General features: G+C 39.2%; 1 protein-coding gene across 1 annotated transcript; it reads left to right on the top strand.

Annotated features, from left to right (window-relative positions):
* The first annotated feature begins 11,108 nt into the window (after positions 1–11,108).
* ANKEF1 (ankyrin repeat and EF-hand domain containing 1) lies at positions 11,109–33,004 on the top strand. The gene is made up of 10 exons (XM_036418346.2): positions 11,109–11,355; positions 14,993–15,383; positions 17,503–17,702; positions 18,409–18,558; positions 19,761–19,884; positions 24,098–24,920; positions 26,445–26,671; positions 29,331–29,497; positions 31,005–31,142; positions 32,191–33,004. Exons 2-10 carry the CDS (start codon positions 15,038–15,040, stop codon positions 32,347–32,349), a joined length of 2,334 nt encoding a protein of 777 aa, XP_036274239.1. The 5' UTR covers positions 11,109–11,355; positions 14,993–15,037; the 3' UTR covers positions 32,350–33,004.
* Positions 33,005–72,089: the final 39,085 nt, after the last annotated feature.

Genomic DNA, 72,089 nt, shown 5'->3' on the forward strand with positions numbered 1-72,089 from the left:
GAGCTTTCACTATATACAGTCACCAGAATGTTCAAGAATTAAGTTCCTTCAAAAATGAAGAAAAATGTTCCTTCAAAAATGCCTTAGCCAATCAAACACGAACATCTTTTATATTGTGGCAAAGCTGACCATTGCCTCTGCTGGTATCATTGTGGTCCATGGGGAAGTATAATCCTTCACTACCTGACTGAGGAACATCTTGTGTGCTATCTTACAGTTTTGACTGGATATAATTTCTCTCTCTACAATAACACCTTTTCAACACTTGTCACACTTACTGCATTCTATATTTTACTTGACTTGGTTATTTGTAAAGCTTCCCCTATTTCATCTTCAAATTATCCCTAAATTTTAGCAACTGCACCTCAGCTGCTCTGTATTCTCAATAGTGACTTTCCAAATGTCATGAATAGTAATAAATATTTTATGAATTAATGAAACCCCACAGAATCTGAATCCATATGTATAAATACTGTACATTTTCAGGAAAAATGAAAATTAATGAAGAAGGACCATCAGCTGAGAAATGAGCTTATCAGAGTTCTCAAAATTCAACAAGAAAGTCCAGAAGTTAGGTTTCTAAATGTTTGTTCATATCTTTACAAATGGTAAATTCCTTAAGAGTAATTAATAAGCGGCAAAACTCTAGTTTTTAGGCATTCACACTTTGTTCAAGGAAGTCAAGGTGAGGCGATGACAGTGTCAGAAGAGTAATCAGGCTGGGAAGGTATGTGAAGAGCCATTGGAAAAGGAGAAGCAGGGAGCTTGCCATTCTGGAATGTGAGCCTAAGCAGTACTTGGTTCCCTGGGAAGCAGAGCTGGACACAGTACGTGTATTCAGGAAGTCTACTTTAGGCAGTTCCACCCCAAACAACTGGAATGAGAGACTGGAAGGAGCTGTTAAGCTAAACAGTGGACAGTGGAGACTCAATCCTCCAGAGAGGTGCTCTCAAAGGCTGCAAAGAATATACCTCAAAATTGTCCACCCAAAGGACAAACAAGAGAATTACCATCCACTTTCTTCTCCCCAGGGATTCTTCATAACCTTGCACTTCCCAAGGTAGAAGACTGAACAGAGCACAGGAGAGAGGCTTCATAGATTAAAAGGTCACCACAATTCTTCATTTTCTTCTATTGGCATTATAAACACACCCTTCTCCCATGGCCTGAGGGTGGGCTCAGTGAACAGCTTTGATTCTGGACGTGGCCATGTCAACTTGTTTTGAACAAGGTATGCAGACATCACAGAAACCTGAATGCTGGGCTGGTCTTCTTGGCAATTGTGATCCTCTTTGAAAAGGACACAGCGCAAGTCACTGCTCTTCCTTCTCCTTCACCTTAGGTTCAGAATGAACTCTGGAGCCAGCCTGAACCCAGCCTCCGCTGGCTGAGGAGAGCCTGACCCAGAGCTGCCAGTTAATTTCTCATTACCAGGCATTCAACAGAGGCTTCAACTGCTGGCTTACACATGTAAAAAAATTCATTTTCTTGCAACCTCTTAAATAAATCTCACCCCAATTCCTACCTAGTCTTTCCCTAAGGAAGCTCCCCAGACCAGGTATGACTTTATCTCTAATGATTCGTGACTATATTTGTTTGTTATTTGCATGTGGTTGTTCTCATTATACTGTCAGAATGAGGGAGAGGCTCCTGTTTCCTGGGCAACCAGAAGCAGCAAAAAGAGTGTGTCTATTGATGGGACCCCACTTCTAAGTTTTCTATCATACTCTGGAATCCTCTCATTTTTATGGTCAAAAGAGTGCAACTCTCTCTCCAGTTCTGCCTCTTTTCTTGTTTTGTGGATTTCTCTGCAATATCTAGCTGATCTAATTTCTTTTGGTTTTATTACCTTAATTTCTCTTGTTTCCACTTCCTAACACTGATATTTTCTTTCCCTTAGTCAGATACTTCTTTTGAATTGCCTCTCTGATTATGACAGCCAACTCAACACTTGGCTTTTCTTTTATACATCTTTCTAAATGTTACATTCACGCCCAACCTGTGTGGTTGAGTGGTTGAGCGTCAACCTATGAATCAGGTTTGATCTCCAGTGAGAGGTATTCGTTCAGGTCAGCAATCAGTGAGTCTCTCTCATCATTGATGTTTCTATTTCTCCCTTACTATGAAATCAACAAAAAAATATTTTAAACATAAAAAAATGAAATGTTACATTCACCATAAAAACAAACCCATTTGTGAAGTTTCCTTGTTTGTCCTGTTTATTTCTTTTCTTTCCTCTCTTGCTCCAGTTATTTTTCTACTGTCATCCAGGCTCATAGAGAAAGGAAGCCCTCTATTATCATAATTCCTAATAGTAAGACACATAAACTATCATCTGCTCCATCTCTTTTTCTAAAATAGTTTTTTCTAGACATTGGCTGCATGTTGGTATCTCCTGGGAAGTTGTTAAAAAATATATTCATGCTTGGGTCCCAGCCCCAGTGATTCTGATGTAATTGGTCTGGAGTGCAACCTGGCAGGGGATTTTAAAAACCTTCTCGAGTGATTCTAATGTGCAACCCAAACTGAGTAGCCTGTAGGGTAACAGCTTGTCAACCAGGTCTTTGGGTTTTGTTATTTTTGCTATTCCTTGGCATTTATAATGATAAATATACTCTTCCCTTAAGGCCAATTCTAGTCTTTGGTCCATTTTCCTTCTACTTCTTTCCTCTTCTTTCCCTGTTCTGGGCTGTGCATTTCAGAGGGTTGACCTCCATTGGCTGTTTCCCAGGCTATGTGTCAGTAGGCTTTCAATGAACTTCAGCCATGGGGAGGCCCTTCCGGGTCCTGGAGTACTAGGCACTGAGTGTTTCCTTCCTCATCCTTAATGTGATGGCATTTGGAGGTGGGACCTTTGGGAAGCCATCAAGTCATAAGGATAGAACCCAATTGAACAGAATTAGTGCCCTTAAAAGAAGACCAGGACAGAGATGAGCTTTCTGTCTGCTTTGTGAGGAAACAGCAAGAAAAAAGCTAAGAAGAGTGCTCTCATCCAGCGCCAGATGGGCCAACACCATGGTCTTGAATTTCCCAGCCTACGGAACTGTGAGAAATAATTTTTTTATTTTATTTTAAGCCACCCAGCCTGTGGTATTTTTGTTATAGCAACTCACAGTGATGTGCAGGGTGGGAGTAAGGGAGAAGCCAGGGTGTTTCTCCTCTCCTTCCCACCGGTGTGTGTCTCCAGCTGTGTCCCTCTGTGTTCCAGCTCCTGCCAGACACTGAGAGAGACTCCCTGTTTTCAATTTCCTGGGTATGATCTGGCCCTAGGACTTTGTTAATACAGCCTCTTTACTTAACAGCCAAAGCATGTTAATGGTTTCAAATTCTGGGGTGTCTCACTATCCCATTTGGCCTCTTATTCACCCACCACTTATGAAACCCATTCCCAGTAAATTTTCCTCTGTGTTTAACACTTTGAATGGTTTCTGTTTCCCTGATGGGGAATCAAACCAGCCTGATCCGGGCCCCAATTGCCTCCTGTCTCCCCCTGTTCCCCCCCCCCCCCACACACACAGCTGGCCCAGACTCCAGCTGGCCCCTAACACTCCAATCAGAAGCAGGGCAGCCTTTCCCCCTGGCTGGTTCCACCCCTGATCGGCTCCCAACACCCCAATTGGGGGTGGGGCTGGCCAGCCAACTACCTGCAGCCTCTTCCCCAGCCAGCTCCACCAGCCTCACCTGATGGGCCCCCATCAGGGCGGGCCAGCTGGACCCTACCTGTGCACGAATTTGTGCACTAGGCCTCTGGTAATCAATAATATTATAATCACTGTGGTGTGGTGTCAGATGGAAATGACTGATTGGGATGATCTCTTCATAAACTAATGATCACTGTTGTATACCTGAAACTAATATAATATTGTATGTCAACTGCAATTGAAAAGTAAAAACAAAACAAAACAAACAAAACCCACACCAATAAAAAACAGAAATCCTAGACCATGAGCAGTCACTCTTCATTCTCTACTCCCTGACTCCTAGACAACCACTAACCTACTATCTCTATGGATTTGCCGATTCTGGACATTTTATGTAAATAAAATCATATAATGTTTGATTTTTATGTCTGGCTTCTTTCACTTAAAATAATTGTTTCAAGATTTATCCATGATATAGCATGTATCAGTACTTTATTCCTTTGCATAGTTGAACATTTTGTTTTATAGATATATCACATTTTGTTTGCCCATTCCTGAGTTGATGGACATTTGAGTTTTTTCCATCTTTTTCATCATCTTATGAACAGTTGTGTAAAAGTTTTAATGTTAACATATGTTTTCAATGTTTGTAGATATATAACTAGGAATAAAATTGCTGGGTTACTTAATAGCTCCATGTTTAATGGTTTGAGAAAGTGCTAAACTTTCCAAAGTGGCTGCACCATTTCATATTCCTATCAGCAATGCATAGTGGTTCCAACTTTTCCACATCCTCTCCAGCACCTCTTTTTTTTCTTCATGTTTTTGATTATAGATATCCTAATATAAAGTGATGTTTTATTGTGATTTTGATTTGCATTTCTGCAGGATTAATGATATTCCTTTCATGTGCTTTTTGAACATTTATCTTCTTTGGAGAAGATAATCAAAATCTTTTATCTATTTTAAAATTGTGTCACTTTTCTTTTATTGTTGAGTTTTGGAGGTCTTTATAGATCTGGATACTATAACCTGACCAGATATCTTATTTTCAAATATTTCCTTCTAACTCCATGGGTTGTCTTTTCACTTTCCTTTTAGTGTCCTATGATGCATAATTTTTTAAATTTTTTTATTAAAACAAATTAATCTACTTTTTTTCCTTTGGTTGCTTTCATGTTAGGTATCATACCTAAGAAACCATTGCCCAACCAAGGTTATAAAGAGTTAATCTTAGGTTGTTTACTAAGAGTTTTATTTTTTATATTTATGTCTTCGAACTATTTTGAGTTAATTTTTTGTATAAGATGTGAAATAAAGGTCCAACTTTATTCTTTTCCATATGGATATCCAGTTATTCCACCATCATTTATAAAATTTTAAAAAATCCCCCCAATAAAAAATGGAAACATTATTAAAAATAAATGATTATAGATATACTGGCTTATTATAGATATACTGGCTTTTGGTTCTATCCCATTAACCAATATGTCTATAATTATGCCTTTATCACATTTTTTTATTTACTGTAATTTTGAGGTAAGTTTTGAAATCCAGAGTGCTAGTATTCCAACTTTGTTCTTTTTCAAGATGGTTTTGGACATTCTGAGTCCCTTGTGTTTCCATATTCATTTTTGGATAAGCCTGCCAAATTTTGCAAAAAGACACCTGGAACTTTGATAAATATTTGGGGAATACTGTCTTCTTAACAATATTAATCCATTATATTGATTAATGAATTCTAATTATATGGATTCTAACCCATATATATGGGGTTTTCCCCCACCCCCATTTATTTAGGTCTTGTTTAATTTCTGTCAACAACGTTTTATAGTTTTCAGTTTCAAACCTTGCACTTTTTTTTTGTCAAAATTTCCCAAAGTATTATTCTTTTTGTTGTTACTGTAAATAAAATTGTTTCCTTAATTTCATTTTTGTGGCCCTGCGTTTTAAAATCTGGATATTTGGTAAGAGCCCCTCCCAATGATTCTTGTGCATTAACAGTTTCAGAAGTCCTACTTTATTCAAGTAAGTCAACCTAAACAACATTCCACACAGCACTACCAAAATCTGTCCCATGGAGCTGCTAGCTCTACCAAAAGGAGTGACTTTAAGCAGCACAGTTACAGGAAACAGCTAAAGGACCAAAGATTCTAATTAACTGGATGAATTAAATGTTTTAAGAGGAAGCAACTAGATGATATAACTAAGAGGTTTTCTCTTTTAATTTCTATTCAATGGAAAACTAAGACTAGTATTCTTTTAACTTAGGAAAAAACTACAATGTTACTTTTACATTAATTGTGTATATAAGTTAACCATTTGAAAAATTATATTGGTAATTATCAATTCTCCACTTCATTTGATGTTTTTTTATTTTTAATATGGAATAATGATTACAAGTTATACCTTATAATGAATATGTTTACGTACTACATCCTGTTCTACGTTCTAGTTCCAAATATGACACTAACTCCATGACTTTGAATAAATCACTTAATCTTTTAACTTGCAGTTTCCTCAACTAAGTAATGTAGAAATTGGACTATATTTCTGTAGCTTCTCTAGCATCTCCTTAATTTGGATCTACATTAGATAATTTTGATTTCTATCATATCCAAATATGTAATTTAATTTTATGAACTATATATTATAGAGCCATTCATGAATCTCATTAATATGATTTAGAATGAAGGCTGATAGGTGTGATATTTTTATACATAGTTACAGCTACAGCTCAAATACAGCACATCATTTATATTGATAACAATATATTCTCTCCACTTGCAATGTGCTTTTAACAAACGATAGTTAATGAAACAAACTAAACAAAAATGCAGTTCAAACAGCTTATACTGAGAATCCTTTGGCGTTAGTTAAAATCGTATTTATAGCCAAAGCCGGTTTGGCTCAGTGGTAGAGCGTCGGCCTGTGGACTGAAAGGTCCCAGGTTCGATTCCGGTCAAGGGCATGGTATTGGTTGCGGGCACATCCCCGGTAGGGGGTGTGCAAGAGGCAGCTGATCAATGACTCTCTCTCATCAACGTTTCTAGCTCTCTGTCTCTCTCTCTAACTCTCTGTAAAAAATCAATAAAATATATTTTTTTAAATAAAATGGTATTTATACATGTCTTCCCCAAATTAACTGCTTTCTGTATATTTAATACTCATTTTATCTTTTCTCCAATTTCACAAAAATCACTGTATTGGCGAGAGAAGCTACTAACATGATGCTTCCCAAAGATGAAGTAAACATTTTGGTTAAAAAGCCACAGTCAAATATACCATCAGCCACTAGCATTCCATACCAGGTACCAATTCACATTTCACTTATCTTCACATTTAAATTAAGAAATACTGTTGTTGCTATGAAACTCTGGCCTGCTTTTCAGGCCAGTAAATTCTTTTTTTTTCTTTTTTTTAATATATTTTATTGATTTTTTACAGAGAGGAAGAGAGAGTGATAGAGAGTTAGAAACATCGATGAGAGAGAATCATCAATCATCTGCCTCTTGCACACCCCCTACTGGGGATGTGCCTGCAACCAAGGTACATGCCCTGACCAGAATTGAACCTGGGACCTCCCAGTCCACAGACCGATGCTCTACCACTGAGCCAAACTGGTTTCGGCAGTGAATTCTTATTTAAGAGCTCTGGTAACTAATGCCATTTATTACTGGATTTTTGTGACAATTTTTATGATGATGTGTGAGGCAATTCAACAAAATTATTATTGTGTATCAAGCATTTTGCAGGAGGTCTGGGGTCAATGTAACAGGTATTAAATGTAAGATCTCTTGGCACAGTTGTAGTTTAAAGATAAAATGTAATTTAATATTAGATAAAGATGAAAGCACTCATTAGATCAAAGGGTGAGAATTTAGCCCATGTGTTTATCTGTCTCCTAGTTTGTGATGGTAAGAACTGAAAAACTTTCCTGTTACTTCTCTTTGTTTTAAGCAGTAGAGGCTATTACTGCCCTTTACTCCCATTCTTTCTTTGTGTTGCTCAAGTTCTAATAACAGTACTGCCAAAGGACCAAGGGCAAAAATAAACAAAGTTCAAGTAAAAAACTGCAGTGTTTTTGCAACCTTGGTGAAAGAGGGGAAAGATTGTGTCTATATACTAATCTGTAGGTTTTCTATAATTTTAGCCAGTTTATGGTTGTTTCTTTTTTAGTAGGAAGTTGGTAAATTTAAGTAGCCCAACATAACTAGCCTCCATAGCCTACCAAAAGATTGAAATCAAATACAATGATCTATTGGGAAGCTATATTTCAGCTACCTGCTCATAGCACCAAAGAGAGTTTTTATGAAACGAGGGAGTCAATTTCCCTAAAACCACATTAGATGAGTCAGATTGCTTTGCTTATTACCAAGGTCTCAATCAACTAACAAATGTTTACCCAACTTCTCAAAATATTTGCACCAACATTCTGATACATCCAAGCATGACTTACACATTGTTAATCAATTCCCTTCAGTCTTCTAGGTGTGTTTCTTCCCAGATCTACCAGATCCTCAAGTAACATTTGGAACCTTCTTCAGAGTTAAACAATGCTACCACTGCTATCAACTTTGTCTCCAAATGAGAAAGAGCATCACGTAAATATCCACTGAAAAACCTCTAAGACAGTGTTACAACTATTCATCTATAGAAGCATTTGCCAAGAATCAATCACATGGGTCTGCCAGAGTTGAGATGAGATCATATATTGCTATTGCTATGCCTACTTCCTTTATGGCTTCTAAAGGCAGTTCATATTATCCTAATTTTACAAACTGAGACCCAAGTAACCTGAGTGACTTACTTTTCTTCATTACCAAATCCCACTAGGTCAACAAGCCAAATGCAAATGTGAGACTTTTCCTATACAAAGAGACAGTAATTCAAGAAATGTTTTTCTGATTCTGTTAAAATAATCGAAGAGTTTTGTGGTAAGTACTTGAGGGTGAATAGTATGACTTGCCAAAAAAGTTACACTCAAGTATCTCCAAGGAACCAAGGTCTCAAACTAATAATCAGTAATCAGAGCATCAAAATAAAATCACGGAATACCAGTTTACACCCACTAGATTGGCAAAAACGTTTAAAGTGTGACCCAACCAAGTTTGGGCTAAGACATACACTGTCAATGAGAGTCAACAGTGCTATACATACTTGGAAAGTATGTCCACATTATCTTGATATTATAAAGAACTATGACCCAGAAATTTCACTCCAAGGAATTTCCCCTAGAGACATTGTTGAACTTGGACTAGTACGTCTAGAGACATGTACAAACATGATCATAGCAGCATTGCTTTTACTAGCAAATGTCCATCTCAAATGTCCATCAATAATAGAATTTAAAAGGGATGTGGAATTGAGGAATGGTAACATAATGGAATAGTGTCCAGCTGTTAAGATAAAGAAACTATAGTGAAACATAAAGTTACATTTCAAAAATATAATGTTGAAAGAAAAAGAACCATCAAAACAATACACATTTTTATAAATCCTTAAAACATGCAATATGAAATACACATTGTAGGGAAGCATTCCTATGAAGCAAAAACACTTTTAAAAGGCAACCGAGTGTTAAATATAAAATTCAGAAGAGTGGTTACCTCTGAGGGCAAGAAAGGGAGGACACAGTTTTGGGGAGAAAGACACCGAACCCAGGAGCAGAGGCAACCTGAGTTTTCATTAGCCCTGGTGTGTGTGCTTTGTTCCCCCATACTTTACTTATGTTATATACAGTGTATTCTCCTATGTTCATAAAATAGTCTTTAACATTTTTGTTTTAAACAAAGTGTCTGGGTGGAAAATAGAATAGAATGGAGTGAGGGAACTATTGCTTTTATTTAGAAGCTAATGCATACTATTTTTAAAAGCAGGCGTATTTTACATCCATATAAAAAAAAATAAAAAACTTTAAGAACTTGCCTCCCCAATACTATGGAGCAGTAAAAAGAAGGATCTCTTACTGCCCCGAGGCAACATGGAGGGACTTGGAGAGTATTATTCTAAGCAAAATAAGTCAGTCAAGAGAAAGACAAGTATCAGAAGATCTCACTCATAGGTACAATCTAAAGAACAAAATAAACCGATGAATAAAATAGATCTAGAGACATAGAAGCATGGAACAGACTGTTGAATCTCAGCGGGGGGGGGGGGGGGGGGGGGGGTGGAGGGTGGGAAGAGATTAACCAAAGAATTTATATGTGTATATGCATAATCCATGGACACAGACAAAATAGCATGGGGGTTTTGGGGTGGGGGTGGGGGGCTATGGGATAGAAGGGGTCAATGAGGGGAAAATCGGAAAATCTGCAACACTTTCAACAATAAATATAAATTTAAAAATAAATAAATAGCCGAAGCCGGTTTGGCTCAGTGGTAGAGCGTCAGTCTGTGGACTGAAAGGTCCCAGGTTCGATTCCAGTCAAGGGCATGTACCTTGGTTGTGGGCACATCCCTGGTAGGTGGTGTGTAAGAGGCAGCTGGTCGATGTTTCTCTCTCATCGATGTTTCTAGCTCTCTATCTCTCTCCCTTCCTCTCTGTAAAAAATCAATAAAATATATTTTAAAATAAATAAATAAAAATAAATAAATAAAATAAAAAGATTTTTTAAAAAATTTGCCTCCTCAAAAGTGTGTATGTTTGGAGTTGGGGTGTTAGGACACACATGCAGGCCTGAAAAGAAAATTATAAATTTTATATATTTGTTCCCATTTGTATATAATATTTTAAAGCATATATGCACCCTGGAGTATGCAAAGAACATGTCTGGGTAGATGTAGAAGAATCTACAGCAGTCATCTCTGCCAAGTAGATTTACTTTTCATTTCATTATTTAATTTATTGTCATTTCTCTTTAACTTTACTTTCTAGATCATTTTATTATTTAATTTTACTATATGACCTTTATGTTTCTAATTAAATTATTATTTTATTTTTTACTTTTTCCATTTTTCTCTCTTTATTGATTACGGTATTACATATGTGTCCTTATCCGCCCATAATCTCCCCCATCTCTCCCACTCATGCCCTCACCCTTAACCCCCCTCCCTCCGTGTCTGTGTCCTTTGATTAGACTTATATGCATGCACACAAGTCCTTTGGTTGACCTCTTGTAATTAAATTACTTTTTAATGAGGTCGGGACGTGGGAGAAGAGGATGAAAGAAAGGAGGGCTCCAGTGACTTTAGCGTTGGGCGCACCACCCCTGCGTCCACCAGGTTTGGCATGTTGGACCCACCTCCAGCATCCTGGCATCCTGGCAGGGACCCTGCCACCTGGCGGGACTAAGGGATTAGCAGAGAGTGGGCGGAGACGAACCCCGCCCCGCCCCGCCCCGCCCCGCCGCGTACCGGGGCGGTTGCCCTGGCAACGGCGCCTGGCGTGGCCCAAGCTCACAATTGACCGCTTGTGGGGGGCTCCCGCCCCGCCCCCTGCGCTCACCAGGTGGCGCGCTGGCGCTGGGCGGACCCGGGGCCCATGGACACACACACCCCCTTGCCTGCAGCCCCGCGCGCCTGCTTGCCTGCTCTGCCCGAAGGGACACCATTCCCCGCTGGCTGCCCTCGCCTGGCTCGGGGAGCCCCAGGTCGTGGCTGGGGCCGGTGCGAGGCGCCAGAGAACCAGAGCTGGGTCCACCGTGCGCCCCCGCAGGCCGAGGCGCAACGGGGCCGGACATCAGAGGCTCCTGATCACCCTCACGACTGAGAGGTGAGCTTAGCATCCTGATCCTTCCACCTGGCCTTCTCCTTGAAATTAGTTTCTACCCACCCTCCCCTCTGGATTCTTCTGAGACTTAAAACTGAGCGGGACAGTAAACACACACACACACACACACACACACACACACACACACACACACCAGTATGAGTGTGGGTGAGTTGAGTCCCAGAGAAGTTTGATTATTCATAGCGATCCTGTATTGAGAGACTTTGCTAAGTACCTTACAAAATTAGCGCATTTCCTCTTCATGCATCCCCGTGAAGTTATTCCCACCCCACAGATGAAAACACTGAGGCACAAACTCTGTAGGTTAACTGTTCCAGGTTCGTCCAACCAGTTTGTATAAATTATAATGCAGAGAAGGACGGATCACAAAAATAGATTCCTCCACACACCGCCACTCCTACAATACATTCTTTCCACTCTTGTCTCCCTCCATTCCTCTTTCTAACAAACACCTTTATCTCACAGACTCCTCTGAGAAGTTCATGAGCCCCATGAGTCTCTCCCCCAGAAGAAAAATGCACCTGCATACCCCGCCCCTCCCACATACACACAGATTTTCATATTTAGGGTTTTCAGACCCAACATGGACCACAAGTGAAGAAGTCCTGTTTTGTTCCACTCTTCTGTGACTGGCCACATAAATGGTTAGAGGAAGGTATGCCTAAGTACCCCAGGCCATGCTGAGGTGTGCATATATGTGGCAACTGTCCTAGAATCAAAGATGCTACACAATTTACAAGAAACCCAGCACTAGAGGGCAGGACTTCTCTTATTTCCCCCAGTGGGTGAGGCTCTTGGTCAGTCGTGACTGGTTGGCTGTGTAGGACAGTGCATACATAGGGCATTGTTATCTCGCCAGCATTTTGGGACTTTAGCTGGAAAGGACACAAACCACAGAACTATTCCACAGATTGCTGAATTCACCCTTGTAGTTTGATTAGATAATGTCACATGCTGTCCCATCCCAGAGAAGCTGTCAGAGACAACAATGAAGTCACTGATTTGGAAGTTTTTGTCCACACCAATGAGGGGCCACTGATTTAGTACAATCAATAAGTTTGTATTGGGGAGCATCATATTTTATTCTGTGTAGGGCGTAAAGTATGATGACACTGCACCTAACTAGAATCTGGCTGATAATAAAACCAGCTATAAACAGTAGTTAAAATAAATGTCACCACGCATGCAGCAGAAGTCAAGTAGATGACTTCTGAGGCAGCTCAGGACTTATTGGGAGCCTATTTATACACACGGTTCTAACAGGCTTCCTTACCTGGTTTCCTTGTCCACCACACATTATGAACAGATTAGAAGGGAAGAGAGGGGTTACAGCAAATAGGACATTAAAGCTAAAGGTCACATGTGGCTGGTGTCCCAGCAGGAGATGAAGAAGCACAAAGAATAAACAGCAGGCAGAAGAGTGAGGAAAAAGGAAGGATAAGACAACAACACACATTTGATGTTGATGGTCAGAAGAAACTGAGACTTAAAACTGAAAATGACAGTAAAGACACACACACACACACACACACACACACACACACACCCCAGTGTGGGTGTGGGTGAGTTGAGACCCAGGGAAGTTTGATTATTCATAGCGAGCCTTTATTGAGAGACTTTGCTAAAGTACTTTACAAAATTAGCACATTTTTTGCTCTCACCCAGTCTCATGTTTCCCTGCAACCATCTCATAATTCCACATTGACCAGGCTCAGATCTCTCTCCTGAATTATGTATCCTATTGCCTTGTGGATTCTAATTCAGCATGCTCAAAGCTTAACCAGCTACACACTCTAACCAATCTGGACCCCATCCTGAGTTACCCACCGCAGGTACAGGTAGCCATTTGCTCAAGCCAGAAACCTAGGAATTGTCTTTGATTCCTTCCACTGCTCAGTCTTCTAACTTTTGGTCATCTATTGAGCAAACATTTGTTGAATGCTTCATATGAGTCAGGTTCTGACTGGTGTAAAAGTAAGCCTATAGTATTAAAAGGCTAATATGCAAATTGATCAGACAGCAGAACTACCAGTTGCTATGACACACACTGACCACCAAGGGACAGACACTCAATGCATGAGCTGCTCCCTGGTGGTCAGTGTGCCACCAAGGGACAGACACTCAATGCATGAGCTGCTCCCTGGTGGTCAGTGTGCTGCTGGCGAGTGCAGCAGCAGTGGCAGGCGCCTCTCCTGCCTCTGCAGCAGTCAGACCTTCCCCAAGGTTCCCGGACTGCTAGAGGGACCTCCCCCCTCCCCCCAAGTGCATGAATTTCATTCACCAGGCCTCTAGTGGTCATTATAAAGCTGCTGTTGCATGGAGGTTACAAACTAGTGGGGAAGATAAACAATATATAAATTGAATATATCTATATCTACTCATGGATAGAAATGTTCTATAGAGAAATGTTTCATTTCATTATGAAGAAAATAAACCCAAGGAATGAAGTAACATGGTGGCATCAGTTTTCATGGTGAGACGTGCCAGTCAAAGGAAATTCTGAGCAAAGAGCACTCCAGGCTGAGGGAACAAGACGTTCCAGAGCCAGGAATGAGCTTTTGTTCTGTAAATAGAAAGAAGGCCAGTGTAGCTGGAGATCACTATGTTAAGGGAGACTGAAGTGAGGTCTGAGGGTCTGGAGAAGGGACCTGAATAGGTTAACAGAGTGTGTGTATTTTTTCTGATATTAATGGAAAGATATTGAAATGTTTTTAAAAGGTGGTCTGGAGATAACATTCTGGCATGAGGTAATGTTCAGTATCTTGAGAGGAGATTGGTTTCCATAGACATATGCATTTGTTGAAAGCAGTAGGGTGTGGGGCTCGGGCCATCACAGAGAGTCTGCAGGAGAGACTGAGCCAGATGGAAGCAGCTGCATCCGAGACCCAGTTGTGCTAGAAGTCACCTACCACTTAAATGTTCAGGTTTGCATGAGCAAAAATAACCTTCCCCAACCTTATTTTGGTAGAAGCCAGTTAGCTGGGTTCCTTTTATTTGGAGTGGAAAGATTCAATCTTACTACAAAATCTGAAACTGTACTACTGTCTTTTCCTTCCTACAAACCTGCTCCCTCATCTACATTCCCTATGGCAAAGAGTGGTACTGTTGACCACTTGTTTCTCCTTTAACTGTGTGTCTCTAGGGAACCATGTTCTTTATCACATGTTCTTTATCACATTTTTTAACTACTAAAACCCATATGGTTTCTACATTGTGGGGGACATGCTAGTACAGAACTATATAGTGGGGAGCTCAAATCCTTTCCTTGGCAATTTAATTAGCCTTACCTTGTTCATAGGTAGATGGGAAGTTTTCATCGAGGAGAGAAAATTAAATGAGATAACAGGAAAACAGCATAGTAAACATTATGATGGAAAATTAGTTTTAAAATATTTTAACTTTATACTTGAAAGTTTTTGTATTTTGTAACTTCTACTTCCATGAAATCAGTTGCAATAAATATGATAATAATATTTCCATATATGATTTCCATAATAAGAAACAGCCTCTCTTCTTGGAGAAGCTTTGAAATATTATCATTTAATCAAAATAAAGGTGACATAATTAACTTTGAGTTCCATGCTTTGTTTTGTTTTTTGTCTGTTTATTTCTGCTTTAGTGTTTGTTTTGGTCCACAAAAGCATTTTCAAGAAGTTGGTCCAGTATGGCTTTAACAGACAAGAGACTTGAGAACCTGCAAATCTACAAATGTCTTCAGTGTGTTCGGAACAAAGACAAGAAGCAGATAGAGAAGCTGACCAGACTTGGTTACCCTGAACTAATCAATTTCACAGATCCTGTTGATGGCCAGAGTGCTCTGCACTTAGCCTCGGTCTCCAATGACATTGATATGGTCAGCTTTCTCCTTAGTCTTGGTGCCCACCCTGATGTGAAAGACGGAATGGGCTGTACTCCAACAATGAGGGCTGCAGAACTGGGCCATGAAATGTCCATGGAAATATTAGCCAACGCAAAGGCGGATATGACTATAGTTGATAACGAAGGAAAAGGTAAAAACTCCAACATTCTATCTAGCAGATGCAACCCTTTTTATAGCCAGAAATTAATGAAGTGATTTTGCTTTCCAACTTTAGAAGTGAATTACTCTTGTACCTAAGAATACCAACTCCTTATAATTTGAAAATGGTGTAGGTAAATCTTAGGGAAACCAGATCTGATAGTTTTTTCATATAAGAAATTAGGATTAGATTAATCTGTTAGGTGGTTTTTCTAAATGGAGAATTTTCAAATGACACACATTGGTATGTCATCATAATCATTCATTATAAAATATTGTTTAGATCAAAAAAGGGAGAGCATTTCTTATTCTTTTTTTACAATTTAGAACCTGGAGTAGTACTAGACTTAGAACTTCAGAAGGATTTTGTTTCTTCTTAATAGTCTGATGTAAAAAGGTTGATTCTTGGCATAAAATCAACTTTCTAGGGTCATTTTAAATAATTTGACTTCAAACTTGACACATGGCATTTCTATGATTATTCAGTTGAGACAGTCCCACTCATCCACATTGTTCTCTTCCCTCATTCCATCTCAATACCATCGTCCTGGAGCTTCTTGCCCAGATCACCCAGGGTTCCAGCAAGAGTTGACATAATCTCTCAAAAAAATCACTAAGAAAATTACTACTAGGCTTAATGTAAATTGGTAGATTTCATCACTTGTCCCAAAGAATTGCATCAAGTACAAAGCCATTATCATCAGCCTGCAGTGAAGAAATGAATCCAGTTTTATAATGTTAATGTTTTCTAACAGGAACAAAATCTGTTTTTGTAACTCTCTCCAAACAGTCACTTGCTTAAGAGAAAGGAGAGGACAGAGACAGGAAGAAATATTTAATTGCTTACTGGCACCACATAATAAAATAAACTTCAGGTGCATTCCAGGGTCAATTGTATTTTAAAATGTCATATCCTAAAGAAAGCAACAGAAGCTTCTCAAATCTCTATTGAACATCATTTTCCAAAGTGTGTTTCACAGACCATTGAATCACTAGGATGTTGATAAGTGCTATATGCAACATTGGTCTCACTGTCCAATTCATTGGAGACACATTGGATGAAACATATTTAGGCATGTTGATTTTCACATTTGTCAGATAGACTAAACATGGTGACATTTTCCATATATAGTTGACCATAAAATAGTTTTTCCTATGTCATCTATTTACCTAGAGTTTTGTTGAATACATTTTGAGGAACACTGTAATGAAACATGTTTACCTCTTTGAGTTTGAAAAAGAGATAGAAATCACAAGGAAAACAGGTAGAGAAATTGGATAGCATAAAAATCTAAAATTGTAAAATTAAAACTAATCAAGGTGAAATTAGAAGCAAGGTCAAGTGAGTATTTGTAGCAAATATTAACAGCCATTTGGTTAAAATTTGAGCTCATTCTAATTAATATTAAACCTGTCGAGGTTCTGGAAGTTGAGTGTCTGAGAAAATGATAATGGCAAATTACATAGGAATATTTAAAAGTAGAAAATGAAACTTGAAATATAAAATCTTGTCTCACACATACCCTCATTAGTACTGCCCTATACTGCTTTGATTCTAAAGAACCCATTCTGTGCTCACTGCACCAAGTGTCTCATCTTCCCCACATGAATGTACCTGACTCACCTTGCACATCCCCCAGTTTGACTGTCACTTGCCAAACTGCTTTGCTTATTCCACAGTAGTTTCTCTGCCATTAACATCCTATTTTCCAGAGACTGATATTTGACTTACAGCACATTGTTTCTAAAGAATAAGCAAACATTTAAATGATTAAAGAATACTTATTGGATCCTTAGAAGCATGCGGGACACATTCTACCCCTACACTGTATTTTCTCTTTGAACTACTTTGCAGAATATGAAGAAGGTAAGGCTCTAAGCCACACTTGCTCATGACTGTTTTCTGACTATCGCAGGTTGCGTTTCTTTTTTGGTTTCTCTATCTTGGTGTTTCAGTTTATTTCAGAGGGAAAACAAAGACAGATATGCCTTTGCTCTATCACTTTAACTAGGTAATTATGGATTTTAAAATGATCATTTTTCCTTTTTATCTGATTGAAATGTATAGAAACTACTCATAAGTATTCTTTGGGGATTCTATTTTTCTACAGGTGTTTTGTTTTACTGCATTTTACCTACTAAGAGGCATTATCGCTGTGCATTGATTGCCCTGGAACATGGAGCAGATGTCAACAATTGTAGCTATGATGGAAAACCGGTGTTCCTTAAAGCCTGTGAAGTAGCACATGATATTAAAGAAATGTGCCTGACACTTTTGGAAAGAGGAGCCAATCCAAATGCTATCAACTCAGTATGACTATTCCTGTGATTATAAATATTCATTTTTTTTCAATTATAGAGTCTTATCAGAGTAACTTTGGCATTTAGATATGGCAAAATTATTCTGTTAGCTTATAGACTGTTCATTTCTATTACAAATGCTTTAAGATTATATACTTTCATGATCTTTATATTACCATAATCCTAGAGCTTCTTTTCTAATTACGTTTGGAAAATTGGAATTTATTATGCATAAATGTTAAAAGATCATTATAGAAAATAGACAAGGTATCACTAATGCCCAATAAAAGTTTATATTTTTGAAAAGAAAATATGTAGTTATGCTGTGTTTTTTATTCATTTTGCTCCCTCTCCTCATTTGACTAATTTTATTGAATTCTCTTATGTTTTAATTGCAATTTTGAGTAAAAAATTGGATTTTTTTCTTAATATCTAATTTTAGCATATACTTACCCACCCTTCTCCCCCCTTTTTGCTCTACAATCTTTCCAAGAATTGATTTTTTCTTACAAAAACATATACTCTGACTTTAGAATTCTACATTTTGGGTATTCACCCATTGTACTGGCTTCATTTTTTCCTTCTTTGTTTCATGAAACTAATGAAAATGTAGAGAACTCAGCATGTCTGTGACTCTAAGGTCAAATGGATTTAGATAATATTTACAGAGGAGATGTCATTTAATATATACAGCATTTGATCTGCTTTATGTCCAGTCCACAGGTCGCACGGCTTTAATGGAAGCAGCAAGAGAAGGAGTGGTAGAACTAGTTCGAGGGATATTGGAAAGAGGAGGTGAAGTGAATGCATTTGATAATGAGAGACATCAAGCTGCACATTTTGCTGCCAAAGGAGGCTATTTTGAGGTAATAATCTATTCTTCACTTTAAAATTTGTTGCTAAAAATTTTACAATAGGCAGATTTTTTTTCCTGCATTACCATCTTGATTTCCTTGAAAAATTCTAAAACTCTATACCAAATATTATTTTAAAAAGCATATAGCTCTTCAATTTTATCTGCTTGCTAACTTAATATATTCATAATACTAGTAGTGTTTCTCTGTATTCTTAACTATGACAATTTAAAAGTTTTGCCTACTGGGTCTACTATATTTTATGCACTCCATTACATATTAAAATCTTCAAAGTATATTATGATGTAATTATGGGAAAACAATGCCAACATGCTCTTATCACCCTGATTATGAGTGTATCTTATGACTCACCTAAAGTTTAAACTCTATTCTGATTATCTGGACATATCAGCAAAAGTTATCTCATAGATACAGTGACATTGCAGAAAAAGAAAAAAAAAAGGAATCAAAGATGGCCTTTTTTTTTTCCTTTAAATTCTTAATTACATAAAAAAAATTCTTTACTCAATTTTCTCTGAGTTTTAACATAATTACCCTTAGTTTTTTTCATTGAGTCTCTTTTCTGAAATAAAAATATGCATCACAATAGAAGTTAAATTTGGTAAAGAATTTGCTCCTCTGATAATATTTATCATTGTCTGATGCTTTTTTAAAATGGCTTAGGTTTACAAAAAGCTAGTCTCTCAGCTGAGTATAGAGTTTCTTAAACTCTAGCCAGGGGTGGGGGAGATCTGGCCAGTCAAATCACTTGGTCTGGCCCTGACAAGGCATTAGGGGTGAGTTAATTAAGTGTTTGACCAAAGATAGCAGGCTAATTTTTAAGTGATAATTTTGTATGGCCCTTTAAATAATGTTATAAATATCCAAATGGCCCTTGGCAGAAAGAAGGTTCCCCACCCCTGCGTCAATGTTGTTTGAAGGCAATTTTGGCAACGATAAAAGTGTTCTATGTCTGTGTTGTATAATAGAGTACAATACAGTAGCCACCTGTGGCTTTTGAGTACTTTAAACATGGCTAGTGAAACTAAGGAACTGTATTTTTAAGATTGTTTTCTATTTAATTCATTTTTATTTCATTTTAAGTAACCACATGTGGCTAACATAAAGTATTGGATAGCACAGGTCTAGGAACACTCTTCATTCACTAAATGTACATTCCTATTCCCCTACATTGTCCACTATCTGTTTTGCAGATATTGAAGCTTCTTTATGCCTATAATGGAGATTTGGGGCTGATTGGAATAGCTGGGAACACACCACTTCATTATGCTGCCATGGGTGGTTTTGCAGATTGCTGTAAATATATAGCTCAGCGAGGTAAAATTTACCTAGCAGTTTTATGCTTGAAGTATTTATGGTTTATCCATGTTGTAGATAAGTAGGGAATTTGGGCCTGTCACTTGTTAGTTGCTTATGTTTTTCATTAGCCCAACCCCACTCATGTATGTAGAAAGAAAATTGAATTTCTTTTTCTACTCTACTTTCTGTTAACTCTGGAATCTGGTCTTAAAAGTGATAAAAACCCATTCTCCCAAATATTTTTAGGTTATTGTTCAAAATCTAATCATGAGTCAACAGATTATTATAACATGTTTATAGTTATTAAACTCTTTTTTAAAATATATGTGAACATCAATCTAAGCAAGGACAAGCATGGGAAACCATGTCTTTTAATCTTAATTCTTAATTTATTAAAAATATTCTATTGTGTCCAGTGCAAAGATAACTTCTGGATGATTTGAAATTATGATGAAAATATTTTAGGGAGAAATATGGAATAAAGTGAAAATATTCATGGAAAATTTGAAATGTAAGTAATATTTATTATTTTAGCTTTTCCTGTAGCTTTTAAGTAACTTAGCTAATTTAGGAATATAAATCTAATGATAATATTAACTAAATTTAAAGAAATGGATCAATTTGTTATTAATTGCATGCTAATTGAACATACATTAAAAAACTTTAATTCTTTGTTAGAGATAATTCTGCTGAACTTTATGGTAGGTTGTTGTTTTTTTTCCAGTTTCTGAGAAATAGGCAAAACTTAAAGTCCTATAATTCTATATTAGAGCAAAAAAAGTGCTTTTTTTTTTTTTTTTTTTCAAGGGCACAAAATTTCAGAAGTCACTGGGACCTAGAGATCCTATACTATAGTTACTAATCTACATATATAAAAGCCTAAGTGACCATTTGACTTGTAGCTATGATGCACACTGACCACCAGGGGGCAGACGTTCAATGCCCAGGCATAGGAACATGGAACAGAATAATGAATCTCGGAGGGAAGAGGGAATGGGGGAGGGCAGGAAAAGATTAACCAAAGATCTTATATGCATACTAGAGACCCACTGCACTGATTTGTGCACTGGTGGGGTCCCTTGGCCTGACCTGTGCCCTCTAGCAATCTGGAACCCCTTGGGGGATGTCAGACTGCCAGTTTCAGCCTGATCCCCACCAAAACAGGCCAAGGGATCCCTTCTGGTGCACAAATCTACGCACCAGGCCTCTAGTATTACATATAAGACTAATGTGCCTGCGTAACTAATAGTGTAACAACTACTTCTTCATCCTCCAAAATACTAAACACTTTTAACAAACAAAGAAAAACATATCAAATGCAATGTTTGCCCTCATAAATCATTTCATCAGTCCTGTTTTTAAATCTGTTTCAATCAGCAGTTTATTCTGACATTTCTTTTTTAATATAGTATGTTTCTAAAAACTAAACATCTGCCCAGATTGAGACAAGCTTCTTCAACTTTAACATATCTTCGCTTTCTTATTAGGACAAACATCACCAAATATACTCTCTCATTCACACACACATAAAAAGCAAAGGGCCAGAGCTTGGGCCAGGCCACAGGTCTTCCCCAGCCATGCAGAAAAGATTTATCTTCTTGGCTGAATCATAAAACTAGACGATAGTTTTAAAACCAAACATCTGAAAAAGTTTTGAATTTTGTAACATGTTTGGAAGTACAACCACGTCACTAGATCCTATGAGAGGGGCTGAATTCCATAGCAGCAGAGTTACCAGTTACATTTCTACCTTGAAAATCTTATATCCAAGTCCACCAGAGCAGCAAGAAACCATTAACAATAAAATGCTCATTTCTGAGTAAACTCTCTCGGTTTAGTCTCTTCTCTACTTCATCGTAAAGGCTGAATTCTTTTTCCACATTAAACTGAATTCTTCCTCAGTACCCTCCTCTTTTGCCCCTGGTCCTGTCACTGGAGCAATTTATAAGTCCCCATAAGCAGTATGAGCACCAGGGGCAGAGGGGAGTTTGGAGTGGTTCTACCCCATGGAAACTTTTCCCTTTCATGGGCCTTGGCTGCTGGTGTTCTACAGCACCAGCCCCTAAGGTTGAGTATCTTGACCACAGAGGAACATAAGTCACAAAGGGAAAAAATGGATCTTTAGTTACTAATCATAAAGGAGGAGACTCTCATATCAAAAAGGGGGGGAAATACCTTCAGGTTTGTTTTTTTTTCTAAAAGGAGTGCTGAGGAGAGGAGGAAGGAACGTCTTTGGGAAGGCCAGAACAAAGGGTCAGTGAATCTTCAAGTGGAAGGGTGAGAGAGAAGGGCAGATGAATGGGTTTGTTTGTTTATTTATTTGAAACAGAGGAAGGGAGAGGGAAAGAGAGACAAACATTGATGAGAAATAAATATCAACATCAATTGGATGCCTCCTGCATGCCCTCTGCTCTCCCTCAGGCCCCCAACCCAGGCTTCTGCCCTGACTGAGAATCCACTAGTGACCACTTAGTTCATGGGTTGATGCTCAACTACAGTGGCTGGGCTACCTTAAGATCTTTAAACTGAGATGTCTTAGTCTTTTATCCACACAAAGGTTTCTAACTAGGAGAAAACTGGGAACAGAAAATAGTAAGCTAAACAACTTTAATAATCCTTGGATCCATTGGCTGGCATGAATATAGGAGTGGCTTGGGAGATGGTAGATAAACCACAGACACCTTCACTAAGCAAAAATGTTCAAAGGGAAAAAAAAAGTATACTCAGAATTACTATGCAATTATTATGCTATGGAATTTTATTATTGAGACCCCTTTATTATTATGCTATGAAATTTTATTATTGAGACCACAGACACCTTCACTAAGCAAAAATGTTCAAAGGGAAAAAAAAAGTATACTCAGAATTACTATGCAATTATTATGCTATGGAATTTTATTATTGAGACCCCTTAACATATAATAATAAAATTATATTGTAACATATAATTTTATTATTATATGTTACATGCAGCTGCCTATACAATTTGGTTGCTAGAGATACTAATTGGGCAGCAATTTTTTAATTATGTGATTTTGGCAAAGCAATAGAAGAGTCTTCTAGAATCAAAACACTAGGAAGAACTTCATTGTCTGACATTTATATACATAATGGATTTTTAATGCCTCAAGACACTTATTATAGACAACATAGCCTTCCTGGTAGCAATAAATAGCCCCCCCCCCCACCATCCATTCAGAAAATATATTTATTTATGTAATGTTGGTTTCATCATTTTAAGGAAGAAACCAAAAAAGAAAATGAATTTTAATATATAACTTAGTCAAATATAATACTGAAATCCTTTAGACTTGATGAACAAATTCCTTTTTTTCTCTGTTAGGTTGTTCACATGGCCTTACTAAAAAAGAGTAGATCTATATAAATGACATTAATTTCACAGAGTATACAGATAAAATATCATTTAAGATTGCATACTGATTTATAGTTATAATCATTCAAAAGAAACAGCTGTCCTTCACTATTCTGAGTGCCTAAGAGCCCACATAAGCTGCCTAAATCCAGCTTTCCAAACTTAGTTGTCACCCTTACTCTTTTCATGAAGAATCCTTAGCAAGTATCCTAATATGGTACTTGTTTGAAGTGTCGATAGAGATCAATGTCTTAATCATTTGGGGCAGATCATCTAAATTGGAAACATCTCCCTTAGAAGCCACCAAAGTAAAGTGCAAAATAAATAAAAAACAGCTTAACTTTGTAATTATAAGAGCCTAAATGTGCTCATCTCTATATATGAACTAGAGGCCTGATGCATGAAATGTGTGCAAGAGTAGGCCTTCCTCCCACCCCCCTCCCCGCCCCTTCCCCCGCTGCCGACACTGGCTTCCCTCCGGCACCTGGGACCTGGGCTTCCCTTGCAACCCCAGAGGGTCGCCCGAAAAAACAGCCAGTCTAATTAGCATATTATGCTTTTATTATTATAGACTAGAGACCTGATGCATGAAATTTGTGCAAGAGTATGCCTTCCTTCCACCAGCTTCCCTTAGGCACCTGGGACCTGGGCTTCCCTCCAGCCGCCAACTTCTTCTGGAAGGACGTTCAGAATGACATCCAGAAGGACATCTAGTCTAATTAGCATATTATTATAGATAATTTGGGGACAAACTTTTGACTAAGCACTTGAAATTAGGAAAACAGTTAGATGAATGCCATTTGTTAGAGCTCTGCCAGTGACCGGAACCATTCCTAATAATGATGCTTCACATTTTAGGATGTGACCTGAAATGGAAGAACTTAGAACATAAAACGGCCAGGGCTGTGGCTAAGGAGCACGGCTTCAAAGCAGCAAGCAAAGAAATACGGCGGGCAGAGAGAATGGCTACTAAGCTGGCCAAGCCAGGAGCTAAAAATCCGAATCCACTCTGGGCCCTTCGGCTTCACGATTGGTCCGTAGAAAACGAGGCTGTACTTCGGGAAGTCTTCTCGTATGTGGACAGGGGCGATGGGTCAGTCAGCAAGGAAGACTTCGTGACCGTGCTGGAGGAGAGGCAGGACTTCGTGACCCCGGAGCAGCTGACTTCCATCGCTCAACTTCAGGAAAAAGTCCGGGGAGCAGGGGTCAACATTAACGATTTCTTTAAGGGGACCAAATACTTAACCAAGACTTATGTCTTGGGATCCTACGGGCCTAAGAAAAAGAAAAAAGGGGTAGCCAAAAAGGGAAAGAAAGGCAAGTTCGTTTTACCCCTTCCGGTCTGCGTCATCCCCGACAATGCATTTCCACGCCGGAGTGATGGTGGGCCTCCCTATTACATGATTGAAACCTACAAGAACGTCACGGATTGCGATCGGTTTAATCGGGATCACCCGCCAGAACATCCCATTCAGGACGACTCCGCTTGGTACATTGAGGATTCCGGGAAGGTATTTACCAATATTAACTTCCTCACCAAGGCAGGAGACCTAGCTTCTCTGAAAAAGGCGTTTGAATCAGGCATACCAGTGGATATGAAGGACAATTACTACAAAACACCGCTCATGACTGCTTGTGCAAGTGGAAACATAGAAGTGGTCAAGTTTCTTCTTGAAAGAGGGTATGTTTTTGGTTGGGTGAGGTTTAAATTTTCACGAGTCTTACTGTTTCAAGAAGGTAATAGGAAAGCTTAAGATGCAATCAGCTGCAGAATTTTAATAGCACAAGAAAGTGCTGCACCTGAAGCCTAGACTGCAGGTAGGTCTTACTGTTATATGGGAAACCAGGCTCATGGGAACATAGGCGTGTGTGTACATGAAGATGGTTTGCACAAATAACAACTATGCACAAAGTGAAAGTCAAGAAGTTTTCACTCTGATGGTAGAAGAAGCGTTCTGATTGGGTATCTATCACTGGCCTTTCAAGAAAAGTTAATTTAGTGTCAGAACTTTATCAAGTTGGTGTGGAGTTGCTTTTCATTTTATTTTAAACTTTTAAAAAAATTATTGTGGTAAGAACATTACACGAGGTCTAACCTCTTAACAAATACTAACTATCCAATATAGTATTATTAACTATAATCACAATATTATACAGCAGATCTCTAGAATCTATTCATTTTATGTGGAGTCACTTTTTAATCTGCCTCGTGTGTGTGTGTGTGTGTGTGTGTGTGTGTGTGTAGGGGAATCCCAGCAAATTCCAATAAGTTGGCTATAATGACTAAGAACATTTTCATTCCCTTCTCCAGAAAAAAAAAAAAAAAAAAAAAGCAGTCTTTCCCTTGGTTCATTTATAAATGTATTTAAAATCTCAAAGCATGATATTTTCATTTAGCTTTTTAAAAATTAAATATTTCTTATTGAAATATTACATATGTACCCTCCCCCCACCCCAAATGACCCCTTCTAGCCTGCCCTGCTCCCGACCCCAGGCCTTCACCACACTATGTATCGTCTGTGTCCATGGGTTATTCATATATTCATACAACATCTTCAGTAGGTCACTTCTCACCCACTCCTAACCCCCTACCCCCACCTTCCCTCTGAAATTCATTTAACTTTTTAATCTAAAACAATTACTTGGGTTTAATTCCTTCTTTTATCATTGCTAAATAACCTGTGGTTAGTTTCTTAACCTTTTTGTGTCTCAGTTTTCTCATTTTTACAATGGGGCCCCAATGGGACTTAGCTCACAGAATTCACTGAAGATAAAATTAGTTATGTAAAGCACTTACTGGCATAGTAATTACATACTTGATAAATTGTATCATTATTATTACTATAAATGCAGAAATAGACCCAAAATGGAATAATATAACTCATATTTCCTGTCAGCTTTTATCTTCATTGGATTCAGTTTTTTAATTTTCCTTGATTTTAACCTTTGCAAAATTATAACCACTAAGATCTTAACTGCCTTTTAAAGTTAAACAAAATGTATATGTATACACAGAGTTAAGAGTGTCTGATAATGCAGAACACTTGTCAAGAAAAATTATAACATAGAGTTTAACTTGACTCAGAGCTTCCTTGGTTTACAGTTGAACAAGTTTATAAAACTATGAAGTCTTACTTAGCGTTTTTAGCCTCCAGTGCTTAGAACAACCCATGTTTTTAGCTTGTGCTTCTATCTTATCTTGTAGGGCTAATGTTAATGCGACAGATAATTTTCTGTGGACTCCACTTCACTTTGCGTGCCATGCAGGCCAACAAGACATTGTTGAGCTTCTTGTTCAATCTGGAGCCATGATAGATGCACCTTCAATCAACAACTCAACTCCTTTATTTAGAGCTATTGAGAGCTGTAGAATGGATACTGTCAAATACCTACTTGATATTGGTGCTAAATTCCAGCTGGAAAATAGAAAAGGTATGTGTACATATTATTGATGGTTAGGGTTAGAAAAGGAGAATTTATGTTCAACCAGAGGCCTGGTACATGAAATTTGTGCAAGGGGGGTGGGGTGTAGGGGGGAGTGCCCCCCAGCCCAGCCTGCAACCTCTCCAATCTAGGACCCCTCCAGGGATGTCTGACTGCCTGGTAGTATTGGGCCTAAATGGGCAGTCAGACATCCCTCTCACAATCCAAGACTGCTGGCACCCAACTGCTTGTCTGCCTGCCTTCCTGATTGCCCATAACCACTTCTGCATGCTGGCCTGATCACCCCCTAACCACTCCCCTGCCAGCCTGATTGATACCTAACTGCTCCTCTGCCAGCCTGATTACTCCTAACTGCCCTCCCTGCAGGCCTGGTAACCCCTAACTGCCCTCCCATGCAGGCCTGAGTCCCCCCAACTGCCCTTCCCTGCAGGCCCAGTTTCTCCCAACTTCCCTCCTCTGCCAGCCTGGTCACCCCTAACTGCCTTCCCCTGCAGGCTTGATCATCTGCAACTGCCCTCCCTTGCAGACCTGATCCCTCCCAATTGCCCTCCCCTGCTGGCCATCTTGTGGCGACCATCTTGTGTCCACATGGGGGCAGCCATCTTGTGTGTTGGAGTGATGGTCAAATTGCATATTACTCTTTTATTAGATAGGATAGAGGCTGGGTGCACAGGTGGGGGCCGACTGGTTTGCCCTGAAGAGTGTCCCGAATCAGGGCAGGGTTCTCTTGAGGTGTGGAGACTTGTAGTGGTTTGCAGGCCAGCAATGACCACCAGTGACCCAAGTGGAGGCCTTGGTATCTGGGATTTATTTATCTTATATAATTGAAACTTTGTAGCTTTGAATGGAGGCCAGGGTCAGCCAGAGTGGGAGGGAAGCTTGGCTTTCTCCATTGCCGGGGGCAACCCAAGCCTCCTGCTCTCTCCAGCTCTGTGGCTGCTGCCATATTTGTTGGGATTTATTTATCTTCTATAATTGAAACTTTGTAGCCTTGAGTGGAGGCCAGGGCTGGCCAGGGCCGGCCAGGGTGGGCAGGAAGCTTGGCTTCTTCCATTGCTGGGGAAACCCAAGCCTTCTGCTTGCTCTGTGGCCGCAACTATCTTAGTTGGGTTAATTTCCATACTCACTCCTGATTGGCTTGTAGGAGTGGGTTGTGGGTGTTGCAGAGGCACAGTCAATTTGCATATTTCTCTTTTATTAGTGTAGATTCCAAACCCTTTTTGATTCTATTCTTGTAGGACCACATTTTCCCCTGAAACAGTCATCTGCAAACTGGCTCTCAGACATAAGTGCTTTGCAAATCACTGGTGTTAAAAGGGCTAATTCTTTGTGTTGCAATCTCCCATGGATTGATAATTTTGCAAACTACAATAAAAAGTGATTTACTAGAAAAATGAAATGGAAAAAATCCCACAAAATACAAGTGCAAATTTTTTACAAGATTCAAATGACAGAAGACTCCTCTATTAATTTGCTATAAAAATTTCCAAGTACTTACTCTTAACTCCTGTGGTTATTTCATTGTGGCCCAGTAACCTTTAGTTTGTGGACTTCACCAGTGTGCAAATCATATCTTGAACTATCACACTGTTTAACTATCATTTTCTAATAATTGGCATAGTTTACAGTCTCTGGATTTGGATTCCTTTTAAAGCTAGACAAAGTCATTTCTGAATTGAGGCTCTCCCTAGGAAGTAAACAGAAGGCCTGTTTTATAAATACCACAAATGAACACTAAAAATTCACTTGATTTAATATTTTAGATTCTTGCTTAGAGATAACATTTTCTTATAGTGGAATATATTCTTTTTATTATTATTATTCCAGAGAGGAGAGAGGGAAGAGAGAAAGAAACATCAATGATGAGAGAGGATCATTGATTGGCTGCCTCTTGCACACCCCTACTGAGGATTGAGCCCACAACCCAAGCATGCACTCTTGACTGGAAAGGAACCTGGGACCTTTCAGTCTACAAGCTGATGCTCCATCCACTGAGCCAAACCAGCTAGGGCCAATTACTTCTTTTTAAATATATATATGTTTTAATTTAAGAGAGAGAAGAAGAGAGAGTGGAGACAGAGAGAGAGAGAGAGAGAGAAAGAGAGAGAGAGAGAGAGAGAGAGAGAAAGAGAGAGAGAGTATTTTTGAACAGAGAACATTAAACCTCTGGCTGCTTCAAGCTGCCTTCGAGTCATGGATAGTATTGTGCTAGGCCTGCCCAAGTACATTACAGGTGTCACAAATTCTAGCCACATGATCTCAGCACTTGTGAGCATCAATTTCCCCAGACCCTTTAGAATATATCTCCTTACATCAGGGAAAGGGGAGGACAACAGAAATGTGTCACAGCTTGGAATGAGAACCAGCAATTATATATTCAAAATGTAAACTACCAATGTTTTCTATCAACTTTTAGGAAACATGCTCAAAAAATTGTTTGGCAAACAAATGGAATTGTAATGATAAGATTTCAGAGTTGAGCCCACCTTTGAGAATATTTGATCTAGCTCTCTGATCTTACACATACTATTTGCTTTAGAAACACCCTTACGAGCCCATACTAGGGCTGCTGTGCTGAGATAAGATTTTTTTCTACATGACTTATTATTAACCTGTTTATTATAGCTCTGAATTCTATTTTAAACAGGGCACACTCCCATGGATGTTGCAAAGGCATATGCTGACTATAGAATAATTGGTTTGATTAAAGAAAAGCTAGATAACTTGCCAAAACCAACAGACAACCAAAAACTTTTGAAATCCAAGCCATCTATTAAAATTAAAACTGAAGGCCCTGAAATTAAGAAAGAAGAGGTAAGAAAAGCAATGATTACTCATTAGTAACTAGAATGCCTTAAAAACTTGGGGAATGGGGCAGTGGCACTGTTTACATATTGTTACACAACATGGGCCAAATAATAGACAAACTATATTTTCAGCACTATTTTGCAATACTTTTAAAGAAATATCTAGCAAGGAAATTCTTATTACTGAAAAGTTTAAGAAGCATTTGTTGCAAATAGAATCCACACAAAAAAAAAACATATTGATTTAGTCAAATACAATTAGAATGTTGAAAAAAGAACTGATAATGGATATGTGCATATTTATATAATATATGTGGATATGGATATAGATATAGATATAGATTAGATATAGATATAGATACTGGAGACCCAGTACACAAAATTCATGCACAGGTAGGGTTCCTAATGGCTGCTGGCTGCCAACCTGGGCCTTCCTTCATTCCACACTTCCCCCTGGTGATTAGTATACATGATAGCGAGCAATTGAACTCCCAGTTCATTGAACTCTCAAGGGGACACTTTGCATATTAGGCTTTTATATATATAGATAGATATTTAGTCCTAAATTATACAGATTTTATGAGATAGCCCAAAAAGGAAGGAGGATAACCCTTATGAGGAATGAAATAAAGCATAATTTTTCTTCAATTTAGTCTTATATTCTTTCATTACTCATTTTAAACCATGCCTACCTAAGGAATTTTAATGGTTACTGCTGAGTCCTGGGATATGGGGACACTTATAACTTGGATATCACACAGTAAAACTCTAGAAGGCTTAAAACTCCACACTGATTGCTCCTGCTCATCTGGAGTGGTATAGTTGCTTCTGAACTACCGGAGAAGGTTGAGGTTGTTGCCTACAGGGATTTCTGGGATATCAGGCTTTGTCATGAGGAAGAAAGCTTTAAGTGCATTTCTAGACTAGAAACTTCTTTTAGGGAAGCAGAAGGATCCCTGGAGATTCTTGCAAACACATGACAAAAAAATTAAATTTAAGAAGGAAAAGCTTTGTTATCAAATGGAAAGAGGAATGGCATTTAAGAAGGAAACACTTTATTGTTACCAAATATAGGTGGTAGAAGTGGGTGGGATGGAGGGATCATAGGCAGGCAGTAGAGAATAACAAACATAGATGACAAGAACAAGGATTGCCAGAGGTGAAAGAGGATCAATCAGCTAAAGCTCCTACTATGTACACCGATATCATTTCAGTAAGAATGCATCCTTCTGATTAATGAATGGCCACAGGTCAAGGATGGGTATCTTGAAGACTTATGAAATCTGCCACTGATACTACTAATTTAGTAGACTTAAGACAAATCATCTCTCTCTACCCAAAGTTAAAATAATATTCTCCTTCATTTCAAGTTATCATTTATGCAGTAGTTATTATTTTTTCTAGATTCAGAATGAGATGTAGAACAATAAATAATATTAGAGTGTATATAGGTTTATGGAACTAATAGTTGTTTGTTTTTTGTTTTTGTTTTTTGTTTTTTGTCTTGTTTCCAGGAACCACTTTCATCAGTTTATACTGTACCAACCATATTGGAGGAAAAGAAAATGCGTAAGGATAATGTGGTTCATCTCAATTCATTGATTACTAGTGGTTATACCAAGAAAGTAAATATCACATTTACTCCACGGAGGGTAAGTATTTTAGATTTTTCATAAAGTGGTATAAACTAATAATGTTATTTTTCAAAGACTTTTTATGCAGAACACAAAAACAAATATCCAAAGGTTATTTTTCATAGTTACTATTTGAAGGTATCCTTTTGCCGATTCAGTAAGTCCAATTTGTTTAGCTCCCAGTATCTCATTTTCTCTATTACAATTTCTATATTGACATTTTCATTTTTCTTGGAAGATTAAAGTCTTCTTTGGTCAATATCATTCCCTATTGTAATTTAGTCACCAAGTGCTATAGATACTTTTTCTTGGTACCTTAGACCTAACTCTTCTTTGTACTCAACACTATCAACTCTTAATTATTAGGAGTAGATTTATTAAGTAGCTTCCTAAAACATCTACAATTAAACAGGTAGAGACATTTTTGGAGAATAAGAGTAGTCTTGCAAATACCTATCAAGCCATGCTGAAAAAAAAAGACCACCAGCTCCCTCTGCCTTCTACTATGAAAATAATAGTGATTTCCCTATAAGACATAATGGTAGCCAACCCAAATGATCTTCTAATTCTATTGATTTCTTGTTTTCACATCCTAAAAATGAACAGCAGCTGGCCCAAAAATCATTAGAGAGGTAACTAAAGAGTATTTCACTTTTGCCGAAACCAGTTTGGCTCACTGGACAGAGCATCGGCCTGCGGATTGAAAGGTCCCAGGTTCGATTCCAGTCAAGGGCATGTACCTTGGTTGCGGGCACATCCCCAGTGTGCAAGAGGCAGCTGGTCGATGTTTCTCTCTCATCAATGATTCTAACTATCTCTCCCTCTCTCCCCCTCTCTGTAAAAAATCAATAAAATATATATTTAAAGAGCATTTCAGTTGTCCAAATAGCACAAAAAATAGTGATATCCATCTAACCACTGATGTCATATAAGAGTAAAAGACAAGTTCAAATAGATTTAGAAGTAAATTTGATAGTTTTAAATTAACTATACTAAAAGTTATCTGGATTTAGCATGTTGTGGCTGTCATACTCATACCTGCTCTGGCGGTGATTTTTCCCTTAAGACCTGGAGTCCTGAAGCCACAACGGCAGAGCTGGTCAGGAAGAGGGAGCTGCAGAGGGAGAGGTTCACATATGAGGTGGACTTTGAAGACTTCATGATGCCCTTTCAGAAGAACATTACAGAGAAAGCTCATGCATTGGAAGCTGCTTTCAAGATCTAAATCACAGAGGTTGCATATTGGGTTAAGCATTTCTAGGTCCAGGGACCAAACTTTGAAGAAGGTAGATATTTCCATCAAAGCAATCCACAAATTAAGTATTTGTAACCAAACATTTGTTTTGGCTTTAACAACTATAAATATTCTGAGCTGTCTAGAGAAGGTGTGTTTTATTTTGCAATGAATTACATGTCATTCTGGACAAATCCCCCAATCTTCTTTAAGACTGTAGTGGAATAAATGGCATTTTGGTTATAAATATAACATTATTGTCAAAAAATTTACCAAATGTACACCATTATGTTTGCTAAAGATAGAATTATGGAAATTGATTAAAACAGTTTAATATTGGGGAAGGGGAGCTTTTAGTCCATTAAGGAAAGTGTTTGTTTCTCAAGCATCATCGTATGTGTATGAGGTAACTAAACTTTGACACCTGTGGCAGACACTGTTAGCACTTCACCCATTTCTCCTCTGCTGTGGGATGGTAGCATTCTCAGGCCTGATTTCAGATGCTGGAAGGCTGCCTCTGACACTTAAACTTGTACAGTAGGGGTCAAAGGATGTAGGCATGAGAGCCTTGTGAAAGCAGCCTGAAGCAATGACTGAACAGATTCAGTGTATGTTACCATTTTGGTGGGATCATTCTAAAGTGCATATTCTCTCATCGATGTTTCTGGCTCTCTATTCCTCTCCCTTTCTGAAAAAAAAAAATTAATAAAATATATTTTTAAATAAATAATAATAATAATATATATATAGTAATCTCAGATTTGTAAATATGCAACACACATAAATAGTAATTTTGAGGGGGCCTTAGAATTATGCATTGAGTTTTATTGTCTTGTTTGGTTTATCCATATTTTCTTTTTACAGTGAACATGTATTACTTTGTAATAAACAAGAATTTAAAAAAAATACAACTTGACTCAGAAGTCTAAAATACTAAAGTGATTTTATTAGCATTTGCCTCTTTCCCCACTTTATATATCTTGACTTAGTTAAGAGTCTCTCAGAAGGAGAGGTTGAGCCAAGAATTCAGGAGCAAGGATTTTGTTAAGGAAATGCTCCCAGGGAGAACAATGAGGAATAAGGTTGAAGCAAGACAGGGAAGTGAAAGAAACTAAACAAGGGTGAGCTTTCCTATGAAGCCTCCTTGGGAAGCTGCAGAGCACAGGCAAAGGCACTGGGCGTCTGGATTCCTGCATCAGTTAATAGCTACAAGCTATAGGGGTACTGGTAAGGCTATGCCAGTGCTCCAGGGCTACCCAATGAATTGAATTGGTGGGTCATCATCATGGGAATTATTGGCTGGAAAGCATACAGAAGCTGGGGATAAGTACATAGTATGGGAAAAGGGGCACCAACAAGGTGTATTACAGAAATGTATATACAGAGTTAAACTCAAAAAGGAAATACTCTCCTCTAAACATATCCTTATCTTTATTTATTTTTTTAATATATTTTATTGATTTTTTTATAGAGAGGAAGGGAGAGGGATAGAGGGTCAGAAACATCGATGAGAGAGAATCATCGATCAGTTGCCTCTTGCACATCCCACACCGGGGATGTGCCCGCAACCAAGGCACATGCCCCTGACCGGAATCGAACCCAGGACCCTTCAGTCCAATAGCCGACGCTCTATCCACTGAGCCAAACTGGTTTCAGCACCATGTCCTTATCTTTAAATGAACACTTTGGTGAATTGGATAAGAGTGTGGTTTTTGCATTCAGCAGATCTTGATTTGAATCCTCACCCTGCCATTTACTAGCAGTATGTCCATGGATCAGCTACAAATTGTGTCTGAGTCTCAATTTCATCATCTATAGAAATAATAATATGCTCCTTAATAAGCTACTGTGAGACTGAAATGGAGTAATATTTCAGTAAGGCTTCTAGTTTGGTGCCTCCATATAGTTTGTGCTCAATAAATGATTTGTTTTTAACTTTCTATCAGCCACATGTTGCAAGGTAAGGGAAAAAAAAAAAAAAAAAAAAAAGAAAAAAGAAAAAAAAAACAAAAAGGCAGCACAGGGATGATGATCCAGAACCAGACAATTAGAAGAATGAAAGTTCCTTGAAGCAGATTCACTTTCAGACTATCAGGTGAAGTGATTTAAACATGTAGACATGTTCTTTATCTAGTTTATATAATCAGAGAGAAAAAATAGTACTCATTTGATATAGAACATGTTACTAACTCCAGTCACAGTGATTCTAGTGGATAGAAGAACAAATGTTTATTTTTCTTTTCTCCAAAGCCGAACAATTTATCCTAAAATCTAAATAGTTAGATAATCAAAACAGTGCCTTAGGAAGAGCTCCCAAAAAACAGAGCCCTGGATAGAGGACTCTTATGTAAGTGCTTTATTGAGGGAGTGCTCCCAGGAAAAGTTTCTAAGGGCACAAGGGAAACAGAATAAAAAAGGGAGAGAACCTGAAGAAGAGAAAGTTAGCCACAGCCTGATTCCATGGGAAGCTTAGAGAATGAAATGTGCCACAGAGATCGCCTGCCCAGAGGGCAGGGCTGGCTGTTATAGCCTACATCAGTAAGTGATTGGTCAGTCCCTTCACAAAGGCAAGGAGGCTCCAATCAGCCACAGGCTGTCCTCCTGAAAAGTGGGTAGCTCTGAGCCAAAAGTAGCTACCAACCACAGCCACTGAGCAACAGAGGAACCAAATGGTAAAGGGGATCTGGGTAGGGCACAGAGAACATCTGCTACAAATGATAAGCGTGTGGGTGTAAGGTTAGGTGCAAATTTTTAGACAGTGACTTCATGAAGATTATTCTTATAACAAGCTTTCTCTTTTAAAAATAGCTTTTACAGACTTTCAAACTTGTCTAAAACACTCTTAAAGCATACAGAATGAGCAACAACAGCAATAAGGATTGATTCAGCAGCTACTTACAAGGAGGAAGCAATTCGCAAATCCCACTGGCAGTTTCTGTTTCTTCAAACTTGAGTGTGATATCAACCACTGAAAATTATAAACATGACAGAATGATGCATTCAACCCCATACTCAGGATAAGGTCATGTCTACTTGGTACAAATGAATCAACCCCAGTGCAATTAGTTTAGCAATTTTTATTGAATTCACAATTTAACAAATTCACTGTGTGGCCACAAAGTCTGCCTAAGAGAACCCCTCAGCCTATGGTTTGTTTTTAAGGAAGGTGGCAGAAAAGACAAAAGAGAATTCAGATGCTCTACATACAAACATAAATCTGAAGTAAATAATCCATTGAGCTGTTATTTTCTAAATATTTATAAAAGGCATATTTTTTTTTTAAACTGGAGCTGTGTTTAACAGTGGATCATGCGGGGAATTTACAAATGAAGGTAGATGGGAAGTTTGTTCAGGTCAAATAAGCTCATGCTAACATTTTTAGATCCTTAGGTGATTGTTACTACATCATGAGTTTTATTTGGGCAATAAGGAAGAAATAAAAATTCTAACAACATTCTGAAACTCACTAGAATTTTTTTTTTATCCCAGATCAATAGTTGAGCATTGTGTGGTGTGTGTGTGAATGTTTTATTTGGGATTCATTAGTGATGATGTTTCCCTTTTATCTTCAGTAAGTAAGCCTTTGGAGAGGAACTAACACACAGAAAATTACTTGAGTTCCAAAGATTTAATGACTTTTTAACAAGATGATATGAAATATCCATCTATGTCTCTAAACTTGGGAGATGGTTATGTTTTTGTCATCATGACATGTAGGGCCCAGTATGATGTTTCCCTCATAAAGAAGTTGGAAGAGAAATAAGTATTCTCTCATAAAAATTAAATAATGAAATAAACACAGGCAGTAAATGCAATGGCATGGCTGACATCAGGACCAGATGCACTGATCAAAGACTCCCTACCCTAGCGCCAATCAATCAGTAGAGACTGTGACCCTGACCACAACCCTAATTCCATGTCACCATGATTAGTGATTTTTCTCACATATAATCCATCCTCTGAAAGCCATCAGGGAGCCAGTTTTTTAGCATTAACTCACCTGTGTCTGAATATGAGCCACTTCCTAAAAAATAACCCCTTTCTTTGCTATAAATTTCTTTTCATGTCTTACTGGGCTTTGATGAGCCCAGGCGAATGGACCTCTTTTGTCGGGTACCACGGGAGTTTATTCGCTTTCTCTTTTGCCACTCATAGCATATCTAGTTGTATGAGGCAAGTCTTGTCCAAGGCTGCTTCTCATCAATGTCTACTGGTTGAGGAGCTCCCTCATCCCACTGCTCTCCTAATTAAACAAATCCACCTCAGCATCCCCTCAGCAAAAATATTGTCAATCATGCTGAAGAAGTGAAGGAATTCGAAGTAAACAAGGCACAAGTACTCTCAGATATTCTTTGCAAAGGACTTTGCATGAGTTTTTCTTTTTTTGGAAGGTGTGGTGGGAGGCAGAACTGACAGAATAAAAGCAGTGTTCCTAGACAGCACATCAGCAGATAAATGTGTTCTGCAGCATTAAAATTACCCATGCGGTGCTGGTTCCTAAATGTGCCACATGTTTTGTGATGCAAATGAGAGCTCAGCCCCTTACATTTTCCTGTGGGTCCTGGACTCATAGAATTGCTGCAGCAAAAACTGGCTGACAACAAAATTCTTTCCATTGCTTAATAGAGCCTTTGGCTTTTCTTCATTCGATATGTGTGAGCAGGAATGCACACACAAAAAAAACACACAAAAAATAAGAATAGATGATATTGTCTAAGCCATTTGATAAGAATGTAAAAAATAATGTAAAATGTACTTATTGATTCAAGTGCAGCTATTGGTTTGGTGGTTTTGTATAATCCTTTCTACCTACAGAAATCATCTGAAAGAGAGCAAACTCATCTTAAATGTTTTAGACCTCATTCTAAAAATCAATAGTCCAAAAAGGTTCATCTTTTTCAAGCTTTGGCAGAAACAAATTCTTAATACATAAGTAAAAAAGTTACAGAATAAACAGAACAATTTTTTTTAATCTAACTTTTCTCATAGTTTTTGGTTTTTCCATCTCTGTTTTCTCACCTATGGCATTGGGGTTGTTGGCAAAGCTTAAAAAAGAGAAATGTAAATTGACTGACTAGCAAGTTTGGCTCAGTAGATAGAGCATCAGCCTGCAGACCAAAAGGTAGCAGGTTCAAAACCCGTCAAGGGCATGTACCTTCATTGCAGGCTCCTCCCTGGCCCAGGCCCTGGTTGACTCAGGGCTCATGCAGGAGGCAACCAATCGATGTCTCTCTCTCACATTGATATTTCCCTCTCTCTAAAAATCAGTATTAAAAATAAAAATTAATTAATTAATTGACTAAGTCATTTAATTAATTAATTTTTATTTAGTCATTCAGTCGTTTCATTCAATCAATATTAAGAATTTACTAATTTTGCTGAATAAAACTGCAGACAATAATTAAACAAAATATCATTATACATTGTGACAACTGTTATAATGGAGAAGTAGTTGGTCCGAAGGTTGTGGGTTATTGTTAAGCTGATTAACATAATGGAGAAGTACTGGGGCGATCTCTTTGAAGAAGCAGCCAATCTAAAGAATGAGTAGAAGCAGTAGGATTGGGGAAAGGATGGTGAAGCAATTTAACACAAAAAGCACTGCAAAGGCTCTGAAGTGGGAAAGAGCCTGGGTTGGTGAATAGCAGGAAAAAGCCGGAGTGGCTTTAACAAAGATGGCGGTGAGGAGGAGAGAGCTGGACATGAGATTGAAAGGGAGGCTGGAGCTAGAGTTTGAGAACCTTGCAGGGAAGAATAAAGAATTGCAATCTTCAGGTTTCATCTTAGCTCTTTAATAGCATCTTACACTTACTAGCTATGTGGCTTGGCTAGCTGACCTCTCTCCGATTCGGTTTTCTCGTGTGTAACATAGGGACACACGATAGCAGTGACTAGTACTGTTCCCCAAGTATTTCCTGTTCCCACCACTCCTGGACACATGGATGGACTGCACTCCTTGCCCTTTTCCCTTGTGCTTGGGTGGTGCCAGCTGACCCGTTTCCAACAATGAGTTGTGAGCAGCAGTGATGATCTCCATTGCCAGGCTGGAGCTTTGCCCTGGAGGTGGGAGGATCTCTGAGATCCCCTTCCCCTTTGCTGCTAGCTACTCTGTCAGCCTGGGGAAATGGAACAGGGTCCAGAGCTGCCCATCAGCGAACAAGGTGGGTTATATACAACTGAGATTATAGGTTGTTGCCTATCATTCCACTAAAAACCAGCTCTATAATTCACAATTGGATTTAGGTTCTTTTCCTACCACAAGGACACACTTACTTCCAAAAGTTCTAAAAGAAGTTTCCAATTTTACAATTTCCAGAGTCCTATTTTTTCCACTAAAGATCCTATATTTAGATTGTTTTCCATGAGTTCTCAAAATAATACTTAAATGTTATTTTAGTATTATTTATGATTAAAGTATGATTTAAATAAATTCAGTAATCTCTTAATAGGGGTTATTTGATTTAGCTAATGAAATTAGTAACCATGTAATTTACTTAACTTTGCTATTGAAATAAAATTATTTTTTATGAAAAGAATACATAAGTCATACAAGAAAAAGGTGACAAATTGAAAGAAGAAAAAATCATTTATTTTTCCAACCCCTTGAGAGAAAACCATTGTTAGTCTCTTTATCCCCATCCTTTTTTTACTTTGAACATTTGCCATAAAGGTAAATGTAATACAAAATATAATATACTGGGGTTTTTTCAAATATATTTTTATTGGTTTCAGAAGTAGGGAGAGGGAGAAGAGCTAGAAACGTCAATGATGAGAGAGAATCATTGACTGGCTACTCATGCATGCCCCACACTAGGAATCAAGCCTGCACCTGGGCATGTGCTCTGACTGGGAATCGAAGCCCTGGTTCACAGGTTGACATTCAACCAGTGAGCCATGCCAGCTGGGCAATATACTGTGGGTTGTTTTTTCTTCTTCTTCTTATTCTTCTGATTATAACTACCAACTATATGACTTCTTATAGAGAATTTTGAAAATATAAAAGTAAACTAACATATAATATAACACAGGGAAAAACCATCAGATATCACCTAATTCTTATTCTAGTACTTCCAATAAAAGTAATCATTACTTAGCTTCTTCAGAGATCACTCAAAAGGAGTCTTCTGTAGAACGGTCCGCAGCAGCTTGCTTGTATTTTCTAAAGCACATGTGTCAAACACAAGGCCCACGGGCCAAATCCGTCCCGCCAGGCCTTGCAATGTGGCCCTCACCGTGCTGTCATCACTGCACTCCGCTGCGTTTCCATCACAATGACAGTTTATGACTGTTCAGTAAACCATTCGGCCCGCGATTTAGGCTGGATTTTAGATTTTGGCCCTTTCTCTGATTGAGTTCGACACCCCTATTCTAAAGTGCCCAATATTTATTCCCGCCTGAGTTGGGAATAAATACTGCACTCATCATGCATTTGCAACATGGAGCAGCTCCAATGTTTTACATCCCATTGTTACAGATATAAAAGATCCAGCTGTTCTTGCCAAGAGCTGCAGATATGGAGAGGATGTTGACTAGAAAATCATAATGAGTGATAAGCTCAGGATGCAATAGAACTAGTAAGATGGAACGCAAACATATTCTGCTTGGGGATAAGAGAATCCTGGAGAACAAGCTTCCTGGAGATGCTGTAGTAGGACCTCACTCTGAGGGGTGGTACAGCTGGAGACAGGGAAGTGGAGAATCAGTAGGGAACACACACTGTCCGGATCAAAGGTAATCCCACCTGGCTGGAGGACAGAAAGATCAGGTCAAAAATGACGTGGGAGAAGTTGGCATGGGCCTTGCATTCCACAGTAAGGAATCTGCATTTTACACAAAGGGCAATGAGGCGAGTAAGCAACAGAGTGTCAGAATCAGGTGTGTGTTTGAGAAAAAGCTCTACTCCAGCTGCAGGAGAGAAGAGACAGGAGATATGGCAAGGCTGAGACTGAGGGGAATAAGAAACCATGGCAGTTATGCAGATTGGACATGAAGAGGACCTGAGTGAAGGCAGTGGTAATAATGAATGCTAACATATTGAGGAGGTTTAGAATACTCCTTACTTACCACATGCCACCTAGAGATTGACCTAAAGCCTACCAAATGACTAAGAAAGTATCTCAAGACTTGCTTTAAAAATCTCCTTGATATGAGGTTATATAAGGCAAATAAAATTATATTTTGGATCCTACATTAAAGGGATCATCATATAAGACCTGAGTAAGAATGTGACACTATACTCCCAAGTCGGAAAGGCAGGGACCTGTGCTACATCACATATGGGGAGCAGATGGCTCAGGTTGATCTACTCAAAGGTCCTTCTAGGGCAATGGGACCACTGCAACAGAGTCAGAAAAACACTCCTTAAGTCATGGTGATTTGTCAGAGCCATAGGTAGAAAGGAGAATACATCTCTTCTGAACAATATTAGTATGAAGCCATTAGCATTCATAGTAAGTCAATGAGACAGTTGCTCAACTAAATGCACATTTGCTCAATAAATAAATACGTTGGGTAGAGCAGTGTTTTTCAACCTTTTTTGGGCAAAGGCACACTTGTTTCATGAAAAAAATCACGAGGCACACCACCATTAGAAAATGTTAAAAAATTTAACTCTGTGCCTATATTGACTATATATAAAGTAATTCTCTTGAATAGGAATCAAATAAACACAAATAAAGTATTTTATAATTACTTTATTATGAAATATTAAATAAACAAAATAGTGAAAAATTATAAAATTCTTGTCTTGTCTGCACCTATGGCACACCAGGCAACATCTCGCGGCACACAGCGGTTGAAAAACGCTGGGGTAGAGAATGAGGACTTTATAGGTACCAGGGGGCATGGAGGTTCAATAGTACTTTTTTCTTTTCTCATTTGGCTTGCTAACATGGCTTATTTGTTCCCTTAATCAAGATGAGTGACAAAAAAAAGCTAATTTTTTTTTAGCACAGTACTTACAATAGTTCATAATTTGGCTCCTGAGTACTTTTTTGTACTTTTATGAAACTGGTCTGAATAGCTTTGTAAGGGGACCAGAAGTTTGATGTCACTGTAAGCATTTTTTTAAAGGCTGCAAACCATTGGTGGAGAGGTTTTACAGCTTTAAGTCCCCCCTCACCCCCCACTCCTCCGCTGTAGTTATATAGAGATACGCTCATATATTACTAGTTTTTTCTTTCTTACTATATAATACCACATAAACAAATTCAACTTAGTTGATATAAAATTTCAGAAAACCTAGAATTCCTTTAACACATATTTTAAGTTTGCAAAAGGCTTGACTAAGTTGGATCTCCTTGTAAAGCAATGATTTAAGTTTTTATTCACTCAACGTCATTTAAGAGCTAATTTTATGTTGCTAGATATAGAAAATAGGTCATAAATAAAGGGAAATTGAAATTTATATCAAATTGCAAACTGATTCCAGGTGCCTACTTCTATTGTAAAGCCTTTGCAAGGAAAGAAAAGTTGATGAAAATAATCCATACTAGTACAGAAAAACAATAAATGGCACACACATTATCAAGTATCTCTAGGAGGAAGAAAACAATCATGTGCAGAGAAGATAACTCAAAATACATGTAGGAGAAAATGATTCTTCCAATAGTCAGAAATATTAGAGAAGCCACTGATAGGAGAGTATAATGGATGGCAAGTGGTGCTGTTGCCATTTGAGGATTTTGAGAAATCTTCTAAAATATGAGACCTGAGCTTCATAATTCTTTAAAGTTTATAGTATCCTTTCTATACTGCTTATGGAACATGCTCAGGAGTAAGCCACATGTCCCATAGGAGTGTGTGATACTGAAAAGAAAAGAAAAATGTGACTCAGACCATTTTGACAGTGACTCCATAACAAAAATAAATAAATAAATAAATAAATAAATAAATAAATAAATAAATGAATGACTTGGGCCTTTGGAGAAGACTTTCTTCACAGATGAATCTAAATCCACTCAGTGCCAACCAGTTACTCCCAGGATATTAAGATCCTAGACACACTTCAGGATTAGCATATAGAGACAAGGAATTACCAATTAGTGGGAAGGCAAGACAAAATGGGAATGCTTGTAACCAGAACAATTTGAATAAGTCCAGTCCCAGGTGTCTGAATGGGCTTCACTATCCCCCCCCCCCCCATTTTTTTTATTAAGGTATTATATGTGTACATATCTTACGGGCCTCACTATCTTTAAAGGAGATTGAAGTTCTCTGTGTCTCAAATAAAATGTTCTTTTTTTTCCCCCTAAGAAACTAAAATTTCTCTGTAACTTTAAAAGGATTAGAGAAACCTAGGATTATAGATGAAAATTTTCCAAACAGTGATTGCTGAGAATGGGATCGGGTGAGCAGAGAGAAATTGACCAGAGGAAAGGAATGGAGTGTGCATGTTAAAATGGTAGCAAGTGGAAAATTTAAAAGTTTATTCTATAGGAGATAGTTTTAAAAAATTTATTCTGAGAATATGATTGCTAAAAATTACTCTTCAAGCAATCCAAGATTTGCATTTCCTGTTCTATACTCAGAATTTAAATGAGAAAACTGATGCGGAAGATTTTAGGACCACTCTCCTCTTCACATGATTGGCTTCTTCCCATCCTCTGCGTTTCCCCTTAAAGAGTACATCCTTGCACAAGGCTCCCCTGACTACTTAGCAATATGGGCTTCTATAGCTGGTTGGAATGCAACAAGTGTTTCAGTCAAGTGATTAGAAAACCATGAGCTTCAAATACAGTTCAGGGAAATGTGCATCCAAACCAGACACTACCAGAGCCCCAGTGCCCTGCCCAAATTTTCTGATTCTCCTCACTGGCAGCCCTGTTTCAACAACTGAAACTGTCCAAGAGACCTCAATCTTGGCTGCAGGGCAGGCTGGACATGTGTGAGTTAATGCCTCCAGAAGCAACCCTCAAGAATGGTCTCATGGAAAATGTAGGGTAAATAGCCCAGTCCTCACCTTTCAGGTGGGGCAACACTGAGCCATGTTACACAAAGTTTCTGCAGAATCCCCAACGGCCTGAGTCCCAGCTGCCCATAGCAGCAATTCTGCTCATTAGGACACCTTGAATGGATTTTCCTCCCTTCTCTTCCTTACTTCCCCACCCACCTTCCAGTGGTTCCTGAAATCACCCCCCAGATAAACCACTTGTACTCACATCCATGTCTCAGTGTCTATTTCTGCAGAGATCCAGCTAAAACAGCATTCTTCCTTATAAGAAAATGAATCAAATATATTGTAGAAGAAAGTAGCTTAAGCTGAGTTTGAACAAACAATGACATAATTAAGAAGCAAGAAGAGCAGCAATTAAAAACTATAGATGCAGCATTAGGGATGCGCTGCTCAGTGCTCTCAAGCCCAGTGGGAATTCATACCAGCTGCCTGTGTGCACATTTTAGAGTGCCCTGAAATATTTACTGGAAGCCAAGTTTCACTGGAATCCTGAGTTACCATTCTTAACAAACTCCCAAATTGTGCTATTTAAAATGTACCAATGCCAAATTTTAGTAATAATGAGGACAATTATGTGATACCATACTCAATAAAGAAATAAAAAATTAAAAAAAATGAAAAAAAATAATGAACGCCTATCAAAACTTACTTGTTTATATGTAAAAAATAAAATATCATAGGGCATATCATTTGCTCATTACAAAGAGAAAGCTCAGTGTTTTATCAGCATTAAGCCTTTATGACTCCTGAAAGCCTTGTGGATGCTGGTCCAGCCTTCACAATCCTTGCACTAAATAGAGGTCACACCGGGTAAAACCCTACTACCGCAAGCAAATGCCCGCTGCTTTCTTGGCAGTCTGATCCCTGGACCAAAAAATACTTTAAACAATATGTTCCTAGTCCTTGAAAGAGCAAACATGCCTTTGGGGGAAAAGAAAAAGAAAAACACACAAAGTTTTATCGACATTGGGCTTGATATTTACTCTTCTCTTTCTTGAGTCAAGGCAGAGTATTAACTGGGCTCACGCCAGGTTCTTACTGCATTCCTTTCTTCAACCGCTGTTCTTCAGGAAATTCAGTTTTCTGGAAGAGGTTTTTTTCAAAGTTCCTAGGAGAAAATCAGCCATGCGTATATTGTTGAGACTCTAATATTCTTTTTCTTTTAGGAGGTTGGTGAGGGGAGGGTGGAATACATGGCACATAGATGTTAAATTACTCCCTTTTCAAGCAGTACTTCCTTTGGATGTAGCTTTTCTTATTTTCCACCACCCAGAAGCCATTTTTCTAGGTGCATGTACACTGAGTGGCCAGATTATTATGATCTCTGGCCATTCGGGATATATATATATATATATATATATATACACACACACATACACACACACACACACATATATATACACACACACATATATATACACACACACATATATATACACATACATATATATTAATATATACACACATATATATGTATATATATATATACTGGTCGAACTCCTGGTAGAGGGGACAATTTGCATATTAGCCTTTTATTATATACAATAGGATATACACTGAGTGGCCGTATTATTATGTGTTCAGAAATCATAACAATCTGGTCACTCAGTGTATGTGTTTGCAAGCTTATCTCCCTAGACCATAAACAAGTTGAGGGCAAGGATGCTGCCCAGTTTAGCTCCATTTGCCAGGAACATGCACCTAAGCAGAGGGTGAAAGCCCAGCTCCCTTGCCTGGAGGGTAAGGAAAGAGGATGGTGGGACTTCCACTCCAGCGCCCTCTATAGGCTCTGCTGATTCAGTCTATTAGTAAGTTCACCAAGTCTTCCTTCTTTCTTTGTCCTTTAAGGTCTCCCTGAAGCCCTTACTCTGCAATATAATTCTGGTCTCAAGGCTTTCTTCTGGAGATCATCAGCTATGACATCATCCAATAGGACTTAAAAACCAACCATTGGCAATATGCAAGTTAATGGGTACCATTTGCCTTAATTGAGGGTCCTTGATTTCCAGGGAGGAGAAACCCACTCAAATTAGCTTGAATGGAAAGTTCACAGAAGACACTAAATTCCAAAGGTGCACCATAGCCTTGGGGGAATTAGAAAGTCACCTTAACTTGCTGGGACACTTGGTTTATCTTCTCTGATTCTCTCAGTACTTTTTCTCTCTTTTTTGCTATAGTTCAATATTCCCTGTGATGCTTTACTTTAGTGTAATATGTTTGCATATGGCTATGGCTTACTAAAAAAACAAATCTTCTTACCCCTGGCTCTATAGAGAACCAACTCAGCCTCTTAGTGCCCTGGGTCCAAATGCCAGAGAAAAGAAACCAAAACACCATCTGGGATCAGATGTCTGTCCCTCTCTATCAAATGTGGTCTCAAAAGCAGGGTCATCTACCATGACATGGCCACTTCTTCAGTATAAGTGGACTTTTTCAAAAGGAATTATGGGCTTAACGCAACATCTAATATCTCTAGGACAATACAATGCCAGACTTTTTTGTTTTGATTTCAAAGATCTGTGTTGGCCCTTCCCTACCCAATCAAGCTTGAAGATTCTCGCTTCTCTTGAACATGTTTCATCAACTCTAATCGAATGGGCTTGTTCATTGTCTCTCAACATGCTAGGTTAACTCTGTCTCAATGCTATCTCTCTCACAGTTCTTCCAACTATCTGAGCTTTGTCTCTGTTCCTGCCCTTATTTCCTCCCTTCTCCAAGAATTCCAGTCCTCCCCTAATGCCCATAGGGATGCAGGCATTCCAGGAGTTCAGGGACCTGAGGGTTTTCAACCCACTGTGGGTTCTTGGCTTTGAACAGGAAAGAATTTAAAAAACAAGCCAGCAGAGTTTAAAGTGAAAGTGAGTTTATTAGTGAAGCAGTGAGACAGAAAATGGGCTTCTGGACAGTTAGAGAAGGCCCCCTTTCGTGAAATTGGCTTCCTTTATTAAGGTTCCTTTAATTGGGGAATAGAGTATTCAACAAGGAGGAGGAATATTCAGGATCTTCCTGGGAAAGGAATGGAAATTTCTCAAGAGTGGATCTGTGGGCCATTTTGTGCCCAACATAAAACATGGCTTTATGTTTCAGATTATTGTGTCATTTAGTATGCTAATGTATTACAATGAGCAGATAGTGAAGCTAGGGATTACCTTCGGGTGAAATTAGTTGCCATGTTGGGCGCAGCTGGTCTCTGCCAGTTCTAAACCATAAATCTGGTGGGAGGTGGGAGGAACTTCCTTCTTCTTTAGTTTCTGTAGCTTTTATCAATTGCAGCTGTTCTGACACAAACCCTATTTCAGTAGCACCATCATATTTTGTCCATTTGCCCATGTTGCATGGTAAAGTCAGAGTTGTTTTCCTACATAAGGAATGAAATCTGGGAGAGACCAGACCTCCTTCCTACTTCTTCTGCTTTCCCTGTAGCACTTGACATCATTCTGAGCGTACAGGCAACAAAGCATAGTTGCTTCTGCGTTATGTGCCGATGGAAGAAATTTGGCTTTTCCACAGCTCTATGTCAATGCCTAATTCATAGGCCAGCACTTTGTATTACTGTCCCTAAGGACTTACCACTGCAGCGTTGAATTTGCTCTACTTCCAACTGCCAATATCTTCATCTCTTCACCAGAGGGCTTCCTTCCAAACAGCAGAAAGCCACTCTGGCCTCAGCATAGTAGACTAGACAGAATGGGAATGAATCTCTGACAGCCCTCATCCACTGATCCTTAGAAACTGGTGGATATATAACCCAGTTCCTCTGCCCTCTATAAGTCAACTCTGGGTCTTCTACACGGGCTCCCAGAATTCCCCAGGGGACTTGCGCTCCAGTTGCCAATACCGGTAAGTGACTTATGGCTGCCTTTCCTTCATGTCTCACTTCTGTGTGTCCCTACTACTGTTTCCTGGGGTCACCTCCCAAATAAACTGCTTACGCTTATATTCATTTTTAGTTCAGAGTCTGCTTTTGAGGGAACCCAGACTAAGACAACATTCAGTAAATTCTTGTGGAATGAAGGAGATTTTCACCTTTAACTTCACAGGCAGAGAAGCCAAACCAGGGATGGAGCTGGCTCTCTCAGAATGGTGGGATAGAAGACTCAATTCATGCTGTACCTCAACAGTGCAAGCACCCAGAAAGGGGAGACTACATGGGATTTAGTTTAAAACAAAAGGAATGCTTTCTGGTGGGCAGTTGTGAAGTTCCCAGCACCCAGCTAGACCTAGAGAAGGCAGATGCTGACAACACAGTGGCCCACAAGTGACTGGCAAATTTGGGATGGGTAATATGTATCTTGGCAGTCCAGAAGCCACATCCCATTTGTCCTGGTTCCACTATTCAAAAAAAAAAAGAAGAAAAAAAAAAGAGGAAAAGTCTGAAAACAATAATAATTACAGTATATTAGACTTCTTGTTATCTTCATGAGCCATGAGCAACATTTGACTTGAGCTCTGAAATCAAAGAAATGTCCCCTTTCTTGCACCTTAAATTTGGGAACAATTTCTACCTGAAAAAGAAACAAAGCATTACAAATGCTTAAAGGATGATGGGGGAAAGCTGTTACCCTTTGATCAACTGAAAGAGTTTAAGTATTTCTGATGGTTGATTACATAATTCAAATTCCTAAACTTTTAATGCTTTGTTCCTTTGTTTGCCTGAGGAGTGCAATTGCTCAATGAAATGTGAAAAGGCCTGGCAAGGACTGTTTTCATGATTACCTCCCCAGTTCTTGTTTTCACTTGTTTGCTCATGTCTACTTGTGGTCTCTGGGAGGTTTTTAATTTCATTAACTCTTTTCTTAAAGAAAAATTAATCTACTAGGAAGGAAGGCTAATTTATTCTAGGTCAGTGAACATTAACACTTTCTAATAATTAGTTCCAAGCCCCAGTTTCTAGACAACTACCCAGTTCAGCAAAATCGTGGTTCATGAGAAATTGACCTGTTTTCAGCAGAACCACTGCAATCCAATGAAAAAATGTAATATCCCACAGAATCACATTAATTTGTCATTACAGCCAAAACAATTTGCAATATAGCAAAGCAATGATTAGAGCAAATGATGCTTATCTCTTCATTGGGGAAATTCTACAAGACAGCTCTGTCATAATTTTAATTTGAGATTTGCCTAGCTATCCTGGTAAAAACCATTTTTATGAGCTTGTAGATTTCTCATTGTCTTCCATTATAAAAATGTATAACAAATTTCCTGATCAGCTACGCATAATCAAGAGAAGAACACCCTCACCGCTATGGACTTGAATAAAAAGTTCTCAGAAATATAGCATACTAGATGAAGAAGGGGCTTACAAAGCCTTTGCTTTACAGGGGAAGGATATTTTCTTACTGTAAACTATCATGGTAGCCATAATAGTAGGACTTTGTCTCCAAATGCCCACATTTCAATTCCTGGACCCCATGAACATGACCTTCATGGCAAAAGGGGTTTGCAGATGTGATTAAGTTAATGATCTTGAGATGAGGAGTTACCCTGGGTTATCTGGGTGGGCCCAACCAAATCATGAGTCCTTAAAGTCATAGACCCTTACCCAGCTGCAATCAGAGATAACTATGACTATGGAAGAATGGTCAAAGACAGCTCATCCTGCTGGCTCTGAAAACGAAGCAAAGGGCCACATGTCAAAGGCTATGGCTGGCTTCTAGAAGCTGGAAAAGCTAAAGAAACATATTTTCTTCTTGGAGCCTCCAGAAAGGATTGCTGTCCTGCTGACACCTTCCTTTCTACCCAGTGTGACACTTGTCAGACTGTAAGATAATAAGTATGTGTTGTTTTAAGCCAATAAGTTCATGTTTTAAACCAATGATTTGTTGCAGTAGCAACTGAAAACTAATAGTTATGACATTTAAATAATTATTGGAAAAACTTATGTAAGAATGTGTGTGTGTGTGTGTGTGTGTGTGTGTGTGTATCAAAGTGTGTTTTTTTCTTTTTTCTTTCCTTTATCACCATCTGGAATTAACAGCTATTAACAATTTGCACTATGATCTTTTATTCTGTTTTATAAAAAATAAAATCTTCATTATAGCTGAACATCAGGTCCCTTTTAGCCATAAGCCCCAGTAACATTCCTGACCCATTCCATCAACCATTCCATATTTTAATATGTATTCTTATAATCTACTTAAAATATTATCTATACATTATGCTAAGCAAAATAGCCAGAGAAAGATAAATATCACATAATCTTACTCATTTGTGGCATATAATCAAACAGACTGTCAAACTTCAGTGGGAAGGCAGGGGAAGGGTGGGATGGGGTTAAGAGATTAACCAAAGGACATGTATGTATTCCGCATGCATATAAGCATAATCAATGGACTCAAACATCAGTGGGGGTGAGGGCATTGACGGGGGGGGGGGGTGGTGTTGGTAACAGGGCGGTCAATGGGGGAAAAGGAGACATATGTAATATTACATGTAATATTTTAAACAATAAAACTTAAAATAAAATTAAACATAGGGGAAAAGAATAACAATAGAAGCTATGAAAAAATAAAATATCTATAAATGCATACTTAATTCATAGAACGATTTTGTGTGCACTTTCTAAATTTTTACATGTAATGTCATAGAATGAAGGGCCATTTGACAAGAGCTGAAAAAAGAGGACATGAAGCCACTACCAAAGATGATGCATCTTAAGATAAAAAAAGAGAGGCCCTAGCTTCTCCCTGGCTTGCCTTTGCTGGCCTATCTCCAGTCTCCATGCTTCCCATGGCCTGAATCCAGCCAGGAGGCAATTGGCTGGGAAGTCTGAGAAATGCAACTTTCAGGATGAACTCCCTGCAATGCGGAAGAGAGCAGGGGAGTGCACAGAATAGACCTGAGAGCAAGCAGGCTAATGTCTGGCACATGCTTTACAGGGTATATTTGCATTCCTGATTTACAAAGAAGGTGTTTTTTTGTTTTCTTAAATCTGCAAATTTTCAGCTTCCAGGATGAAGATTATTTAGGGTTGTTTTTCTGTTTATTTGGGTCCAAGGACCTTTGAGTACTTAAAAAAAAAGGGGGGGGGGAGTTTCAGAGTTTCAATCTGTAAATTGGAAACAAGAGCACCCACCTCAGACATTTATAGTAAAGATTAAATAATTTTACATTTGTGAAATACTTGCAATCGAATCTGGCAGAAGACAAGTGTTAAAAAAAATTAATTCATTAAATAAGTATGCAAAAATGTGGTCTTATGTATATTTTCTTAGAACAGATGATTCATTGATTTCTCAGAGGAGTTCATATATGCTTCTTCCTGTGAAGGCAGCCTTTCAGAGGGAGATGAATAATCTACTGATGTTTATTGAATGAATGAGTAAATTCCACTTTCAAAATAAAGGCTGTACACACATTTTTCAGGGACACAACTATGTTCTTTTTTTTTTTAGAAATTTTTAAAAATATTTTATTGATTTTTTACAGAGAGGAAGGGAGAGAGACAGAGAGCTAGAAACGTCGATGAGAGAGAATCATCGACCAGCTGTCTTTTGCACACCCCCTACTGGGGATGTGCCTGCAACAAACATACATGCCTCTGACCGGAATCGAACCTGGAATCTTTCAGTCCGCAGACCAACGCTCTACCTACCGCTGAGCCAAACCAGTTTTGGCGACTATGTTCTTTTTTTAAAAAGTGTATATTTTTTTGATTTTTTTACAGAGAGGAAGAGAGAGGGACCGAGAGTCAGAAACATCGATAAGAGAGAAACATCGATCAGCTGCCTCTTGCACACCCCCTACTGGGGATGTGCCCACAACCAAGGTACATGCCCTTGACAGGAATTGAACCTGGGACCTTTCAGTCCGCAGCCCGACGTTCTATCCACTGAGCCAAACCGGTTTCAGCCATAATAACTATTTTCTTAAATAGAGTTTGCCTGCATTGCAGTTTCCCTCTGTGAATGTGTTAGAATCTAATGAAATAAGTTGTCCAGGATGCTCTGGTTAATATGATGGCACAACAAAAAATCTAGGTATAATATTATGACCATGATGAGGAATTGTCTCATAATTCCATTCTTATTATTAGCTGGAGGAAGACTCCTTGAGAAATGAAAGGAGAATACCCAGTCATTACTGCTGGGAAAGCAGAATTCAGTCCATTCCTGGGGTATGAAAACTCCAAGACACATAAGGAGACTGAGGCAAGGAATTGCCTGCTCCTGATAATAGCACATGGCTACGTGGTGGACACTGAGCCTCAGCAGCCTTTTCATTGGAGATAGTCTATCAATAAAAGCTACTGCCCTAGCTCTTTTGGCTCAGTGAATGGAGCACTGGCCTGCGGACTGAAGGGTCCCAGGTTTGATTTCGGTCAAGGGCATGTGTCTTGGTTGTGGGCACATCCCCAGTGGGGATGTGTGCAGGAGGCAGCTGATCGATGTTTCTCTCTCATCGATGTTTCTAACTCTCCATCCCTCTTCCTTCCTCTCTGGAAAAAATAAATAAAATATATTTTAAAAAAACAAAATGGCCTTAAGTAGACCATTGCCTGTTAAAGACACATTTGTCATCTGCAGGGGTACACAATAACCTTGTAACCAGCATCACTTCTCACCGATAATGTATTGGATTCCCCAGCTGGAGTAGGGGGATATGTCTCATACCTCACACCTCCCCCTCCCCACACCCTTACCTGAGTAACTCTGCTGGTTTTCCCACTAAAAAGTTTGCTTTGGGCCCATGTGGTTTGCTTTGGCCAGTGAAATGTGGGAAAAAGTGGAGGCTATAGCAAACCTTCCTGCTTACTTCTCTGATGCTTCTGCCACACCATTCTGGTTCCAGAGAATGAAAGGCACTTGGAACAGAGTCACCCTGCCAATCAGCAGAGCTGTAAGTATGATAATGTATGGTTATTATTATGTGCCACTAAAATCTGGGGTTGTTCGTTATACAATGTGTCTGTGGTAATAGTTGACTACTACTGTATACCAGCAATCAGCTAAGTGGAAACAAGGCACTGAGAGTCTTGGCCACAGCAGGTGAAGTTTCCTGCAAGAGAAGCAGGATTTGTAGGAATTTTATTGCAGCCATCCCCTGTCCCTCTTTCTTGCTTTCTGTAATTACAGCATTAAAAAAATGAAATGTCCAAGTTTCTAGAATTTTTTACATCTAGGGGCAGCCGTATGACCCAGACAATGATATATAAGTATTGTTTTGCATGCTCTGGCTGGTGGTGGTTCAGTTGGTTGAGTGTGGAGGTTGCCGGTTCAATTCCCAGTCAGGACACATGAGCAAGTTTTGGACTCACTCCCTGTTGGGAGGCATGCTGGTTGAAGCCAATTAATATCCCCCCCCCCCTCTCTCTCACTCTCTCTCTCTCCTCCTTTCCCTTTAGCTTCCTTTAAAAAATTATCAATGAAAATGTATTTTTTAAAGTACAGTTATGCAGGAGACTCAAGAAAACTTTTCTTGTTTTGGTAAGAAGAAAAGGGACTCTGTTATTGCCCTTCTCCCTCTCTGAAAGACAGCCATGATGCCTGGATCCATAGCAGCCAGTTACAACCAGGAGGTGAGCAGCAGGAGGAAGGCAGCGTAGGAAGATGCAAGACAGCCAGATCCTTGATGATTCTGCTAAGTAGCTAAATCTGCAGCAACAAATGCCTATCTCCAGTGTTTCTTTAAACATGAGGTAAAATCAGTAACTATTTTATTTTAATCCCTATTAGATGGGGTTCTGATATCTAAAATAAAATATATTACTAACTGATATGCTTATTTTAAAACTCAACTGAGGTCTGGCCCAGTCTGTTTACATCAGAAAGATGATATTGTGTCTTCAGGGAGTACTGGAGAAGCTGAGATAGAAGGAAACTGAAGTTTTCATAATCTACTGTGGGGAGGTGGAAGGGAGAAGCAGTCTTACTTTTTAATATCTAAAAGAAGTTTTCTAAGAATGGAGGTGGGAAAGATTGGGCTATTTATCTCTGTGTCTTGATCTATTTGACGTACTAAATTCCAATCCACCCATCATTCTTAGCCTAATCCATGAAATGCTCTCAAAATCCAGCCACAATGAATCAGTACTTTTCTTAAAAGTCCTAGAGCAGTGATCGGCAAACTCATTAGTCAACAGAGCCAAATATCAACAGTACAACGATTGAAATTTCTTTTGAGAGCCAAATTTTTTTAACTTAAACTTCTTCTAACACCACTTCTTCAAAATAGACTCGCCCAGGCCGTGATATTTTGTGGAAGAGCCACACTCAAGGGGCCAAAGAACCGCATGTGGCTCGTGAGCCACAGTTTGCTGACCACTGTCCTAGAGTTGTTTGTTTTGCTCTATGTGCACCCTTAATTGACACATTACACTTGGCCCTGCATAAGTCCAGCTGTCTGTGTGTATTATCCTCCCTCCCAGGTTAGTGTCTTATTCGAGCCTGCAGAATCTCTTGCAGAACCTAGTAGAGTGCTCAGCACACATCAGGCCTTTCCTAACTAGTAGTAACTATTAAATAAAATTAGTTTGAACTTGCGTTTGTATCATATCCTAGCACTACTCCCAGGTTTGAGGGTGTGTCTGGAAATCTAATTAGGGATTGGCAGCAGAAATTGTTCATCCTAGGATACCTTCTATTGCAGAGGAAGCAGGTTAAGAAAGAAATGAGGGGACAAAAGAAAGAAGGAAAATACAACAATCCAGAGTCACCTCCAAAGAGACCAGAGCCTCTGTATAATGCATTCCCCATTGGGAGCATTCCTATCACATGTTCTGATGTCAAAGAGGCAGCAACTGAGTTGTTCCAAGATGGCTGACAGGTAAATACCTAGCCACAGCCGCACACAACAATTTCAATAAAATATAACTAAAATATAAAATGGACATTACCCAGAACTACAGGAAAGTCAACTGACTGGAAATTCTACAACGAGAAGCAAGGAGAAAACCAGAAGGAAGCATGGAGGAGCTGTAAAAGCCTAAGGTACGAAGACAAATGGCGCTCGCGGAGAGGACGAAGCCGGAGAGGAGGGGGGCTGAGTGCCTGGCTGGCGTTCTCTAGCAGGAAGGAGATAAACACTTCGACTGTGCTGGGCCCCAAGTCCGACTGCTCTGAACCCCAGTTCTAGGCCAGACCCCAGGGACCCAGGCTCATCCATAGGGAGCTGGGCTGTAAGGCGAAACCCCAGGGGAGCGGCGAAAGGAGGTCCCGGCAGCACGCACGTTGCTGTGCCGCGGGACTGCCCTGGCGGGAAGGAGACAGGGGCTCCAGACTGCTCTGAACACCAACTCCAACTCCACTTCCAACTTAACTAAACCCCAATACCGGGCTCATTGGGGGAGAGCATAGACTGTTTGGCAGCAGGTGAAAATCGAGGGCACCTCTTTCAGAGGCGCATGCAGAAAGTACTGAAGGACCCGCATAGGGCGGGGCTGACAGAAGCCAAAGCTCTAGGCTCCACCCTGAAACCCCACCCCACCCAAGCACAACATAGAGACTTTTAAGGCTACCAACTCAGGAAAGCTGCGAAAATGCCGAGACGAAATAAATCACAAACGAAAGAAATGGAGGACAAAAAGCAACTGGATATAGAGTTCAAATCTACGCTTATAAAGTTTTTCAAGAATTTCCTAGAAAAGATGGATAAGACCTATGAGGATATGAAAAGGGATCAACTAGAATTAATAAGGAATCAACAAGAAATTATAAGGGATCAACAAGAAATAAAGAATACATTGACTGAAATAAAAAATATTATACAGAGTCCTAAAAACAGAATGGAAGATCGCAAGAATCAAGTCAAAGATTTGGAACATAAAGAGCCAGAAGACACTCCTCCACAGAAGCTAGAAGGCAAGAGAATCCAGAAAATTGAAGATAATGTAAGAAACCTCTGGGACAACTTCAAGCGAACCAACATCAGAATTATGGGGGTCCCAGTAGATGAGAGAGAGCAAGATATTGAAAACATACTGAAAGAAATAGTGACAGAAAACTTCCCCCACCTGGTGAAAGAATTAGACTCACAAGTCCAGGAATCATACAGAACTCCAAACAAAAGGAATCCAAAGAGGACCACACCAAGACACATCATAATTAAAATTCCAAGAGCAAAAGACAAAGAGAGAATATTAAAAGAAGCAAGAGCAAAGCAAGGAGCACCTATATGATTGTCAGCTGATTTCTCAACAGAAACCATGCAGGCCAGATGGGAATGGCAAGAAATATTCAAGGTGATGAATAGTAAGAACCTACAGCCAAAGATAATCTATCCAGCAAAGCTATCACTCAGAATCGAAGGTCAGATAAAGAGCTTCACTAATAAAATAAAAAAAATGCTAAAAGAGTTCATCAACACCAAACCAGAATTATATGAATTGCTGAAGGGGGTTCTTTCAGAAGAGAAAGTAAACAAAGATAAAAATTATGAACAACAAATACGTAACTATCAACAAGTGAATCTAAAAACCAAGGAAATTTAAAAAAAAATCTGATGAACAATATTAATTGTTGAATATAATATTGTAGAATCAGAGGTATGGAAGGGGAGTGAACTGATGATTCTTGGGAAAAGGGGAGAGGGGGATGTGGGAAAAGACTGAACATAAACTGTGCACCTATGGATGAGGACAATGGGGAGTGGGGAAAGGGCAGAGGGTGGGGTGGGAACCTGTGGAGGAGAGCAATGGTGGGGGCGGGGGAAGGAACATTTGTAATAATATGAACAATAAAAATTTATTTTAAAAAATAAAATAAAATAAAAATTTTTTTTAAAAAGAGGCAGCAACTGGCATGTTGTGGCATTTTTACCCTGTTCCTGAAAATATCAGTTGGATTATTTAGACTTTTTAGCTTGCACTAGTCAAAAAAAAAAAAAAAATGGAAACTCTAAGCTGAAAAGTGCGAAAACTTATCATTAAATGGTGTGGTGGCGTGTCTTAGACTGGGTTCCCCAGGAGTAAGCTCAGATACAAGGATTTGAGCCCAAATGGTTTATTTTTAAGATGATCCCAGCCAGGAAGCACAGCAGAAGAATGTGGAAATGAGGCAGTGAAGGAAAGGAAGTTAGTACAGGTGCATTAATGAGTAAGTTATACCTTTGGTAACTGAAACTCACTCCTGGTGGGGAGCTGCGTGTAGAACACATCTCCAAGTTGTATCCCATAGGCAATCAGGAGCTGATATAGCTGTCCTCTAATTCCCATTTCTATTGGTTGAGAGCTGTGTCTGGGGGCATGCTCCTGCAGCCAAAGAAAGTCCTTAGGCAGAGAATCCAAGGTGCTGTGTGTAGAGAACCATTTGCATGGACAGAAATGCTAATGTTGGGTGTATATGGGCAGGACATCAATAGTGTCTTACTACCTGGGGAGAAGTAGAAGATGGAGGAGCAGGAGGCTGAGGATGAGGGAGTGAGGAATGATGACCACTCACTTGGGTAGGAAGAGATCTGGATGGCCAGGGTGGTATGCCAATGAATGGAGGTGGGTGTTTCACAGAAACAACTAAAAGAGTCTCTAGTACAGCTCCCATTTATCTTTGTTGCCTTTAGGTTTTAAAATGTCTTCAAAATCATAAGGGCCAGACTCATATTTATCAGCCTTCATGTCCTAAAATGGGACAATGATAGATACAACCACACATGGAATATTCTGAGGCTAACTTTTTAAATAATGAAAAGTATTTATAATTTAATGTTAAATGATTTTAAATGAAAAAAAAATCAGCTTTGGACAGTGTGGCTCAGTGATGGAGCATGAACCCCCTGCACCAAAGGGTCACAGGTTCAATTCTTGTTTAAGGGCACGTACCTGGGTTGCAGGTTCATTCCCTGGCCCCAGCTGGGGTGTATGCAGGAGACAAACAATGATATGTCTCTCTCACATCAATGTTTCTTTTTTTCTCCCTCACTCTTCCTTCCTCCCACTCTCTCTAAATATCAATGGAAAAAATATCCTCAGGTAAGAATTAACAACAACAAAAGCAAAATCCAACATTGTATACCTAGTAGGGTTTCTATGTAAAAAATAATAATAATAGCCCACCAAACCAATGTTAAAAGAACATATTATTTTTTAAAAGCCTTTATCAGAGCAGTGGGCTTGTAGTTACTGTTCTCTGCATCCTTATAATTTTCTAAATTTTTACATATTTCCACAATAAAAATATACTACTTTATAACTTACTCACAAATCCCTGAGAAAATATGTCACTCATTGCTAATAATGACTCTAAACTTATTTTGTTGATTTGGCTCATCTGGGCTTCTGCTGTTAGATTCTATTTAGGACTTTGCTTAAAGATACCACCTCTTAGAAGATTAACATCCTCAGCTGTGTTCTCCTAATTCCCCAAGAAGTCTACATCACATTCCAGTTCAACCATCCAGCCAACATGTACTAATTCATTTAGATAAATACTTACAGAGCTCCTACTATCTTCCAAGCACTAACCTAGATACCAGATAACATCAGACATAGTCCCAGCCTACACTGAGAGAAGTGAGTAATAAAATAAAACAAATTAAATAAAAATGTATATATTTGAGGAGAGATGAGAGGTAACCAGGCAAATGTTAATTGGATTTCTAATGTATGCATGGGGTTGCCAGCTGGGGACTAGCCATCCAACTGTCAAGCCACAATCAAGTTCCCTGTAATAACAGAGTGAGAGAAAAAGAAATAAACAGTATTAGATTATGTCCCTCGGTGTCTATAGGGAGATGTGAGAGTTCCAAGGAAGGGATAATCAATAAGGGCTGAGTAATCAGGAAAGATGCTTTGGAAGGAATGTAGCTTTGGCTCAGCTTCTTTGCCAGAAGAAGAAAAGGTGTCCCAAGCAAGGAGAATAATGTGTGCAAACGCCCAGAGGGACCAATATCAGGGGTCTGTTTACTGGACGGTGAGATGACCAGTGGGATGAAACAGGAGAGGATGGGTGTTTGGTAGAAGGGATGGGCTGTCCCAGGAAACCAAGGAAGGATGCTTGGACTTGATGTGATGGAAACTAGGGAGCGAAGAGTGACAAGATGAAGGTGGTACCTGAAGGAGGATTGATGTAGCTGATTATACAACTAGAATAAGAGGAGCGAGAGGGGCTGGCAACAGAGATCCAGACAACAATAGAGAGTCTCACAGGAAAGATGTTCCTCCTTTTATTTGTGGGAGGCTGGGGTATAAGAGGTTCATTGGGAAATTTCTGTTAGAAAGGGAAATACTATATTGCTTAATATAATCAATTTCATCTCATTTATTTTATCCATTTGTTTCCTATAACCAAAGAAATATCCTAAAACTCAACCTATTTATTTGCTTTTCCAGAAACTCTCTGCAAGGAGAAGACCACATTTGCAAGTTGTCTGGGACTCAGCTTTCTGAGAGTAACCCCATGGACTGGGAGACCCTTCTTCTGCTGTCGGGAGCCCCTCTCTCCTACCCCAATCTTCCTTCCAGCTGTGGTGGTGTGGAAATGAGGGTAGGAAGTAGAGGGCCTCCTTAGCCAAAATGCCTTGCTGGAAGGGCTGCAGAGGCATGAGATGGAGAGGGGAATGCCTTCTCTGGCAGGTGCCGGCAGATGAAACAGTGCACATTCTGACTTCTCAGTTCCCATGATCCGCAGTTCCTCTGGTTGGAACATTCATTGGTAGGTTATGTTCTAACATGTCCTCCTAGTCAGCTACTCCTGTTTTCTAGAAACCTCCAGGAAAGGTGCGTTTCTAAACTTCTATGATATGCAGTCCCTGAGAAAGAAAATATCTACTAAGAAGGGATCCTGGTGGCTAGATGGGTTCAAATTTTTAAAAACAGCCTCACAGCTCTCACACAAACTGCACTTCAGGGAAAAGCCTCACTGACCTCCTTGCCTGCACTGTGTTCTGCCATCTGAGCCAGTCCTTAGAGAGTTCTTGAAATAGTATTTCAATCAATAGAAGTGAGGCTTTCCCTATCCAATTGGAGCATCTTCACTGACCAATCAGAGTAGTTCCATTCTGACCAATCAAGACAGTGCCTTTTGAACCAATCAAGCTTTGAGAATTTGGATTTTTCATCTGCATAAGGATGGACTTCTGTCCTCATAAGGCAGGTTCCCTCTAACGGGGAAAGTACACTTTTCCTTTTCGTTGAAGACTATGTTTCCTTGTCTGGAGCTGAAACAGTAAAGAATAAACACCAAGCCGAAACCGGTTTGGCTCAGTGGATAGAGCTTCGGCCTGCGGACTGAAGGGACCCAGGTTCGAGTCCGGTCAAGGGCATGTACCTTGGTTGCGGGCACATTCCCAGTGGGTGACAAGCAAGAGGCAGCTAATTGATGACTCTCTCTCATCGATGTTTCTAACTATCTCTTTCCGTTCCTCTCTGTAAAAAAAAAAAATCAATAAAAAAAATATATATTTTTAAAAATGTCTCCCCAGAGCGGAGCAAAACAGACCAGTATAGGAGCAGAAGTGTCTAGCCAGACAGAGACCTGGTCCCGAGGCTGTCTGGCTGCAGGACTACCTGGCAGCCATGGTGTTCCACATTTGAGCTGCTTCACAATTGAACTATCACACTATTGAGCTGTTCCATAGCCATGCTGTTCTCACAGCTCTGCTAGATCACAACTGAGCTGTTTGCACTGAACCAAGTTTCATTCTTTATTGCACCCCAAAATTGGGGATTCCTTTTGGTGTTGAATTGATGCCAACGACCATCAGTTGGCATGTATCATGTCTTATTATATACTTTAAGGGTTTTTTTCAACCATAATAGAGAAGTCACCTTTGTTTCTGCTTCAATGTACATTGCAAAGCCCCAGGCAACATGGCCCTAGAATTTCCATACAGGATGGATTAATATGTGGCAATCAACTTACCCAATGGGACTTTGTTCAAAGCTGTATTTACATAGCAAAATGCTGTTTTTATTTTTGTTTTCTTTTTACTAGGGCAGAAATGGAAGTGATGGGGCACTAAAGTCCACAGTTGCCAAGCCTGTCCTTCATACCACCACTGAGCCCTAAGACTAGGTGGGTTTTTGTGTGTGTTTTTTTGTGTTGTTTTTGTTTTTTCATTTACAGACTCTTTTATAAAAGTCCTACACCTCACCTTTACTGTCCCACCTAGGACAGAACAGGGTCATGGATGCAGAAATTTTACCAGTGAATAAATTGGTAAATCAGTTATCTAACTGCCCTAACCAAGATGACTACTTCTTTCTCTTGGGAAGGTGAACACCTTCTGAGAAAGTTCTCAGGAATCAGGTTCATGCTAAACACCAATGCAGACAGACCTGACAGCTCTCAGGGCTCCCAGCTGGAAACACCATGCAGTTTTCCTGGTTCTCCGAGGCCCTCTAGTGGCTGAACTGGCGCCTGGAATCAGCCGACTTTCCACCTCCTTTTAGCAATTCCACCAGCTCTGAATTTAAAAAGAAAGAACCCTTTCTATTATTTATTGATTTGCTTTATCTAAACATCCAAAAAGCAAACTTAGGGATGTCTAATTTTTTACACCATCAAGGTTCACCTGCCTTCTTAACATTGCCCTGTTTGGTTTGTATTGAATGAAGTTTGAAAGCATCTCACTGCCTGCTCTGTACTCTCCCCTCATCCCAAATACATACTTTAATTTGGTCTTTATGTTTGTTTTAGAGCATCCTGGACTGTCTTTTTTCTCAAAACACAGGAAGGGCCCTGGCCGGTTTGGCTCAGTGGATAGAACGTCAGCCCATGGATTGAAGTCACAAGTTCTATTCAGGCCAAGGGCATATATCTCCATTACAGGCTCAGTCCTGGCCTCTAGTCAGGATACATGCAGAAGACAACCAATTCATGTGTCTCTCTCAATCGATGTTTCTCTCTCCTTTCCCCCAATCCTTCCTTACATTCTCTCTAAAAATCATTGGAAAAGTACCTTCAGATAAGGATTAAAAAAAAAAAAAAAAAAACATGAAGGGCCTAACTAGATCCTTTATTAGATCCTTTATATAGAGAACAGATTTCCTTCCCTGCCTGACCAGCCAAGGTGCCCTCCCAAAGCTTCCTCGTGACTCCAGGCTCCAGGGCATCACGGAGCTTTGGCAAGACCAGTGATTGCTATTGTCTTTTATGCCTTTAGTAGGTAGGTGAACCCACAGTGTGGTTTGAATTTGGCTCCGTTGGTCATTTTTATGAATTGATTTTTACAAAGCTTTGGGAAGTGTTCCTAACATAAACAGCCTGAGTTATTGCTGTATCACCTTCATCTGACCCCCGGGAACCTTAAAAGAAAACCCCATCATTCTCACCTGGCCTTCTGCCCAAACCAGGCAATTAGGCCACTGGCCAGGAGGATACTCAAGGAGGAGAAGCCTGGGAGTCTGATGACATTTGCTATTCCGTTGGCTGAAAGAAAGAGCGAATGTTTGCTGGGCTTATTTTATATGCTGACCATTGAGTGTATCACCTAGTGGGGCCAGTTTGATCATCTCCATCTGATAGATCAGGAAACTGAGACAGAATCAAATATATTTGCCAAGATCATACAACTATGTAAGTGGCAGAGTTAGGATTCGAACCCAGTTCTCTCTAAAACCCACTCATTAGCCAGCACCTGCCTCTTATCTTAGCTTTAGGTTTAAGGTTTTGGACTCACAGTTTATGTGAATGGTGCCTCCTGGAGCTGAGCAGTCCACAGCCTGCACGCCCGTCCAGAGTGGCTCAAAGCAACATTGATTGTCTTGAAAGCCTGTCATGGCCAAGATTCTGAGCCTGGTCCAAAATCTAGAGCTTTGGTACTCAAACTGTGGTCCCTGAACCTCCACCACCAGTAATATCTGGAAGCTCTTTAGAAATGTCAATTATTGGGCCCCACCCCAGATCTAGTGAACCACAATCTTCAAGGATGGAGACTAGAAATCTAGTGAGCAGATTACCTACAGGCCTTTGTTAAATGCAGATACTGATCCAGGAGGTTGGGTAGGTGGTGTTGAGCTTCTGCTTCTCTAAGCAGCTCTCAGATGATGCCGATGCCATGAGCCCCATTTGAGATAACACAGCTCTAGGTCAGTCATTCTCAAACTCAGTCTTGCATTCAAATTACTTGGAGGTCTTGTTAATGCAGATTGCTGGGCCCCATCTCAAGAGATTCTGATTCAGAGGGTCTGGAATGGAGTCTGAGAACCTGCATTTCTAGCAAGTTCCCAGGTGATGCTGATGTGGCAGGTACAGAGATCCCGCTTTGAGAACCTCTGTTCTAGCCTGCTAGAATTCCATTAAATTAGACAACTAACCCCATGCTGCTTGGCTTTGCATTTGTATGAAGCTCTACTCAGTCCTCAAACCCTGGCATTTTTAGAGCTAAAAGGGACTTCAGAGACCAGAAGCAAAGCCAGGATTAAGCATCGGAACTCACTGTAGGCGATGCTATTTACTCTGCATCCTGCTGGCTCTGAAGCACCATGAATCTTCCCGCATCCAGAAGCTGCAGTATTTGTGGCGAGCTCTCCAACTCAGACCAGCTCTGCAGGCACTTGCATCCCTATCAGGTACATATGTCATCAGCACAATCTGTGAAAGCACAGTGTCTTCTACCTTACAGTTCTGTGAAAAGAGAGCTTTGAAAAAAAAACAGCAGCCCAGCTGACACCCGTGGAGGAGAGAAAATGCAGCAGCTAGCAGCAAACCCAGACAAGGTAATTCAGCACAGAGGCCCTGGAGCAAAGGCATAAACCAGGATACTGACAGCAACTGGCACCCTTACTCTTCTGGGCAGTGCTGAGAAGGTCATACAACCTCTCTGTGCCTGAGAAGATGCTTTTTTTCTTAGGGAAAACAATACTCTCATTCAAGGAGATACACACAAAAGAGGGTCTTATCCATGGATGTGACACGGGGCTTGGATCAGTTAATTTCTATTGCATGGCAAATCTCACAATACTTAGTGGCTTACAACAGCAATCATTTATTATCGCTCATGTGTCTTTTGAGAAAAAAGCAAAGCGGCCAAAGCCCCTGGAAGCATAGGCTTGGAATTGGCATGCTATCACTTCCACCATATTCCCCTGAAAGACCCACTTATCGATAGAACTCTCTATAACATGACATTATACAAATATAGATACAGTAAGGGGAAAGGTTTGTGGCTTTTTCTACAATCTATCACAGAGGAGTTTTCTAAGTTCAAGAGACCTTGAGACAAAGATTCCAAAGCAAATGGTTAACTTGGTTACTTGGGAAGTGAAGGAAATAGAGGGGGGATTAAAACATATAGGAAAGCAGCCAGTACAGTGTGCATAACCAAGCCAGCTAACCCTCTGACCAGCTGGAGTTTAATTCTACTGGAAAACTCTGGAAATGTTGGACACATGCCTTTTTGTTATCCTACCTGAGGGAGGGAGCTAGGCTATTTATACATCAATTCTTATCAGTCATTTGTTGAAGGCTGCTCCCAGTGGACACTATTCCCCATCAATTTACCCTCTCACACTGAAAAGTAGCTTGAGAGGTCAGGGCAGTCCTTGGCAAAGAAACACAGGTCCTGGCAGCTGGTGGCTTGGCTGCTATACTTCTCTACACTGAAGAGATAAGTGTAGGGAAGTATAGGTAAGACCTCTACAATATCCCCTACAGTCCAATGGTGATTTAAAAAAAAAAAAAAAATCAAGCTTCAGTTTTAGTTATGTTAATCAAGACACTTTTAAAAAATCTGTTTGCTTTATTTGGGGTGATGCCTCAGTTCTCTTGCTGGCAAAGGTTGGGACACTAGATGGTATCATTTCTAGTTGTCTTATGACTCAGGAAACAAAATGCCAGGCAATGTTCTTAGTTGTCCTTGGAATTGAACAATTACCGGCCTGAGCTGAGAACAAAGAATTGTGCCTGCCACAGCAGTGGTGGCCACTTCAGTCCTACCGAGGCCACAAACCATGGGACAGGCAGATCACTGGCATTTTCTAAGGAGTGGAATTCACAAAATCCCTGGAAGGAAGCAGTAAGGAGAGGGAAGCTTTCTACCTCCAGAAAGGTCTTTGAACTGTATGAAAAACAGGCTAGAAGGAATAAAACTAAACTTAGAGTAGAAATTTATCCTTGGAGGTGAGAGTGGAAAAGGTGAGGTTGAGGGTGAAAGTGAGTGATAGATTAAATAGAGAAGGTAGACCTGAGACCGGGATGGCAGGACACACACACAGGCTTTATTGGAGGGAAGGGTACCCCTGCCGGCTGCTTCCACGGAGAGGAGCGGAAGAGAGAGAGTGAGGAGCGTACAAGCACCTTTAAGGATAGGGACCTAGGGACTTAGGAATGGGGGCTTAGGGTATTTGGCAGGTGCTGATTGGTAGTTCAGAGATCAGGAATGTCTGGACGCAGGTGGGGTTTATGTCTGTTCATCATGGAGAAAGGGAGGATCAATCTATCAGTGAGGGAGGGTCAAAGATACTTAACATTTTATTTAAAATATTTAAAACAAAAGAGACAAAATGCTCTATAATGGATATGAGGAAATTTCCATATCATCTTTTCTTTCTCCTAAATTTCAGAAAAGTGTTTTTTTGTGTGGGGTAGGGCATGGATATGATGCTGTTCTATAATTATCAAGTTTTGGTAGGATCCAGAAGTTACACTGATTTATTTCTTGAGTACCCCTTGACAAGACTTTCCTGAGTCTTTATTTCCTTGTCTATAAAGATAATAACAGTCATGATCTCAGAGGATTGTCATAAGCCTCAAATAAGGTATTGTATTCATAGTGCCTAATACAGTGCCTGAAGAAAGATGGTCACTCAAAAAAATTGCCCTTCCTTCAAAACCTCACCATCAAGGGTACAAGGTTTAGGGTCTTCCCTCACAGAGTCAACGGCTGGTGGTCTAGATGTGACTAGAAACAAAAAGTCTTAAATCAAACCTACCCTGACTCCTCTGAATCCAAGGACAGAGTTGGTCTAAGAAAAAGTACTTTTTCCTGGAAATATAGTTAGAGGGACATTTCCCCTTATGTAAATAGGGATTATAGAATTTACAATAAATAACTTTTTCAAGGCTTTAAAATCTTCTACCTTACAGGGATTCTAACCTTTTCCAGAACAAACCTATGTGTTTCATGTGACTTTGCCAAGAAATACTGCCTTTTTTCTTTGAGTGAAATGAGAACTTTTTTTTGTTTAATCCTGATTGTTGAAAGTATTATGTATGACCCCTTTTCCCCCCATTGACCTCTTCTAACCGGTCCCCACCCCCGCCCTAGGCCTTTACCACCCTATTGTCTGTGACATTGGGTTATGCATATAAGCATACAGGTTCTTTGGTTCATCTTTTGATTCCTATGCAAATGAAAGAAATCCCAGTTAATCTTGACAACACAAAATGCAATGAGGAAAAGAAAGGGGTAATATATCTCTAAGAATGAAAGATATAGAATGAAAGGAGAACTAGACAAATCTACAATTATAATTGCAGACTTAAACATTCGTCTTTTAATATTTGTTAGAACAACTACCCTGTTTCCCCGAAAATAAGACAGTGTCTTATATTAATTTTTTCTCCCAAAGTTGCGCTAGGTCTTATTTTCAGGGGATGTCTTATCTTTCCATGTGCTTGGTCTTATTTTCAGAGGATGTCTTATTTTCGGGGAAACACGGTAGACAGAAAATCAGAAAGGATATATAAGACTTCAACAAACCATCAACCAACAAGATCTAATAAATATCCATAGAAGTATTCTTTGCCTCCCTCTCACCCCTCAACAGCAAAATATACATTCTTTTCAAGTGTTTACAGAGTATATACCAAAATAGATCATTTATTGGGTCATAAAACAAATGTCAACACATTTAGAAAAACTGAAATCATGCAGAATGTGTTCTATCACAATAGAATCAACCTGAAAATGAAGTCATTCTCTTTGTCCAATTTTATTTTTATCTTGAATTGACAAGATCTGCTACAGTTACCTTTCAGAGTTGATAATAGGCGCAAATAACTTAATTGAAGAAGACATTTAACAAATATATAAATGAAGTCTATATATAAATATTAGGTACCTGAAAGCTTTCTTTATATAAGTTCCTCAAAGTCTGTTTCTACTGGTAATTCAGGAACATAATTGCTGGGCTAGGACATCAACTAATTTTATTTCCACCATCAGTCATTAAATCCCTGCAATATAATCAAAGAATAATTTTGGACAAAGAGAGATAGGAGTTTAATTTCAAGAGGCCAGAAATATGCCAACTGTTCTCCTTTTTGCTGCAAACCATACTGTCGAATTAGCCTCGCTTAGTCTGTGTTGTAGAGCACAGACCACTTTAAGGCTAAAATACCACTTCCAACATTTTCTATTGAAGGGCAGGTTTGGAGAGATTGCACAGAGTTCATCTCATGGTCCTTCATATAAGAGAGAAACCTTTTGGCCATTTATAGCCTAAGGAGACAGAAATAGAAGGGATAAAGCAAATTTTGGCTATCTTTGAGGTAGAAGGTAGAAATTATTTACTTTATTGGAGGCAATTGGAAATACTAGGATGCTCTATGCAACCATTAGTTTTTTTAATACACCCCCAGTGGATACCTAAAATTATAAATTTATAAATAGTACTGGACCCTATAAATGCTACATTCCTATAATAAAGTTTAATTTATAAATAAGGTACAGTAAGAGACTAACAATAACTAAAATAAAATGAAACAATTATAGCAATATACTGTAATAAAAATTATGCAAATGGCCTCCTTTCAAAATATCTTATACTGTACTCAACCTTCTTGTAAGGATGTGAGATGATAGTGATAAAATGCATTTGCAGTTTGAGGTGCAATTCCTTCTTCACAATTTTATAAATATAAGATTTGTTCGTATCATAGATCTTAGCAATCTTAGTATACAAATTTTATTTCTTTCTTTCAAGAGTTTTTTACTTAAAGGAAGCTCTTCACATCTTCTCTTTGGCATATCTGAATTGCCAACATCATTACTCTTACAATTTGGAGCCATTATTAAGTAAAATTATGATTACTTGCATGCAAGCACTTTAATACCGATACACTTTATTTGATAACCGAGTTGGCTACTAAGTGACTAATAGATTGGTAGCATTCCCAGAGTGGACACACTAGAAAAAGAGATAATTCAGGTCCTGAGCAGGACAAAGTGGGATGGTGCAAAATTTCATTATGCTACTCAATAGCATGCAATTTAAACCACATGAATTCTTTATTGAGTTGTTTATTTCTGGAACTTTTTATTTAATATTTTTAGACCATGGTTGACTGTGGGTAACTGAAACCTGAAAAACAAAGCATAAAATAAGGGACAATATTATAGCTTTTTAAATGAGTGAATGTACAAGCTCATTTAATAAGAAGTTTAATAAGGAGTTGGTTGATCCAGGATCCCAATATTATTATTTGAGGTTCTCTGCAATCCTTGGCTTTGCTATTCACATTTATATACTTCTATTCAAATGTAGAGAGATTAGCTTACTCTTCTGAGCAAGGCAGAATTTCCCCAAGCAAGTACTAAATAATCTCTCATCTTTTATGATTATCCAGAACTGGGTCACATGACTTTTCATAAACCAGTTACAGACAAGAGGGTAAGATCCATTCCAGTCAGATTTATTCCTGAAGCTGAGGGGATTGTCTGAGTCCTTATGGACTACATAAAGATAGGACACCTGAACAAAACTGAGGTTCTGTTAGGGAGCAGCTCAAAGTCTCCCTCATTCTCAGTTCTGGATGTCAGCTGGAACCTCAGTGGAATACCTACATGGGGCCTCTCCACATGGCTTGGGCTCCCTCTCAACATGGTGGCTGTATTTCAAGAGCAAGCATCCTGAAAGAGAATGGACACATAGTGCCTTTTAGGACCTGACCTCAAAAGTCACTCAAAATCACTTCTGTTGCACTCTACTCTTCAAGGCATTCATCAACACTATTTGGGTTTAAGGGAAGGAGAAATAACCTGATAGAGGGCAGCAAGAGCATGTGGTCCTGAAAATATTGCCATTGTCACCCTGGCCACATGGCTCAGTTTTTTGGAGCATCATCCTATACACCAGAAGGTAGCAGGTTCAGTTCCGTATGCCTAGGTTTTGTATTCAGTCCCAGGAAAGGAGGAAACCAACAGACCTTTCTATTTTACCTCTCTCTCTCTAAAAATCAGTGAACATATCTTCAGGTAAAGTTTAAAAATAAATTAAATAAATTAAAATTAAAATATTGCCATGGTTATTTTTGAAAAATGCAATCCTACATTCACCCTTACCTTCCTACACAAAGAACTTCCTTTCTGGAGCTTTCTTCCACTGAAAAAAAGCTGGGTTTGTGATTTTGGATCTTTATCTTATAAAACTTAATTCCCAGGGATTGGAAGACAAAAATGGTGCATTTGGTAGAAAACATTTGAGAAGAGCTTTATAAAAGAACTCCCAAACAAAGCTCTGGTGTGCACTGTGATCCTCTTCCAACCAGGCACACAAAGAAAGGGTTTGACTTCCTGATATCCCCAATCATGTCTGAGCAATGCACAGGGAAATCAGATTTTCCTCTCTGCTGTAAAGGCTGGAGATGAAGGAGATCCACAATGCCCTTACCAGCTCTAATAGTCTATGAAAACAGGAGAAAAGGATAATGAATTAAGAAAATTTAAAAGCATTATGCTGGGTTCATCAAAGGAGAAGCTGAGCTGTTGCTGGCTTTATATTTGAATGCGGTGCCTGGTTTTCATGATGGCAATAATAATTTATTGACAAAATGCTTTTTATTGAATTGCCTTTACTGAAGAGGCCCTGCATGCCTTTTCACCAGCTTGCTCCAATTAAAAGCAGCAGTAAACAGAGCTTTTCTATTTAGATTGAAAAGCAACAATTAAGCCTGCTCAGTTATAAATAGGAGGCAGCTTCACATCTATGGCCCTAACGACACACATTAAAGACTCTAGGCCAGATGCCCCCAATTCATTTCTACAGGACAAGCCAATAAATTGTCAAACTCTAACCTTAAAATGGACAATTTCTTAGAAAATGGAAGGAGGTACATTATGCATACTAATTCTAGATAATTACTGGGATGTCCATGAGGCCAGGAAATCACAATACATGCTGAAAATCTAAATTTACAGGCTTCTAGCCTTGTAATTTTACCATCATGAAGCCATGTTTTGCCTTGGGCAGCTATCAGAACTTTATAGAAAATATAGTTTTTAAATATTTCCCCATTAGTATGAGTGATTTAGTAAAGAAGCCAGAACGTGGGGAGTCAGTGTTGAATATTTTTTTTTTATTTTAAAAACTGCAAGTGCCATTAATGTCCTCTATAAGCCATAAGTACTGAGTAGTTGTAAAGGCATGTGGTTCAACCTCCTCATTATCTGCAAGAGGAAATTGAAGACTCCAAGGTCACAAAACTTGACAGTAACAGAACTGGAACTCAATAGCTTTTCTGACTACTATTCCATGTTCCATTGAATTAAAAAAAAAAAGTCCTTCTTTCATTCTTTTCAGTACAAAAGAGTAGATTAATGGGACCCAAGTAATAAAATGTCCAAAGCATATAATATTTCTTTGAGTGCAAGACAACCTTTTGAAGGTAACAGGACTTTCTCGTTTGGAGATACTGTGTCCCCTCTGCCTCTGTATCTTTCAATTGACCCAAGAACTGCATATTTCTAAAAGCCCCAAAAGAGTGATTTTCCAAAATATGTCTTGAGTGACCACCCTTTTTTAAGACTTGTGAGTCTTGGTTTTCTATTTACCCATTCTCATGTCTCCCAGTGATTTACCCACTACCTCTGACACCCTTTGGCCCATGTGCTGGATAGTCTCTATTGATCCCTCTCCCCTTCCCTACTCAGCTCTGTGCCCCAGGGAATTGATATTTATGACTCATCAATGATACGCTAGTTCTTTGGCTAATGGGGAGTGGAGGAACAAATAGGAGACTAGATAGCAAGAGGATAAAAAGTCAAGATTTTAAATCCCACATCTCAGTGGTTGGCAAACTCATTAGTCAACAGAGCCAAATATCAACAGTAGAATAATTGAAATTTCTTTTGAGAGACAAATTTTTAAAACAAATTATATAGGTAGGTAGAAGTTATTAACACCATTTCTGCAAAATAGACTGGCCCAGGCCGTGGTGTTTTGTGGAAGAGCCACACTCAAGGGGCCAAAGAGCCGCATGTAGCCTCTCGAGCCGCCGTTTGCTGACCACGGCCTTAAACTAATCTTAAGTGTGGTAACCCAGCCATTAGTGTTCCACTCAGATTCCTTGGATCCCTTTGAAAAGTGTAGCTTTCCTAGGCTTTTAAGTGTTGTGCTTCTAATTGTCCATTTTTGTGATGTCCTTTGGAGAACCACACTTGGGCCAATAGGGTAGCTACTGAGAAACAGAAGCTCCTGGGATTTTATGTCCTTAACAGCAGCCATTACCCAATGATTGACTGGGGCAGGAAAATGAAAGACCAGTTCCCTTACTGGTTTAGGCCAAAATCTGAGATGTAATTTACATTCCCAATCTCCTCTGTGAGATCAGGCTGTTGCTGGAACTCAACTTGCCTTCCTTTCTTCGTCCTGTTTTTCACACCCAGTTTTTCCCAAGAGAACCTCCTTAATGAATTGAGTTGCATGTAAATTCTTATCTCAAAGTCTGCTTCTTATTTTATGGCTCCTAAAATAAGGGCCGTATCACGCTGTATTAGGAGAGAGAAAGTAGTGAATTTTTTTGGGAAAAAGCATTTGAGTGGCTGAGAGTTCCTAATGCTCTTGTCTTTTGGAATTTCCAATTTGATTTAAATACTGGAAATCTGGTATTGTAATTGTAGTGTCTGCCAAGCTAAGGAAAAACTCTCTTGCAATTTCAGACTTGGGAGTCAATAATTGGCTAACTTGCTGTCCCCAACAGTCCCTCTTGGGTCCAATTCTGATTGAATGGTGATCAAATCTGGAGGGTTTTTGGCTTACAGCTATCCCTCTGTCTCATTTTTTCTCCTCCCTCCCTCTTAAGACTGGTTCTGAGGATGCAAAATTGGCAACTCAGGGCTCTGGGCAGCAATACAAGCATCACTGTGAACTATCATGGCCATTATTTCAGCCCCTATTTTGTCATTTCTTTATTTTCCAAATCTAGATCTATAGGCGAGCCCTATGTAGAAATCCAGGTCTACCACATAGCAAGCAAAAATTCCACAACTCACCCTGACTTAGAGTAATATTTACATAATTAATAAAATAGTTATAATTAGTCGAAGCTGGTTTGGCTCAGTGGATGGAGCATCAGCCTGCAGACTGAGGGGTCCCAGGTTCGATTCTGCTCACGGGCATGTGCCTTGTTTGCGGGCACATCCCCAGTGGGGGGAGGGGAGGAAGGGGTGTGCAGGAGGCAGCTCATCGGTGTTTTTCTCTCATCAATGTTTCTAACTCTCTATTTCTCTCTATTCCTCTCTGTAAAAAATCAATAAAATATATTTTTTTAAAGTTATAATTATTTGAATGCATGCTATGTGCCATTTTACAGATGAAGAAATTAAGGTTTAGAAAAGAAGATTAATTTGCTAAGATTCACATGTCCAATTATCGATAATACCTAGGTCTTGCACTCACAGACCAAGGATATGTTAAGCCAGACATGAACCCTGAACCTCCATGAATCCTACAAGTCATAGTATTTTCTTCCTGGCTTTGCTGACTCAGGTTCTGAATTGGATTTGTCTCGCTATCTTGCTGAGTACTCTTCTTGTTCCTCCTGGTTAAAGCCCTAATACCCATCCTCTACCCACTCTTTTCCCCTGGACAAGCCAATAAATTGTCAAACTCTAACCTTAAAATGGACAATTTCTTAGAAAATGGAAGGAGGTACGTTGAGGCAGTCAGGAGCTCTGGGAG

The sequence above is a fragment of the Pipistrellus kuhlii genome, unplaced genomic scaffold (assembly GCF_014108245.1).
Source record: "Pipistrellus kuhlii isolate mPipKuh1 unplaced genomic scaffold, mPipKuh1.p scaffold_m20_p_6, whole genome shotgun sequence".
Lineage (NCBI taxonomy): Eukaryota > Metazoa > Chordata > Mammalia > Chiroptera > Vespertilionidae > Pipistrellus > Pipistrellus kuhlii.

Coding starts and splice junctions, on each gene's coding strand:
- ANKEF1 (XM_036418346.2), top strand. CDS start 15,038: ATGGCTTTAACAGACAAGAGACTTGAGAACCTGCAAATCTACAAATGT. Junction 15,384..17,502: donor AGTTGATAACGAAGGAAAAG/GTAAAAACTCCA, acceptor ATTTTTCTACAG/GTGTTTTGTTTTACTGCATT. Junction 19,885..24,097: donor TAAATATATAGCTCAGCGAG/GTAAAATTTACC, acceptor TTCACATTTTAG/GATGTGACCTGAAATGGAAG.